The sequence below is a fragment of the Tachyglossus aculeatus genome, chromosome 1, assembly GCF_015852505.1.
Source record: "Tachyglossus aculeatus isolate mTacAcu1 chromosome 1, mTacAcu1.pri, whole genome shotgun sequence".
NCBI lineage: Eukaryota > Metazoa > Chordata > Mammalia > Monotremata > Tachyglossidae > Tachyglossus > Tachyglossus aculeatus.
In genome coordinates, this window is record NC_052066.1 from 115,654,181 (window position 1) to 115,726,269 (window position 72,089).

The 72,089-nt window shown below is 41.6% G+C and overlaps 1 non-coding gene across 1 annotated transcript; it reads right to left on the minus strand.

Moving 5' to 3' along the window:
* Nucleotides 1–56,580: 56,580 nt before the first annotated feature.
* On the minus strand, nt 56,581–56,718 carry LOC119938303. Its single transcript, XR_005454395.1, has one exon. It is a non-coding gene; the product is annotated as a small nucleolar RNA SNORA7 (small nucleolar RNA).
* Between the last annotated feature and the right edge of the window lie 15,371 nt (nt 56,719–72,089).

Sequence of the window (72,089 nt, forward strand, 5' to 3'; positions counted from 1 at the left end):
TAAAGAGAGCACCATGGCCAGTGCTCTGACCCACAGGGGCCTCACTTGGGAGTCAGTCCCAAGGCGGGCATCAGATCGCATCATGTGAAGGAGAGGGGTGGGTTGAAGTGAAGTCATGTTAGGCCGAGGTTCAATCCTTTCTTCTTAACATTGGTACAGTTGATAAGAGGCCCAGACAGCTTGGAAGTCAACCAAAAGCCTCTTATGTAAACCTCACCCTTGTTGCAGAGCTCATGAGAGAGTAGCTTTTTGGCCCAGGCAAATTGTCACTTCTCAGCCAGCAGGAACTATCTGGCACTAGAGGATGTGGGTTCTAATCCCAGCTCCGCAACATGTCTGCTGTGTGACCTTGGGCAAGCCTTTTAAGTTCTCTGTGCCTGTTACCTCATCTGTAAAATGGGGATTAAGACTGTGAGCCCCACGTGGGACAACCTGATTACCTTCTATCTACCCTAGTGCACAGAACAGTGCTCGGCACGTAGTAAGGACTTAACAAATACCATAATAATAATAATAATAGTTATTATTAATGCTTTGGCCTACCCTGATAGACCATATCTTGCTTAAGGCAAAATTACAGGATCCTTGAAAGCAGGGATCATATCTACTAACTCTACTTCAACTGAACAGCACACTCACTTCACTCCTGTAATGCCAACATACTCACTATACCTTGATCTTTACCATCTAGAGAAGCAGCGTGGCTCAGTGGCAATCAATCAATCAATCAATCATATTTATTGAGTGCTTACTGTGTGCAGAGCACTGTACTAAGCGCTTGGGAAGTACAAGTTGGCAACATATAGAGACAGTCCCTACCCAAGAGTGGGCTCAGGGCTTGGGAGTCCAAGGTTGTGGGTTCTAATCCTGCTCTGCCACTTGTCTACTGGGTGACCTTGGGCAAGTCACTTAACTTCTCTGGGCCTCAGTTACCTCACCTGGAAAATGGGGACTAAGACCGTGAGCCCCATGTGGGACAACCTGATCACCTTGTATCCCCCCAGCGCTTAGAACAGTGCTTTGCACATAGTAAGTGCTTAATGCCATCATTATTATTATCTCACTACCAACCCCTGTCCACATCCTGCCTCTGGTCTGTAATTCTCTCTCCCTTCATATCCAACAGACCATCACTCTCCCCACTTTCAAAGCCTTGTTAAAATTTCATCTCCTCTAAGAGGCCTTCTCCAACTAAGCCCTCACTTTCCCCTTCTCCTTTTCCCTTCTGCGTTGTCCTTGCTCTTGGATTTGTACTCTTTATCCACATTACCCTCAGCTCCACAGCACTCATGTATACAAAATTTATTTTAATGGCAGTGTCCTCCTGTAGGCAGGAAACTTCTTGTGGGCAGGAAACATGTCTAGCAATTTCTGTTATATTGTACTCTCCCAATAATAATGATGGCATTTATTAAGCACTTACTATGTGCAGAGCACTGTTCTAAGTGCTGGTTTCAAGGTGATCAGGTTGTCCCACAGGGGGCTCACAGTCTTAATCCCCATTTTACAGATGAGGTAACTGAGGCACAGAGAATAATAATAATAATGATGGCATTTATTAAGCACTTACTATGTGCAAAGCACTGTTCTAAGAGCTGGGGAGGTTACAAGGTGATCAAGTTGTCCCACACGGGGGGCGCACAGTCTTAATCCCCATTTCACAGATGAGGTAACTGAGGCACAGAGAAGTTAGGTGTCTGCACACAGTAAGCACTCAATAAATACAACTAATTGAATTGTTAGTAGACACAATCTTTGCCCTCAAGGAGCTAGTCAAAGCATAGACAGCAAAACAGAACACAGGTAAGGGAAACAACAGATTATAAAGATATGTACATAAGTGGAGAAGCAGAGTGGCTCAGTGGAAAGAGCCCGGGCGTTGGAGTCAGAGGTCATGGGTTCAAATCCCGGCTCTGCCACTTAGCTGTGTGACTTTGGGCAGTCACTTAACTTCTCTGGGCCCCAGTTTCCTCATCTGTAAAATGGAGATGAAGACTGTGAGCCCCCCGTGGGACAGCCTTATCACCTTGTACCCTCCCCAGAGCTTAGAACAGTGCTTTGCACATAGTAAGCGCTTCATAAATGCCATTATTATTATTATTATTTTTAAGTGCTCAGGGGAAAAGGGCTAGAGTGAGAGTACCTAATTGCTTAAGGGGTAAGGACATAGAATAATAGGGAATGCAGTAGGGTGGGAAATAAGATGGGGAATGAGAAGTTTGGTGATGCCTCTTTCATGACTGTTTGTGAACCTGCTAACAACAACCAGGAGGAGACTCACAAAGTCACTGATGGGCACTACCTGAGGCAGGTGATTCCTGGCCTGTGGGAGTGGAGCATGGAGGGAGGTGTGGTTTTCTCTCACTGCTCTCTCCCTTCTAGACTGTGAGCCCACTGTTGGGTAGGGACCGTCTCTATATGTTGCCTACTTGTACTTCCCAAGCACTTAGTACAGTGCTCTGCACACAGTAAGCACTCAATAAATATGATTGATTGATTGATTGCTCTACCCAATAACGGGCCTGGACCAGTCAGTGACTGCCACGAAGAGCCCCAACTGCCACGCCTAAGGCAGATAAAAGGTGGTTGCTTTGAATCATGAGAGGGCATGCAGAGAGGCTCGCAGAGGGAAGCACCTCGAGAAGAAGCTTGCAGAGAGAGTAGCATTGACTCAGAAGCAGTACAGCAGCAGAAGACAACAGCACTTAATAATAATAATAATAATGGCATTTATTAAGCACTTACTATGTGCAAAGCACTGTTCTAAGCACTGGGGAGGTTACAAGGTGATCAGGTTGTCCCACGGGGGGCTCACAGTCTTAATCCCCATTTTCCAGATGAGGGAACTGAGGCCCAGAGAAGAAATGACTTGCCCAAAGTCACACAGCTGACAAGTGGCGGAGTCGGGATTTGAACCCACGACCTCTGACTCCAAAGCCCGGGCTCTTTCCACTTAGCCACGCTGCTTCTTTCTGTTTCACTTGGAAGCAGAAAGAAGAAGCATTGGCAGAATGGGCTCTCTTGACCAGTAGACTGGTGTTGAATCCTTGGTGGAGTGAGTGAGTGTGTGTATATGTCATTCACTTGCATGTTGGTAAAACTAAGTAAAAAATTTCCACAGTAACCTTGGTGATCAGAGGCGTGGATTGACTCTACTACGTGTCACCGAGGCTCCTCCGGTCCAGGAAAGTCCTGGTTGGTATGAGCCGAGGTGGGGAGGTTCATGACAAGAGGTTAGTCAGAAAAGACTGCCTGAAGAAGATATGATTTTAGCTGGGTTTTAAAGATAGGAAGGGTGATAGTCTATCAAATATGAAGAAGATAGTTCACGGCATGAGGAATCAGTCAATGGTGAGATAGATGAGATCGAGACATGGTGAGGAAGTTGATATTATAGAAGTCAAGTGTGTGGGCTCCTCTGCCACTACAGAGTGGTAGAGTTACGAGGATGGTTAGGAGAGAGAGACTTAAAGCCAGTGGTGAGGATTACTGCTTGATGCAGAGATGGATGTGTAGTGTTTCTGCTAAGCCATTTGCTTCTTTAACTTGGTTTGCTTAAGTTTACTCTTTCAGATTAATCTGCTATATACAGAAATGTCATTTTAATCGAGCAGGAGAGCAAACTTGAATTTTTAGCAGTTACAAAGTACTAACACAGACATTTTTTTTTAATCTGCATTAAAAATGACACAACAAAAATTGGGGAAAAATTGCAGCACATATTTTTCCGAACTTTCACCAAAATTAAAATATGAAGAGTTGGCAGCCCAGCTCTCCTGACAATTTTGATGCTAATGCAATGGGAAATTCTTTTTGGTAGAATGTAATAATTTCAACAGTTCACCACATAACATCTTTTATCAGCTTTTTTGAAGTTCTACCGACTTTTATAAATGTAGAGTGAAATATTGAGGTACACAAACTATTCAAGGACATAAAAAGTACAGGTCCTGATGGATGTTAGTGTTGGATTCATTCATTCATTCAATTGTATTTATTGAGCGCTTACTTTGTGCAGAGCACTGTACTAAGCTCTTGGGAAGTACAATACCATTTGCTTTGATTTTAAAGTGTCCCATATTTCCCTCTGCAAGTTATTTTTCATTAAATAACTTTAATGCTTTCTTTCATGATTTTTAGGATTGGAATTTTGGAGCTGCTCATAGTTTCCCCTCTGCCCCCCCCACAAAAAAAAACCCAACCTTTTTTTTTTAAAAAAAATAGAACTCTAGGAATTAGGTTGAATGATGATTTGGCTAGAAAAGTTCCATTAGGGAACATAGAGGTGTTACAATTTCAATGTGATCTTTTATTAACAGATTTATGTTGGGATGTTTATGTTGGGATGATCTTGATTTAGAAAGGAGAACCATTACTCAAGACATTGTAGAAGAAAAGAAGAAAGCAGTTGAGGGTTGGGTGAACTTTTCTCAGGGCTTTTGAAAATGAGGTATTTGAAGTAGGAAGCAAGGCAAAATAGGCTATAAGAAGAGACTTCAATGAAGGATGCCCTAACAACCCATGCTGAATTGAATGAATTATTGAAATTGCTGCTTATTTACTGAAATGAAATCAGAATCGAACTTTCTTGGCATTTGTGGTATTCTGTTCCATTTTCTTTGGAGATTTCCTACTGATTTTTCTGTTTTGTTTTGAAGAAGCATTTTGAAGCATTTTAAAAAATATACAGGAAATAACTATTTAAAAAAGATGAAAATTACATTCATTTTCTAGTACAAATGGATAAATGCTTCCCACGGTCCCACCCATATTTCTCCTATGAATCCACAGCTACCATGTTTATTCTGGCTATTCCAAATGTCAGGTCTGCCTTAATTTTAGAAAATAATTTGGAAAGAAATGGATTCAAAAGAGGGAATGAATCCATACTGAGAAAAATCTGTGATACATTCTTCAGTTGAAGATTCCACTTTGGTTACCCAGAAAAAATTCAACTAACATCAACAGGAAGTGTGCCTTTCCTTCAAGGTTAAACAGTTTTGAGTCCTGTCTTCCTGATCCAGAGAGCCTGAGGTCAGCATCTCAGCTTGATTGACAGCTGTGTTTAGGTCTTTTCCACCCTTGTCATACTCCCTGCATCCCACTGCCATACTGATCATTCAATCAGTGTTCTTTATCCACTAAACTCTTAATCTCCTTGAAGGCAGCGATCAGTTCTAACAATTCTGCTGCACAATACTCTTCCAATCAATCAGTGGTATTGATTGTTTGTTGAGTGCCGAGCACTGTACTAAGTACTTGGGAGAGTACAAAATAACAGAGTATCTATGTTCTCTGCCCATACAGAGCTTACAGTCCAGAGGTGGACACCAATACCAAAATAAATTATAGCTATGTTTAAGTGCTGTGGGACTGAGGGTGGGATGAATTAAAGGGGTTCAAATACAAGTGCATAGACTATGCATAGGGAGAGGGAATAGGTGAAATGAGGGCTTAGTTGGGGAAGGCTCTTGCTGGAGGTGTGATGAAGGTTAGGGGATGGGGAGAGTGGTGATTTGTCAAATATTTAGGGGGAGAGGGACAATATGGGCAAGGATTCAGTGGTGAGATAAACAAGATTGAGCTACAGTGAATAAGTTAGTGATACAGAAGTAAAGTGTGGGGACTTCATTGTAGTAGGAAATCAACAAGGTCAGGTTGGAGAGGCCAAGTTGATTTTAAGCCAATGATAAGAAGTTTCTCTTTGATGTGGAGGTGGATAGGCAATCACTAGAAGATTTTGAGGAGAGGGAAATCAAAAACTGAAAAGTTTGTTAGTTGCAGTGTTGTCGACAAGTGGTGGAGAAAGCCAAGGGAGACAGTGAGCACTCCAACACAACTGATTGATTGATATGGTCCCTACCCTTGAAGACAACAATCTAGTGCCCTAAGGCAGTCCCCAGTAACCAGACATTCTTGCAGTTTTAGTGTAGTAGCTAAAGTACAAGTCACAGTTGGTGACATTTTTTCAACCTGTCAGATTTGCCTGGTGCAGTCATAACCATGAAGTGTTATGGTTAAATACTACTACTATTATTACTACTAATAATAATTTGTTATGCACTTATGTGCCAACAATGGATTAAATGCTGGGGTAGACACAAGATTGGTTGGACACAGTTCCCCTGTCACCTAGAGTTCAGTCTAAGTATGAGGGAGAATAGGCATTGAATCTCCATTTTGCAGATTAGGAAACTGAGGCACAGAGAAGTTAAGTGCTCTGCACACAGTAAGCACTCAATAAATATGATTGATTGATTGATTAAGTGACTTGCCCAAGGTCATGCAGCAAGTAAGTAGCCTGCCTGGGCTTTCAATCTGATCCCCTGACTTCCAAGCCTGTGCTCTTTCCACTAGTTCATGCAGTTTATCAATACTTAGTGGTCCCTGATCTATCATTTTTTCTCTCAGTTGCAATCAATCTTGAAATTATAAATAGGAAGGCATTTTGCCTGAATGCTAAAAACAAATGAGAAGTACTACCACTGGAATGTGATGGGAACTAGAAAAGGAAAAGTCGATATTTCATTAAAATCTCTCTAGAGTTTTCCAAGGCAACATTTATTGAAGAAGGGAGTGTTTAAGAAAGAAAAATGTTACGATTAATGACTTGGAGAAACAAACGTTTGGTTGAATGCTTTTTGTATCTTAAAAAGGAAAATACACTACATTTTTGCTGTATAAAATGGATGTTTTAATAATTTACAATCCCTCATTCCTTAGTGAAGAAGCACAATGGTAACTTTTCAATATCTTCAAAAAGATATATATTTACAGCCCCTAAGGAAAGAGTCTAAAAATAAGATGCATCTTTGTTGTCCAGTGGACTGGCTAGGCAAATAAAGATAGATGAAAATAGCTTAATTCTCATGTCTGAAGATGCCAACCTGACTGTGAAGAAATCTCTACTGATTTAGTCTTTCGAGAATCCCAATTAATTTTCCTGGTATATGTAGCTTTTTGCAGCCCAGAAATTCAATATTGAATTGCAACTGGTAATGACACAATACTTAAATTAGCTGTAACATCCTTATTACAACGTAACCAGTTCAGATTTTTCTTTTCCTTTAAAATAAAATCTTCAGGGGGAGAATTCACTAAAGCAGAAAAGTGTATGGACTTCAACAACACAGACCTCTTTATTTTAAAATATAATTGCTACTAATGATTTCTTTCCCATACTGATGATTCCTTTTGAAGTAAGTCTAAAGCATTTGGCTCTAGGGTTTTTCATCACATACACTTCTGAGGAATCATGAATGAACAAGCATGTGCTAATATATTTTAATTCCCAAATTTTACAGTAAAATTAATTTTTATATTCCATATGAATAATACATTGGTATTATCTTTATTAAATTTGTTGCCATTATAAGACTTAGAGCATTTTCCAGTATACTAATTTACTGAAATTTTTAAAGTAGTGAAATAGGAATAAGAGACTTACTAGTGCTTTGCTACGGTGAAGAAGTGGAGATGCATATCATTAGCTGTGGTATCGGCAAAGTTGAAATATTTTGTGATCTTTTGTACAAAACTAAATTTTAAAGAAAAAATGAAATATGAAAAGAAAAAGATTTCTTTTCACAAATCTCCAAAGGGAGATAAGAGCAAAAAATCAAAACTTCACAAACTACTATTTCTCATCTAATGAAATGAAATTAATTTCTTCTCATGAAAAAGGTATGATGGCCTCATTTTGTACTTCTCACATTGCATATTTACTCCCCATAGAGTATACAGTCTCTCTTTCCAAAATAATTCTGGTTGTGATTTGTTTCTTGCTGAAAGTCTTCCCCCAAACACAGCAGTATTCAATAGTGTTCACCTTCTTGCTCAGTAGGCATATGAAATACAGGTTAGTTTGGGGCTAGTCAGTGGGAATCAATCAATGAAATTTAGTCAGTGCTTACTGTGTGGAGAGCACTGTACTAAGTACTTGGGAGAGTACCACACAACAGAGTTGGTGGAGTGTTTCCCATACACAACAAGTTTACTGTCATAGTTGAGTTTAAAGTTCAAAGGGAACTTTCCTTGTGCTGCTTTCCAATAAATAGGTCACTGTTAATCTTGGTTTTAATATCTGTCCACTTTCTGAGTTCTCCAGTTTCATTCTGATTTTTCTCCTGTAAGTGATTTAACTTCTCATTTGCTATTTTCAATGTGAAAATTATTCTTTTCAACACCTGCTGCCTGGGCTCTACATGTCGCAGGGTGCTATATTTCCAGCACCCTCTAGGAGAGACATATCATCAAATTAGGCAGATCTTTTTATTTTATAAGGGGATCTCTTGTTCACTCAGGTTGTATGTCAGGGTTGTAAATTTCACTTTCAAATGAAGCTTTTTGGATGTGGCTTCCCACCCTGAGGTTTATGCTTCAACTATCAACTCTACGCTGATGACACCCAAATCAATCAATCAATCAATAGTATTTATTGAGCGCTTACTATGTGCAGAGCACTGTACTAAGTGCTTGGGAAGTACAAATTGGCAACACATAGAGACAGTCCCTACCCAACAGTGGGCTCACGGTCTAAAAGGGGGAGACAGAGAACAGAACCAAACATACCAACAAAATAAAATAAATAGGAAAGAAATGTACACGTAAAATAAATAAATAAATAAATAAACAGAGTAATAAATATGTACAACCATATATACATATATACAGGTGCTGTGGGGAAGGGAAGGAGGTAAGATGGGGGGATGGAGAGGGGGACGAGGGGGAGAGGAGGGAAGGGGCTCAGTCTGGGAAGGCCTCCTGGAGGAGGTGAGCTCTCAGCAGGGCCTTGAAGGGAGGAAGAGAGCTAGCTTGGCGGATGGGCAGAGGGAGGGCATTCCAGGCCCGGGGGATGACGTGGGCCGGGGGTCGACGGTGGGACAGGCGAGAACGAGATACAGTGAGGAGATTAGCGGTGGAGGAGCGGAGGGTGCGGGCTGGGCAGTAGAAGGAGAGAAGGGAGGTGAGGTAGGAGGGGGCGAGGTGATGGAGAGCCTTGAAGCCCAGGGTGAGGAGTTTCTCCCTGATGCGCAGATTGATTGGTAGCCACTGGAGATTTTTGAGGAGGGGAGTAATATGTCCAGAGCGTTTCTGGACAAAGATAATCCGGGCAGCAGCATGAAGTATGGATTGAAGTGGAGAGAGACACGAGGATGGGAGATCAGAGAGAAGGCTGGTGCAGTAGTCCAGACGGGATAGGATGAGAGCTTGAATGAGCAGGGTAGCAGTTTGGATGGAGAAGAAAGGGCGGATCTTGGCAATGTTGCGGAGCTGAGACCGGCAGGTTTTGGTGACGGCTTGGATGTGAGGGGTGAATGAGAGAGCGGAGTCGAGGATGACACCAAGGTTGCGGGCTTGTGAGACGGGAAGGATGGTAGTGCCGTCAACAGAGATGGGAAAGTCAGGGAGAGGACAAGGTTTGGGAGGGAAGACAAGGAGCTCAGTCTTCGACATGTTGAGCTTTAGGTGGCGGGCGGACATCCAGATGGAGATGTCCTGAAGGCAGGAGGAGATGCGAGCCTGGAGGGAGGGGGAGAGAGCAGGGGCAGAGATGCAGATCTGGGTGTCATCAGCGTAGAGATGATAGTTGAAGCCGTGGGAGTGAATGAGGTCACCAAGGGAGTGAGTGTAGATTGAGAACAGAAGGGGACCAAGCACTGAACCTTGGGTAACCCCCACAGTAAGAGGATGGGAGGGGGAGGAGGAGCCTGCAAAAGAGACTGAGAAATCTACGTCTCTGCCCCTGCTCTCTCTCGCTCTCTTCAGGTTCATATCTCCTCCTGCCTTCAGGACATCATCTGGATGTCTGCCCGCCATCTAAAACTCAATATGTCCAAGACTGAACTCCTTATCTTCCCTCCCAAACCCTGCCCTCTCCCTGACTTTCCCGTCACTGTAGATGGCACTACCATCCTTTCTGTCTCACAAGCCTGCAAACCTGGTGTCATCCTCGATTCTGCTCTCTCGTTCACCCCTCACATCCAATCCATCACCAAAATCTGCCAGTCCACCTCCGCAACATCGCCAAGATCCGCCATTTCCTCTCCATCCAAACCGCTACCTTGCTGGTTCAATCTCTCATCCTATCCCGACTGGATTACTGCATCAGCCTCCTCTCTGATCTCCCACCGTCTTGTCTCTCCCCACTTCAGTCTATACTCCATGCTGCTGCCCAGATCATCTTTGTGCAGAAATGCTCTGGGCATGTTATGCCCCTCCTTAAAAATCTCCAGTGGCTGCCAGTCAACCTACGCATCAAGCAAAACCTCCTCACTCTCAGCTTCAAGGCTCTTCATCACCTCGCCCCCTCCTACCTCACCTCCCTTCTCTCCTTCTACAGCCCAGCCCGCACCCTCCGCTCTTCTGCTGCTAACCTCCTCACTGTACCTTATTTTCACCTGTCCCACCATCGACCACTGGCCCATGTCCTCCCCCTGGCCTGGAATGCCCTCCCTCCACACATCTGCCAAGCTAACTCTCTTCCTCCCTTCAAGGCCCTCCTGAGAGCTCACCTCCTCCAGGAGGTCTTCCCAGACTGAGCCCCCTTTTTCCTCCCCGCTTCCCATCCCCCGCCCTACCTCCTTCCCCTCCACACAGCACCTGCATATATGTTTGTACAGATTTATTACTCTATTTTACTTGTACATATTTACTATTCTATCTTGTTAATGGTGTGCATCTAGCTTTATATTTATTCTGTTGACTTGACACCTTTCCACATGTTTTGTTTTGTTGTCTGTCTCCCCCTTCTAAACTGTGAGCCCATTGTTGGGTAGGGACCATCTCTATAAGTTGCCAACTTGTACTTCCCAAGTGCTTAGTACAGTGCTCTGCACACAGTAAGTGCTCAAATACGATTGAATGAATGAATGAATGCCACCTGTTGACTACCTGGCCCTATATCTACTTGCCTCAATCTTCCCACAACCCTTTAAAACATCTTAGTTTTTCCTCTGCCCTCTCGTCTGCACCACTCCACATTCCCATCCATGGGGCTGAAGGTAAAAATTCTCATCAGGGTAGTGTCAAGAGACAGTGAAAGGGTGATAGCATGAGGGGTTGGGGGAAAAGGTCCAGTTAGCCCACCAAGATTCACAGGCTGGGCCAGGAACCATATCCTGCCAGTGGCCAACAAGAAATGGAGAAGATCATCCTAACCCACTCTTTCCAATTCCTGCTCTGGATGTGGGTAACCAAGAAAACAGGATGGCACTGGGTACCATAGACCTGATTTTTTATTTTTTAAATCTTGGCTCACCTCTGCAGTACTCATCTCTCCTCTGCATTTTAGGTGATGCTACCCAGAACCTTCAAATCATGCTTATTACAGTGCTCTGCACACAGTAAGTGCTCAATAAATATGATTGAATGAATATGGTTCGGGCTATATCAAGTAGTACAGAGCCATGAAAAGGAATCACCCCTGCTTTCTTCATGATCCTGCCTCAGTCTGTACGCATCCCATCCAACATCTCATTATTTCAGCCAAGGAGCAATCCACAGTAACATATACTCAAACATGAAACTGCTTAATAGCCAAATGTATTTATGGACACTTAAAGAAGCAGCATTGCCTAGTGGAAAGAGCATGGTCCTGGGAATCAGAGTTCCTGGGTTCTAATCTGACTCCACCACTTGTCTACCATGTGACCTTGGACAAGTCACTTGACCTTTGGCAATTCTCCACAGTTCCCTGTGCCTCAGTTCCCTTGTCAGCAAAATGGGTATTCAATACCTGTTCTCCCTCCTACTTAGACTGTGAGCCCCATGTGGGACCCGATTTTCTTTTTCTACCCCAGAACTTAGTACAGTACTTGCTTGGCACATAATAAGAGCTTAACAAATACCACTAGTATTATTAGTAGTATTATAAGGTATTTGTATGGACCACGTTACAGGATTTACAATGAAAGCAAGACTATCACATCATCGTTATCAATGGTGTCTATTGAGCACTTACTATGTGCTAAGTCTTTGGGAGAGTACAATACAATAAAGTTGGTCAAAGCATTCTGTGTCCACAACCAGCTTACAGTCTAGTCAGGGAGAAAGACATTAACTGAAATAAATGTACACTATATAATTCAAAGATATGGGATAAGATTAGTATAAATAAAAGCATGCTCCCTAAAGTTCTAATTAGAATTTAATATATTCAGGAGTGGATTAAGATCATTCCTTGTCCTTTATTTATTGAGTACATTGATGGTGGGGGAATATTAAAATTAAAGTTTGCCCCAAGTTGGTGTCAGGAAACAGTCTTTGGGTCTGCACATAAAATGAATCTTCTTTAGCAACTGTGTGATCCTTTAGATGCTCTGGCTTTGTTTTTGAAGATAGGAATTGTGCTTCAAGTAGGATTTTTAAACCATCTAATAGGATGCTTAATATATGCAAATGATAAATACTTAGTGCAGCACTCTGTAGCCAAAGAACTCTCTAAAGAGCCAGGAGATAAACTAATATGTCTAGAAATATTACAGGCTGTATTGTTTCCAAAAATAAAGTTGTTTGGTGCCTATTTCATTGACTCTTGGAAAGTTTCCATTTAGACTTCTCCAGGGCACACAGCTACTGATGAGTATGTAAACTGTATTTAATAACCTATCAGCTGGTTTTGTTTACCCATTCAAAATCTTTGCCTACCGTCTTGAGCTGTTGTGCTTAATTATTTTTTTTCCCATTTTCCTGAGCTAGTAAGCCATTTGAAATCTTTTAGGCCTGAATTCTGATGATGTTTACATCATTAAACCAGCATAGTGCATGCACTTTGTAACTTTTTATGGGATCAGTTTAATTTGTTCTTTGTCACTAGTCTCTCTACATCAGTGTCTAGCCTCACATTTCTCTAATTTATACTCAAATATTTTTACAATATAAAGTAAACATCTATCTAAAGCAATCAATTTGTATGGGATAAAGATATATTGACTTATTTGGTAATGCAGTTCAATTCTATTAAATTAGTTTAATCTGTAGGATCGTACGGAAATGTTAAGTGAAGGTTCCAAGTGGTAATTATCTACACTCACTCCCTTGGTGAACTCATTCGCTTGCACGGCTTCAACTATCATCTCTACGCTGATGACACCCAAATCTACATCTCTGCTCCTGCTCTCTCTTCCTCCCTTCAGGCTCGTATCTCCTCCTGCCTTCAAGACATCTACATCTAGATGTCTGTCCACCATCTAAAACTCAATATGTTCAAGACTGAACTCCTTATCTTCCCTCCCAAATCCTGCCCTCTCCATGACTTTCACATCACTGTTGACGGCACTACCATCCTTCCCGTCTCACAAGCCCGCAACCTTGGTGCCATCCTCGACTCTGCTCTCTCGTTCACCCCTCACAATCAATCTGTCATCAAACCCTGCCAGTCTCGCCTCCGCAACATCGCCAAGATCTGCCCTTTCCTCTCCATCCAAACTTCTACCCTGCTGGCTCAATCTCTCATCCTATCCCGACTGAATTACTGCATCAGCCTCCTCTCTGATCTCCCATCCTCCTGTCTCTCCCCACTTCAATCTATACTTCATGCTGCTGCCCGGATCATCTTTGTGCAGAAACACTCTGGGTGTGTTACTTCCCTCCTCAAAAATCTCCAGTGGCTACCAATCAACCTAGGCATCAGGCAAAAACTACTCACTCTTGGCTTCAAGGCTGACCATCACCTTGCCCCCTCTTACTTCACCTCCCTTCTTTCCTTCTACAGCCCAGCCCACACCCTCTGCTCCTCTGCCGCTAACCTCCTCACTGGGCCTCGTTCTCGCCTGTCCCGCCTTCGACCCCCGGCCCACGTCTTCCCCCTGGCCTGGAATGCCCTCCCTCCACACATCCGCCAAGCTAGCTCTCTTCCTCCCTTCAAAGCCCTACTGAGAGCTTATCTCCTCCAGAAGGCCTTCCCAGACTGAGCCCCCTTCTTCCTCTCACCCTCCTCCCTCTCCCCATCCCCCCGCCTTACCTCCTTCCCCTCCCCACAGCAAATGTATATATGTATATATATTTGTACATATTTATTACTCTATTTTACTTGTACATATTTATTCTATTTATTTTATTTTGTTAATATGTTTTGTTTTGTTGTCTGTCTCCCCCTTCTAGACTGTGAGCCCACTGTTGGGTAGGGACCGTCTCTATATATTGCCAACTTGTACTTCCCAAGTGCAGTGCACACAGTAAACGCTCAATAAATACGATTGAATTAATGAATGAATAACTAATTCAGAATTTCTAAAAATATTACTTTATCCTGTATTTCCCCACTAATTCAGAGTAAACAACACAACAAAATCCTCTGATTTTTGGGTAAAGGATCTTTCCAAATAAAAGGAGCAGAGTAGGGGAAGAGGGTGGAAAATGAGAAGTTGCAATATTTGAAAGTTTTAATAAAGCTTTTCCTATATTAAATATGTCTAATAACAATGCTAGTCTGACACTCAGTTTAAGTTCCCAAGTTTGTAGTAAGGTAGGAGCATGGCTCAGTGGAAAGAGCACGGGCTTTGGAGTCAGAGGTCAGGGGTTCAAATCTCAGCTCCACCACTTGTCAGCTGTGTGACTTTGGGCAAGTCACTTAACTTCTCTGTGCCTCAGTTACCTCATCTGTAAACTGGGGATTAAGACTGTGAGCGCCCTATGGGACAACCTGATCACCTTGTAACCTCCCTAGTGCTTAGAACAGTGCTTTGCACATAGTAAGTGTTTTATAAATGCTATTATTATTATTATTATCATTATTATTAAGCTATTTCAACTTCAGGAGCGGTATTAAGGCTTCAAGGCTGTCCATCACCTCGCCCCCTCCTACCTCACCTCCGTTCTCTCCTTCTACAGCCCACCCCATACCCTACGCTCCTCTGCCGCTAATCTCCTCCCCGTGCCTCGTTCTCACCTGTCCCACCATCGACCCCCGGCCCACGTCATCTCCCAGGCCTGGAATGCCCTCCCTCTACCCATCCGCCAAGCTAGCTCTCTTCCTCCCTTCAAGGCCCTATTGAGAGCTCACCTCCTCCAGGAGGCCTTCCCAGACTGAGCCCCTTCCTTCCTCTCCCCTTCGTCCCCCTCTCCATCCACCTCATCTTACCTCCTTCCCTTCCCCACAGCACCTGTATATATGTATATATGCTTGTACATATTTATTACTCTATTTATTTATTTGTACATATCTATTCTATTTTATTTTGTTAGTATGTTTTGTTTTGTTCTCTGTCTCCCCCTTTTAGACTGTGAGCCCACTGTTGGGTAGGGACTGTCTCTATATGTTGCCAACTTGTACTTCCCAAGCGCTTAGTACAGTGCTCTGCACACAGTAAGCACTCAATAAATACGATTGATTGATTGATTATTAAGTCTTAATGAATCTCAGTTGTGTGATATTTAGATATTATACTCATCCGCAACTTCCTCTCTTCAAAGTGTCTATTGCTGCCAAAGCTAGGCAAGATTTGATCTAAACAAGGAAGTTATTCATTTCACTGTAGTTAATAAGATCTCAGCTCACTAACAAACCTGTAAGAAAAATATACAGAAACACTTTTTCTAACTGCCAGATTGTCTTTATATATTTGAGAAAGACAAATCATTAGTACACCAGGAAGTGGTAATATGAATTGAACACATACTTGGAGACTGACAAACGCACACGTGCACACACATACACAGCGTCATGCATCCGCAGTACTGTATTGAAAAGACATTTAAAAATATGCTTGTATGATCATGTGGGATGATGAGGTTCTCCTGTATTTCCAACTTGCCTTCATTGACCTTTATTTAAATTGCAGTGTCTCTAGCATTTGGCTTATAAAAGATTCCAATTACAAACATATATATGATGTACATATTTATATATGTATGTGCATATATATATTTGGAATTTTATATACCTATGCATATGTATGGTATTAGTTAAGTGCTTGGTATGTGCCAGTCCTTGAGTGTCAATATAAGCATATTGGATTGGATACAATCCCTGTCTCACATAGGACTCACAGTCTTAATCCCTATTTTATAGATGAAGTAACTGAGGTGCAGACAAGTTACTTCCCCCAGGTCACAGTGACAAGTGATAGAACTAGGATTAGAACTCATAGGTGAGCAAGTTTTGTTTGGTTGTCTGTCTCCCCCTTCTAGACTGTGAGCCCGTTGTTGGGTAGGGACCATCTCTATATGTTGCCAACTTGTACTTCCCAAGCACTTAGAACAGTGCTCTGCACACAGTAAATGCTCAATAAATATGCACACAGTAAATGCTCAATAAATATGATTGAATGAATGAATGAACTCAGGTTCTTCTGACTCTCAGGTGTGTGGTGTTCTCACTAAGCCATGCTGCTTCTCCTGAAGAGCAACTCCTTATTATTGCATCAGAGACTGGACTCTGCTACAGTTACCTCCCTATAATACCATTTTATAAGATATGTACGGGAAGAGTGACAATATTCACACTTTGCCTTAGAGCTGCAGTGTGGCCTAATGGAAATAGTGGAAAGATCGCAAGACTGGGAGTCAGGAGACCTGGGTTCTAAACCTGGATCCTTCAAATTCCTGCAGTGTGACTTTGGGTGTGACACTTTACCTCAATTCTCCATCTGTAAAATGGGTATAAAATACCTACCTCTCCCTTAGACTGTGAACATCATGTGGGATAGGGATTGGGTCTAATCTAATTGAATTGCAATCTACCTCGGAGCTTTGGCACTTAGAGCATAACAAATATCACATTATTATTCTTTTATTATTAATGAACTACCATCACTGTGCCTCTGCTTCTTCCCAACCGATGTATGTTCGGTATTAATGAATCAATTTATTGAGTGGCTACTGGATGTAGAATATTATGCTAAGCACTTGAAAGAGTACAGTAGAAGTAAAAAACAATCTCTGCCCTCAAGCTAACAGGACACAAAATTACTGTTAGAGGATGGAAAGAAGAATGAGTGACTAAGTGCTTAAATAGCTTAAATAATTGATATGAACATCAATGCTACAGGTGGCTGTGAGTACAAAAGTGCTGAGTTGGAAAGTGGGCAGATAAAATAAATTGGGAAATGCCTGGAGGAAGTTTTAGGAGGGCTTTGAAGGTGGGGAGTGCTGTGGTCTGGTGGATTTGAAGTAGGAGGAAGTTCATCCACTGGCATTTATTGCGAGCCTAATGTGTACTAAACTCTGGGGAGGTTACAATAAAGACTCTACAAGCCTAAGGCTCATTCTAAAAGGAGGTCTGGGAAGATAGGGAAGAGCATATGTAGAAAACTTCATTGCCTAATATACAAAAACATAGCATGGCATAGTGGATACTGCCCCAGCCTGGGAGTCCGAGGTCATGGGTTCTAATCCTAGCTCTGCCACTTGTCTTCTGTGTGACCTTGGGCAAGTCACTTCACTTCTCTGTGCCTCAGTTCCCTCGTCTGGAAAATGGGGATTAAAACTGTGAGCCCAGTTTGGGACAGGGATTGTGTTCAACCTGATTAGCTTGTACCAACCCCAGAGCCTAGAACAGTGCTTGACACATAGTAAATGCCTAACAGGTACCATCAACATCATCATCATTACACAAGGACAGTGATGAACATAATAAAAGCCACAAGAACATTATGGTTGAAAGAGCCATTTTCAGGCTCTTTACCAGTGAGACAGGGCTGTCAAGTGCTGTGAGTCCCCACAACACGCACAGCAGCTGTTAAGAGCCTTTCCCTTCCTTGCTCTGACAGGGAGAGGACATAATTACAGGGATAGTGGTGGGAGAGACTAGAGTGAGGGATGTAGTGTATGGGCTGAGGCAAAACAGATAAAGAAGAAAGCTACTGCAAAGCCACGCCAGGATGTTTTGCTTTATGCAGAGACAAATATGGAGGTTGTTGATGAGGGCAGAATTATAAGTGAAACTACTTTTTAGAAAAATTATCATGGCTTTTAAATCTGGAATTTAGTCCTTTACTTAACATATTAGCATCTTGGAACTATCAATCAATCAGTGGTATTTCTTGAGCACTTACCATGTGCAGAACTAGAAATGATCTTGATCTTTATACTGCCAGGCCCCTGACAGATGGATGTATAAAGTTTTCCAAACCTATGGCCTAATCCCTTTTCTAAAGATCTTCAGAGATGGAGGTTTTAAAACCTGCTAGTATTTCAGTTATATTCTGGATTAGACCTATGGTTCTCATATACAGCATATTGCTATGGGTTCAACTCAATTAGGTCACCTCAAAAATTAATATATTAAAATTTAGCACTTCCAAAAAATTGAAGAAATAATTACTTTCACCAGTGGGGAATTATATTTTAAACTTAGTTTTCTCACAAGAGGTTTTCCTACTAATTAGAAATTCCATGTAGGAGTGATAACTTGGCTACATAGAACCCATGAAATTGATTATTAGTTTTCAAATGCATTGCTGCTTTATGAATTTATGACATGGAAAAATATACAGATGCAGAATTTAAAGATTTAGAGTTGAAAAACACTCTAGAGTGTTGGGGAGATTTTCTGATCATTGGAAAACGATTAAATGTATGACAAGAATTGGCAGGTCTTATTTAGATATTTTTGAAGAAAAAAATGCTACAGAACACAGTTCATTTTATAATTTATTTCTTTATAGAGTTCACATACAAAAATGTATATTCATGTTTGATTTATTACAATTAAGGTAATTAGGACATAAGGTATATTAACTACAGCATATACCCTAAGGCTTAATTACCTTAGTTGTAAATTTTAAAATTTTAATTTTAAGATTAAAATGGCTAATGGGAATTACATCAAGCTATGGTCTAGAATATGATATTGTTTACCTTGTCAGGAAAGTGTGAGAAACTGTCAGACCCTTTTTATACATGCCTCACTTGGCACATTACAAGGTAATGGCATCTACCTGTCAATCAGTTGTATTTACTGAGTGCTTTCTATGTGTTTACGTATTATGGTTCTTTTCCCTTATTCTCTCATTCAAGGCAGTATTTCCTTATTCAAGAGGAGGTACATACTTAGTCCCTTCCTTGACTAGAAGGAGAGAATCAGTGGGAATCAGCAGATATGTTCCCACGATGAGTTTGCAGCCTAGAGAAAAGGAGAGTGAGGCAGAGACCTGCACTGCTTGCTTAGTAGTACTCTGCACACACAGTGTTAATAATAATAATAATAATAATGACATTTATTAAGCACTTGCTATGTGCAAAGCACTGTTCTAAGCACTGGGGAGGTTACAAGGTGATCAGGTTGTCCAACTGGGGGCTCACAGTCTTAATCCCCATTTTACAGATGAGGTGAGGCACAGAGAAGTGAAGTGACTTGCCCAAAGTCACACAGCTGACAATTGGCAGACCTGGGATTTGAACCCCTGACCTCTGACTCCAAAGCCCGGGCTCTTTCCACTGAGCCACACTGCTTCCAAGTTAAGTAAATAGAATTGATTGACTCATATTCGTAAGGATTTTCTGGCTTGGAAGAGTACAATACAGCAATAAACAGACACATTCCCTGCCCACAATGTGCTTATAGTCTAGATGGAGGAGACAGACATTAATATAAAAAAATAAATTACACATAAGTGCTGTGGGGGTGGGAGGAGCTATGGAAGCAAGTCAGGGTGATGCAGAAGAGAGTGGGAGAAGAGAAAAGGGGGTGCATAGGGAAAACCTGCTGTGTATTTACTATGTGCTAGACACTGTACTAAATGCTGAGGTAGATACATAGTAATCAGATTGGGAACAGTCCAAGTCCCATATGGAGCTCACAGTCTTAATCCACATTTTACAGTTGAGGTAACTGAGGCACAGTGAAGCTTGTCCAAAGTCACACAGTGGACAAGTGGCAGAGGTGGGATTAGAACTCAAATCCTCTCAACTCCCGGACCTGTGCTCTCACCACTAGGCCACACTGCTTCAGTAGTAATTATGGAATTTAAGTACTTACCATGTGTCAAGCACTCTTCTGGGCACTGGGTAAGATACCAGATGATCAGATTGGACACAGTCCCTATCCCGCATGGGGATCACACTCTGAAGTAGGAGGGAGAACACCCAATTTACAGTTGAGGAAACTGAGATACAGAGAAGTTAAGTGAGTCATCCAAGATCACAAAGCGGCTAAGTGGCAGAGCCCAGATTAGGATTTAGGTGCTCTGACTCCTAGGCCTATACTCATTGAAAAGATATTCATCTGTGCTGATCTCTTCAGCGGTGTTGAATTAATTCAAGCAGGTTTTCCACTTTAATTGAGTAATGGGATAAATCTTCATTCTGGTTCTTCTAAGGTAAAGCTCTAAACCTACCATGTTAGTAGAAGTTAGTTAATGATCTGATTGGTTAGTTAATGCTTAGAGAAGCAGCGTGGCTCAGTGGAATGAGCACAGGCTTTGGAGTCAGAGGTCATGGGTTCAAACCCCGGATCCGCCAATTGTCAGCTGCGTGACTTTGGGCAAGTCACTTAACTTCTCTGTGCCTCAGTTACCTCATCTGTAAAATGTGGATGAAGATTGTGAGCTCCACATGGGACAATCTGATCACCTTGTATCCTCCCCAGTGCTTAGAACAGTGCTTTGCACATAGTAAGCGCTTAATAAATGCTATTATTATTATTATTATTATCTGAGAAAAGTGCCTGCTGCTTCCAACAAAGGGATCAATCTTGCCATTGTGATTTCATCAATCAATGGTATTTGAGCACTTACTGTGTGCAGAGAACTGTATTAAGCACTTGGGAAGGTACAGTACCACAGAATTAGCATACGTATTGCTTGCCAACAGAGAGCTTATAGTATAGAGGGGGAGAAAGATGTTGAATTATGGGATATGTACATAATTGCTGGCAAGCTGAAGGTGGGGGTGAATAGCAGGTATAAATCCAAGTGTGCAAGGTGATGTGGGAGGAAGGAGGAGTAGGGGAAATGAGGGCTTAGTTGGGCCTCTTGGAGGAGACGTGATAAATACGATTGAATGAATGAATCTTAGTAAGGTTTTAAAGGTGGTGACGGTGGTGATCTGTGATATATGAAGGGGAGGGAGTTCCAGGCTAGAAGGAGCATGTGTGCAAGGAGTTGTTGGTGAGGTAGAGGAAATAGAGGTACACTGAATGGTTGGTGTATTAGGAGTGAAGTGAATGTGTTGGGTTGAAGTAAGACATCGGCCAGGTTAGATAGGAACCAGCAAGCTCACTGAATGATTTAAAAATGGTGGTACAAAATTTCTGTTTGATGCAGAGGTGGATGGATAGTCACTGAAGGATCTTGGGCAATGAGGAAACATGGCCTAAATATTTTCTTAGAAAAATGATTCAGACAGCAGAGTGAAGTAAGGGTTAGTCCCATTATGAGGAAAAAAAATAACTTGATTTGGAATTGTTATACTCATAGTGATCCTGTAACCCTATGCTTTGTCCTTAAAGTGAAAAGGAATATGTTAAGTAGCTTAGTTTTGCATTTTGTCTCTTCATTTTAACAAAATCTTCAACAAAGGAATTATAAAATCATAAGATCTGGAAAGGACCTTAACAGCTCACCTGGCCAGGCCCTTTCAGAGTGGGGAGATATCTAGCTGTTCTTATCTTAAAGTTCTCTAAAGAAACAAGTGGAAAAACTACAATCTCCCTTTGTAGTCCACTCCAGTGTTTTATATCTCTGAAAGTAGTAAGTTAATTCATATAGCCAACCAAATATCTCTCCTGGTTTTCCTTAAAAATGCATTTTTCCTTGTTTTGTCATGACCCCCCTTCTAGACTGTGAGCCCGCTGTTGGGTAGGGACCATCTCTATATGTTGCCAACATGTACTTCCCAAGCGCTTAGTACAGTGCTCTGCACACAGTAAGCCATCAATAACTATGATTGAATGAATGAATTAATGAATGAAAGGGGACATGGAAAACAGCTCAGCAACATTCTCCTCAGGAAAAACCTTCTTCAAATTAGATTTTAATGATAATTGTGATATTTGTTAAGCACTTAATATGTGCCAAGCACTTTTCCAAGTGCTTGGGTAGTTACAAGGTAATTAGATCCCACATGGAGTTCACAGTCTAGGAGGGAGAACAGGTATTGAATTCCCATTTTAGAGTTAAGAGGAACTGAGACAAAGAGAAGTTAAGTGACTTGTCCCAGGTCACACAGCAGGCACCTGATGGAGCTAGAATTAGAAGTCAAGTGCTCTGATTCCCAGGCCACACATGCTTCTTGTGGGCAGAAGTTGTATCCACCAACTGCATTGTACTCTACCAAGTGCTTAGTACAGTGCTCTGCACTCAGTAAGATTAAAAAAATATGATGGATTGATTGTCCTGTCAGAGCCTTTTCCAGGCTCAAGGACCCCAAACACTTTAACCTTTCCTCAAAAGACTAATTTTCCAGCGCTTTCAGAATTGTTTCTTGCCTCTGTAAGCCCACGTTTTTTCTACCAATTCACAATGTAGTTTCACAAGTGCTTAGTACAGCAAGTGCTCAATAAATATCTTTGATTGATTCATTCTAACTACTGGAATCCATGAAAGTAAGGATTCTCTAGATTAAATCTGGGGTTGCATTGCTAATTACCCATTAACCAGGATCAAGTGAGCCACGCTGGAGAAGCAGGGTGACTCACTGGAAAGAGCACGGGCTTTGGAGTCAATCAATCAATCAATCGTATTTATTGAGCGCTTACTATGTGCAGAGCACTGTACTAAGCGCTTGGGAAGTACAAATTGGTGACACATAGAGACAGTCCCTACCCAACAGTGGGCTCACAGTCTAAAAGGTCTGAGTCAGAGCTCATGGGTTCAAATACTGGCTCCGCCACTTGTCAGCTGTGTGACTTTGGTCAAGTCACAACTTCTCTGGGCCTCAGTTACCTCATCTGTAAAATGGGGGTTAAGACTGTGAGCCCCACGTGGGACAACCCGATCACCTTGTAAACTTCCCAGTGCTTAGAACAGTGCTTTGCACATATTAAGTACTTAATAAATGCCATTATCATTATTACTATTAAGACCAGCCATTCTGTATTTCAAAGAATCAAGAAAAGGAGTGGATTTAGGTACTCCACCCCAAATCTCATTGGTATGGCTCTATAGACCCTAGTGGCCATGATTGATTTCCAAACAGGGGGGATAGACAGGATTTAATTAGGAACCCAAACAGTGAGATTGGAACACCAGCACAGGAGATGTTTGCAAGGTAACTATTTCCGGCTCCTGAAGATTTTTATAGTGATTACCAGATCATGTAGTGGGAGCCAGGCTGAAATTATCCCACAAATTATGATGAAGACCAAGTCACCCAACAATAAACTTTCTTTTTATATGAGATGTAGCTTAGAGAGAAAGAAATAAATTACCACAGAAAAATTTTTCTGGCTATGTTTCCGAGGACAGGCGCCAAGCCCCTGCTCCATTCTCTGTCAACTTCAAAAGAAGCCACGCTTCTCCTGCTAAATGCCCAGCCAGAATTTAGCTCTGCTCCAGTTGGGGGTGGAGGTGCAGATTTTCACCCTATTGGCCAAAACCCAGTCCCTTCCAGAATATTCCATCAACTTGAGAGTAGTAGGAGGAGATCTGAATTGAATCATCTGGAGGTTTGGGTAATACAAATGTGCAGGGACCAAAATTGGACACAGTATTAAGCTGGAGAAGCAGCATGGCTTAGTGGAAAGAGAATGGGTTTGAGAGTGGTTGTGGGTTCTAATTTGGGCTCTAACACTTGTCAGCTGTGTGACTTTGGGAAAGTTATGGCACTTCTCTGTTCCTGTTACCTAATCTGTAAAATGGGGATTAAGACTGTGAGCCCCATTTGGGACAACTTGACTACCTTATATCTACACCAGTGCTTAGAACAGTGCATGGTACATATTATGTGCTTAACAAATACCATCATCATCATTAGTCAATGGTATTTACTTAGTTCTTACTGTGAACAGGACACTGTACTAAGTGCTTGGGAGAGTACAAGAAAAGGGACTTGGTAGACCCAATCCCTGCCCACAAGTATTTTATAGTATAGAGGGGAAGACAGACATTGAAATAAATTGCAGATGGGGGAAATGGGAAAGAATAAGGAAGTGATTTTGGCCTGAGGGTGGGGTGACTATTAAGTGCTTAAGGAGTACTTAGGTGATGCAGTGGGGAGGGTGAATAGGGGAAATGAGGACTCCCAGAGAAGACCTCTTTGAGAAAATGTGATTTTAGGGGGGCTTTGAAGGTGGGAAGAGTGGTAGTCTGTTGGTTATGAAGGGGCAGAGAGTTCTAGGACAGAGGGAGGACATAGGCAAGGGAGTCTGTGGTAAGACAGACAAGAATGAGGAACAGTGAGTAGGTTGATAGAGGAGCGGAGTGTGCAGGTTGGGTTCCATCAATCCATCAGTGACATTTATCAAGCAGAGTTAAGGCAAAAGTGGTGGTGGCTGCCACTGCAATTTAGACAAGGGGATCCTTGGTGGTGAGTGATAACAGAGGCTTGGTGCACACTATCCTTATCAACTGATCCCAAAGGCCTTGGCAGTTGAAACAGTATACAGTGTTCACGGTGTGTTCTAAGATGTAGTTATTCTTTGTTTACTTAAACAAGATGAATACCATTGAATAGACTTTCTTCTTTGGTGAGATCTCCCGAGTGTATATTTTTATGTTTTTCTACCCCATTAAAGTACAGGAAACATGTCACTTTGTTATCTTGTATATCCACAGCTTATAGGGATAGTATATGTACTATGCTATGTACTATGTACTACGTACTATGCTATGTACTATGTACTGGGAGTGAGGAGGCCTGGGTTCTGCCACTTGTCTGCTGTGTGACTTTGGGCAAGTCACTCAACTAATGTATGCCTCTGTTTTCTCATCTGTAAAATGGGAGTCAAATACCTGTCTCTATATACTGTGTCACCCAAGTAGTAACAGGGACTCTGCCAATTCAATCTCATACCTACCCCAGTGCTTAGCCCGTAGTAAGCACTTAATGCATTCCACAGTTGTTATTATTTATTTTGTTCCACCCGAGACTTTGTAGGTAAGAATGTGACTAAATCCAGGATATCTCCTCTTCCAGTTTCCATGTGGGCATATCCTCATCAGTTATTTCCATATGATCTCATTTTGGTAAAGAGATGAGAGCAAACACTAAAATCCTCTGTCTTTGTGGAGCCATCTGTTAAAGACGTCTTCTACTTTCCTCCGTGCCTTGCTGCTTTCAATGGACCTATCTAATTAAAATTACATTATATTTCCACTTTCTCTGCGGCTTCCCTTATTAGCTCTTCAGATCTCTTAAGAGTTTTTGGGTTAGCCAGCGTGGTGCCCCTTTCCTCCCTCAGAGCTGGTATAATTTGTTTCTGAGTCAGGATCTGTCTTTTAGAAGGATAGCCAGCTCTCTTGGACATATCACTCTGCACACAGCACTCAGTAAATACCATTGAATGAATTTTCATACCTCGGGTCCTTCCCATCAAGGAAGCAGAATGGTCTAATGGAAAGAACACAAGCCTGGGAGACAGAAGATGTTTCTCAGCTCAGCCACTTGCCTGTTATATGACCTTGGGCAAGTCATGTAACTTCTCTGTACCTCAGCTTCCTTATCTGTAAAATGGGGGTTCAGTACATATTCTCATTCCTGATTAGACTGTGAGCCCTATGTTAGACAGGGACCGTGCCCAACCCGATTCTCCTCTATGTTCCCAGCGCTTAAGTGCTTGATCCCATAGTAAGCACTTCATAAATGCTAATGTTGTTATTATTCTATGAGGATTGAATTTTGATAAAGGAAATCATTTTAGTATCTTTCCTCCCTTACTGTAGAGGTTTGAAGTATATTATCCTGTAATTTCTACCTTCTTGGCATGTATCTACCTTTAGTTCTTCAATTAGCTCTTCCTTATTAGTTGGTATTGTGGAAGCACAGAATTTAGGGCCTTGCATTTTCCCCCTTCTCAGACCGTTCCCTCCCAGGCTGGTTTGATGTAGTTTGATTGCCTCATAACAAGGAAACCACAAGTACTGCTGAGTATACAAACTTCCCTAACTTGTTTGTGACAAAGAGTTGCTATACCTTGGAACATTCCATGAACACCATATGCTATTTCAACTGCCAAAGCCTTCAGAATCAGTTGATAAGGATGGTGTGAACCTCGCCGCAGTTATCAGTGACCACTAAGGATATCTGAATGAGAAGAATACTGTTGCCTGTTCTTGAGTATACACCTTGCGTATATCTCTTCTATTGTGTATGAAGTTCAGATGCTATAGTCAGTCAATCATATTTATTGAGTGCTTACTGTGCAGAGCACTGTACTAAGCACCTGGGACAGCACAATACCAACAACATACAAAGAAACTCTGTATTGCATGAAGTTAAGTTGGCCTTGACTGGTAGAGGAAACTCTGCCTGTCAACCACCACTGCCTACTAGTGCTAGAAGAAATAAACTTATCTCTGACATAACCGCTTATACACAACACAGAGTCCGTGAATTTTCCTTTGACAGTATCAGACCAAGCAGATCACCACCCTCATTGATTCTTCTGCTTTCTGTCTAAGCCCCCATGTAATCCAAAAGACCTGTAATGACATAGTCGCCGAACTGATTTTCCAGAGGATATCCAGCTAATCTCTCATCATTATTCTTACCAGCTTCTCATCTGAAGCTGCTTTCATGTGATAGTCATAGTTGTTATAGCAGTAGTGGTAGTTGTAGCTTTGGTTGTGTCCCCACTTGGTACTGTGCTACAAGCTTGGTAATACAGGATAACAGTAACTTGTTCCCTGCCTACAGAGAGCTTACACTCTAACGGGGAAGAAAAACGTATATAAACTCACTTTTTTGAGTTCACTGAAGAAGGAAGTCTACTCAGTGGTATTCATTGAGAACTTACTATATGCAGAGCACTGAACTAAGCGCTTGGGAGTGTATAATACAACAGGGTTGGTAGGCACGTACCCTACGTACAAGGAGCATACAGTTCAGGGGGGAGACAGATATTAATATAAATTATGAATATGTATTGGGGAGCTAATATCAAGTGCTTAAAGGGTACAAATCCTATTATGTAGTTGATGCAAAAGGGAAGGAGTAAGTAAAATGAGGACTTAGGGAAGACCTCTTGGAGGAAGTGTGATTTCAATAACACTTTGAAAGAGGGGAGAGTGATGGTTTCTCTGATATGAGGCAGTAGGCAGTTCCAGACCACAGGGAGAATGTAGACAAGGGGTTAGTGGTGAGACTGACATGATTGGGATAAAGTGAGCAGGTTCATACCCCTTTCAGGGTTGCATCTAGAGAGTTTCCAGTACTCTACCAGTTTTGACTATTGGAGGGAGAGTCCAGCAGAGGCCTACCCATTCCATTCCTAGCTTGGGCAGTGGTTTGCAAGTGGAAGGCAATCAGCTACAAGTCAAAACCCACCTGTGCTGGGCAGAAGTGGCATGGGAGAGAGGGGTAGATACTCAGGTTTACTGCATGGAAGGAGGCAATGGTAAACCACTTCCATATTTTTACCAGGAAAACTCTATGGTTACACTACCAGAACAATTGCAGATGGAGTTGGGGCTTTCTGGGACAGATGTATCTGTGGAGTCGCTATGGGTCAGAGACGACTCGACAGCATAAGACAAACAGGTTAATATCAGAGTAGTGAATTATACGGGCTGAGTTGTAGTAGGAAATCAGTAAGGTAGGAGTAGGAGAGCTGATTGAGTGCTTTAAAACTGATGGTTAGGAGTTTCTGTCAGATGTGGAGGTGAATGGGCAATCACTAGAGATTTTTGAGGAGTGGGGAGAGGTAGGACTAAATGCTGTTTTCTTTTTTTTTTCTAGAAAAATGATCCTGGCAGCAAACTGAAGTATGGACTGGGGTGGGGAGAAACAGAAGAGTGGAATGTCAGCAAGGCGGCTGATGCAGTAGCCAAGGTGGGATATGAAAAGTGCTTGTATCAGTCTGGTAGCAGTTTGAAAGGAAAGGGTGAATTTTAGAGAAGCTGTGAACCTAATCTGATACTCTGGTCTAAAACAATCTAATCCAATATTCTTCAATTTTGCTTATCTATAATTTATTTTAATATCTGTTTCCTCCTCTAAACTGGGCAGGGATCATGTCTGCCAACTCTATCATATTGTATTTTCTCAAGCACTTTATACAGTGTTCTGCATTCAAATACCACTGATTGATTTGATATAATATTGCCTTTATTCTTTGCCTTTTCAGTTTAATCCAGGTACTTGCTATCTTTCGGCTTCCAGTTTCATCCCTGGTGTATCTTCCCATAACAACTGATACCCTTCTAAGTCAAGTTTCTATTCATGAATCCTGCTCTGTCATGGTTCCAATTATACTAACTGTGGCCCTGGGCTAGCACATCTAGGTTCTCTGTTTGTTTCCCATGTTCCTTTCATTTAGCATATAACAAACACAGCAAAGCGTTCTGCCTCCTATTCTGATGGAAAATAACATTTTGCTTCTAGATTTCTGGCTTCTTACCAGATCAGTGGATATTTATTTATCTTTGGACTCTAAATCCCTCCCTCCAAAGCTTGCTTTAAGCCTTCCTTCCAAGCTTAGTCAGTGTCCTCTAGGTTAGTCAGTGTCCCCCTGAAGAGGAGAACCATGAGATGGATCTCATGCTAACTCAGATTCTTTTTTTTGGAATTAATCATAGTGTTTATTGAGTGCTTACTGGGTGTAGAGCACTGTACTAAGCGTTTGGGAGACTGCAACACAACAGCTGGTAGACAAAATCTCTGCCCACAACAAATTTACAGTCTAGATGGTGAGACAAACACTAATATAAATAGATAATTGATAATATATAGTCTACAGATTTGTATATGTTTCTAAGATCATATCTGGAAGATCAACACCTTTGTCAAAGAATCTGAAACATCTTCTCTGGTACTAATCATGTAGCCAGAGTTTATTCTTAGATTGTGTCTGTTCTTAAGGGATTTTCTACCCTAAATTGATGGGATTATTAACTGAAAATGCATTTCTTTCCTTCTTGCTTCCAGACCCTGGAATTCACTCTTGATAATACTCTGGGTGAGATGAGGCAGGCTGCCACTTGTTCTCCCTTGCATTGACTGAAGGCATAGAGTGATCTATATATGTCCATAAACATATACCTATCTATGTACATGCATGCACACACACGCACATATGTACATATACCTATCTATCTAGTCAGATAGATAGATATTGGAAAGACAACAAATATCGGCTTTATCACTACCCTGCTATATGACTTTGGGCAATCCACTTAAATTCTCTATCCCTCAGTTTCCTCAGATGTAAAATGGCAATTCACCATCTCGTCTTCCTCCTACTAAGACTGTGAGCTCCATGTTGGGAGGAGTGCTTCCAAGCTAATTATCTTGTGTCTACCTCAGTGTTTAATACAGTGCTAAGCAAATATTTTTAACAAATAGAACAGTTCAAGAAACACTGATAGTGAAATTCACCCAACTGTACTTCCAAGTAAAGACCAGAATGGAGATGCAACATCAGTCATTATGCTGAAGTTCCTTAGACATAGGCAGGTCTCATGCAGCCAAATCAACACAGATGCAGGAAGAAGCTTCAGCTGGCTGCTACCCCCAAAGGCATCTAGCTTTTCCAGATGCTTAATATTCGTTTTTTTCTTCACTTTTTGTTACTGGTATGAACAAAAAATAATTTGGACAGGATGTGCAGATACAGTTCCCAAGAGAAACCTGAACATTCATTCATCATGTGCACTCACGTTGTTTTAGGTTTAGAGTATTGCAAGTTGATGCCAAATTATAAAAATGAAGCACCCAGGAGGTTTAAATTTTCAAATATTAAAATTTAAGTTGACAGCATCTGTAGCATATTGTTAACAATTTGATTTCTAAAGAAAGCGTTTTGGTCTTAAGGACCAGTCTAAACCACATAATGTAGAGGTTGCTGTGGTAACTACATATTTTGGAAAACATACTCAACATGTGTACTGCAAATAGGCTGGGAAATATTTTTGAATTGCTAGAGATTTTACCACCCAGCAGCATGGCCTAGTGAATAGAGCATGGCTCTGAGAGTCAGAAAGACTTGGGTTCTAATTCTCACTCTGCCACTTGTCTGCAGTGTGACCTTGGGCAAGTTGCTTAACTTCTCTGTGCCTTAGTTACCTCAGACTGTAAGCCCCATGTGGGATATGGACTGTGTCCAATAACCTAATTACCTTGTATCTATCAGAGGTCATGGGTTCAAATTCCGGCTCTGCTACTTGTCAGCTGTTGTGACTTTGGGCAAGTCACTTCACTTCTCTGTGCCTCAGTTACCTCATCTGTAAAATGGGGATTAAGACTGTGAGCCCCCCATGGGACAACCTGATCACTTCATAACCTCCCCAGCACTTAGAACAGTGCTTTGCACATAGTAAGCACTTAATAAATGCCATTATTATTATTATTATTATTATTATTATTAACTTAGAATAAGTGCCTGGCACATATGTGCTTAATGCTATTAAAAAATCCAGCAATTTTCAACACTGTTTAAGAACTCAAATTCCACATGGAAAAAATATTCCAATGGATATTTTGAGACTTTGTGATGCAGGCATTAATAGTTCTGCAGTTTGCTTTATCCAGTTTTTAACTGTGAATTTAGAGAGGACCATAATGAGAATTCATCACCTTCCAAACTCATACTTTCAATTCAGATTCTTTGATGAAACTAATATGGGTCTTTAGCATTTCAATTAAATTTCTTAGACTGTAGGAACAAGGTTCCTTGAGAATTAGTAAATTAGTTTTTGGAAGTCTTATTAGACAGGAAATACTCTCTATTCTATAACACAGTAGTAATGTTTTTGACCCTGCTCCCTCTACCCTGTCTGTTAAGGAAAAAGGAGTATGCATAGCTGACACAACGAGCATGGTCATGACCATTATTTCTGACATTTTATTGCATTCTTTCCAGATGTCCTTATTCAAAAGTATCTTAACTCCCTAGCAGTGTCTGTCCAAACTGCATAGAAAAAACAACTGTTAAAGAAGTACTGACTCTCTTATTTTTGGTCCTTCTTCTCCAAACGAGAACTAGAGGGAAATGCCAACCTAATAATGTATCATTTTGTCACTGCTCTTGCTGACAAAGTATCCATCCATCAATAGATTCTCAGTTCTTCAAGGAGAGTACATGCTCTGTGTGTTGCCCTATTGATTCACTATCCCCTTACAGTAAGTAAGAGTGCTACTTACTGAATGTTAAGTATATCTTTTGAAATGTGAAATGTGAGATCTACTTAGACTGGGTCGAGCTTAGTCTATTATTGAGTCTAGTCTCATAACTGTTACCTGTGCTACTTCCTGAGAATGAATTTATCACTATTGGATCCTGAAGAAGCTTGCTGGTAGTACACACAGTTAGTCAATATTATTTATTCAGTACCTAAGAGGCAGAGCACAATCCCTGTCCTCAATAGGTTTATAGATTATTTGAAGAGTTTATATTGGAAGGGCACACAGCAGGTATGAATGATAATAGATGCCCAAACATCTACAGTATGTTGCTTAATCAATCAAAGGTATTTATTGAGCACTTACTATGAGCAGAGCACTATACTAAGCACTTGGGAGGGGCCTATACGAGCAGGGAGAAAGAATGTTTTTATAGTCCTTAAGCACTTACTGTGTGTCAAACACTATGCTAAGCACTGGGATAGATACAAGTAAACAGGCCAGTTACACTCCCTGTCCTACAAGGGACTCAGTCAAGTAGGAGGGAAAGCCTGTATTAAATCCCCATTTTGCAGTTGAGGAAACAGAGGCACAGAGAAGTTACATGACTTGCCCAACATCACACAGCAGACAAGTGGCAGATCCAGGATTTCAGTGTTCTCAGGAAATCCTGAAGCACCTTCCCAAGCAACATGGTAGAGCAGTGGGATGTAGGAAGATCAGATGACATGAGGTTGCTCTTCTTCAAGAGTGAATTGCGGAAGATTGACTGTGAGCCCGTTGTTGGGTAGGGACCGTCTCTATAGGTTGCCAACTTGTACTTCCCAAGCACTTAGTACAGTGCTCTGCACACAGTAAGTGCTCAATAAATATGATTGATTGAATGAATGAAGGAAGGAAGGAAATATATTTTCCATACACAGAACATGGAAATGTGTTGATCATTTGTCAATACTTTCAACCTCTCCAGCCTGCGTGGATAGCATTTCACCGTCTCGCACCATCTGAAAAAAACAGAAAGCTATGGATTTGAATGTATAAAAATAATGATGGTATTAGTTAAGTTCTTACTATGTGTCAAACACTGTTCTAAGTGCTGGGCTACATAAAAGTTAATCAGGTTGGACACAGTCACGTGGGGCTTACATTCTTAATCCCCATTTTACAGATGAGGGAACTGAATTGAAGCACAGAGAAGTAATGACTTGCCTATGGTTACGTATCAGATAAGTGGTAGAGGTGGGATTAGAGCCCAGGTCCTTCTGACTCCCAGCCTCGTTCTCTATCCAGTAAGCCATGCTGTTTCTCATAAATAGTATTCTTATATTAAAGAAAACAAACTGAGGCATCTCCCTGACCTCCAATTAAATTTAGTCCTAATAATGCTGCTAAAAGTGATGACAGCTCACTGGGCAGGAAGTAAAATATGTACTTGATTAATTTTTCCTGTCTAAATCAATGGTATTTATTGAGCGTTTACTATAGTAAGTGCTTGGGAGAGTACAATGTAACAGAATTGGTAGACACATTTCCTGCCCATAGGAAACTTACAGTCTAGAGGCAATATACATATATATTTACACAAAGCTTACATATTACCAAATGATTCCCAAATTTGTCTTTGCATGTATGTAGGCATATATGTATACACACATGTATGTATATGCAAAGATAAATTAAGGAATCATTTGAATTTAAGCCTCACATTCTTTTGTAGAGGAGCCAAAATGTAGGCGAGTATGCAGAAAGTATTGGAAGGAAACAAATTCTAAATCCCTTCAAAATCAAAGAGTGATTGACATCAGAGGCAGATGGTGAATGCAGAATCAGAAGCATTTGGAGAAAGGAAGGTAGGCGCATCAATTTGGACCAAATCATGTAGAGATTATGGCTTTTATAAGCTATATTTAGATAACCAATTGGTGGAAGTTTTGAGTGCTCAGACTTCCCTTCTGGTACCTATATAATAATAATAATGATGGCATTTGTTAAGCGCTTACCATGTGCAAAGCACTGTTCTAAGCGCTGGGGGGGATACAAGGTGACCAGGTTGTCCCACGTGGGGCTCACAGTCTTAATCCATATTTTACAGATGAGGTAACTGAGGCTCAGAGAAGTTAAGTGACTTGCCCAAGGTCACACAGCGGACATGTGGTGGAGCTGGGATTAGAACCCATGACCTCTGACTCCAAAGCCTGTGCTCTTTCCACTGAGTCACGCTGCTTCTGTAACAATGATGGCATTTGTTAAGCAGTTACTATGTGCAAAGCAATGTTCAAAGCGCTAGGGAGGTTACAAGGTGATCAGGTTGTCCCACAGGGGGCTCACAGTCTTCATCCCCATTTTACAGATGAGGGAACTGAGGCACGGAGAAGTTAAGTGACTCACCCAAAGTCACACAGCTGACAATTGGCAGAGTCACAATCGAACCCATGACCTCTGACTCCAAAGCCCGTGTTCTTTCCACTGAGTCACACTGCTTCATACTGAATACATTTGCAAGTGTATAAAAGTTTCCCTTCAAGAGAAGGTATTAATTTTGTAAGTATCTATTTAGGACAGCATTATTAAGTGATTGATGAAAAATGACTAGGAGAACTGTATACCTTTTTAAAATTAAATAACTATGTCCCTGTTTGGATTATTTTTATATTTTTGACATGTTCATTAATTTGAATTAAATGAATGAGGCAATGTAAAATTTAATTTTAGGGGTGACGGTCTCTTAAAAAGGAGAAATCGTTTTACCTTATTTATGCTCTTTCATTAATTGTGCCTTAGAATTAGATGCTGCTACTCATTTGCTGATTTCCATGTCACAGCGAAAGAGATGTTATTGCTGCAATTATAGATGTGTTTTAAAATTGCACATTTTCTATTTCTTTTGAAGCACTGACGGGGAGGTTTGCCCAATATATTGACTCTGGCCTACAATGGAATGTTTTGTCAACAAGTTTATTCTTTTCTAAAAAAGGAATATCTTTTGGCATTTCAATAGTAGGGATGGTGTTGTGTGTGTCCAAATTGACAGTGACCATAAGCAGCTTAAATGGAACTTCACTCATTCATAGTTACTGAGTGCTTACTCTTTGCAGAGTACTGTAGTAAGCACTTGGGAGAGTACAATAAAACAATCGACGAGTTCCCTTCCCACAATGAGCTCACAGCTAGAGGTGGGGAGACAGACATCAATACAAATAAGTAAATTACAGACATACATAAGCACTGTAGGGCGGGAGGTGGGGAGAACAAAGAGGGCAAGCCTGGGTGATGCAGAAGGGAATACGAGAAGAGGAAAGGAGAGACTTAGTTTGGGAAGGCCTCTTGGAAGAGGCTTTGAAGTGGGGAGGGAGTAACTGTTGTATTTGAGGAGGGAGGGCATTCTGTTCATTCCCCTACAAGCGGATTGTTGTTGAGATTTACAATAATATCTGAGATATGTTTGATGGGTGGTAAGCAGGGTAAGCCATTTGTTTCATGTGTCCTTTCATTGAATCAATCAGTCATATTTATTGAGTACTGTGTGCAGAGCACTGTACTAAGCACTTGGGAGAGTAATAATAATAATACTAATTATGGCATTTGCTAAGCACTTACAGTCATTCATTCAGTTGTATTTATTGAGCGCTTACTGTGTGCAGAGCACTGTACTAAGTGCTTAGCCAGCTGCTGTACTGGGTTGCTGGGCCAGAAGCAAGAAGTTGTCATCATCAAGGTGAGTTAAACCATCTGCAAGGGTCTCGGTGCTTAAAGATTTGTTTAAAGAGGTTTAAGTTCAAGGCAGAACAGCTTTCCTAGGGGGGCAGCGACAGAGTTATTACAACTGGATGGCTGTGAGTTGGTTATGACTCTACTAGTAATGCGATTTCAAGTAGTGCTGGATTATGTGATCATCGTGTTGTCAGTCCTTCATTAGCATTATGAAATGGAGCTCGTTGCAACTATTTCAAACTCACTGAATAGTTGTAGTAGTAGTTCTTCTTTTTACATCATGAAATTTGGTTCTCCTGGAGATGCTCGTGAGGCTCACACTCTTAATCACCATTTTACAGATGAGGTAACTGAGGCACAGAGAAGTTAAGTGACTTGCCCAAAGTCACACAGCTGACAAGTGGCAGAGTCGGGATTAGAACCCATGACCTCTGGCTCCCAAGCCCATGCTCTTTCCACTGAGCCACACTGCTTCTCTAAAATAATGGTATTTGTTAAGCGCTTGCTATGTGCCAAGCACTGTTCTAAGCACTGGAGTAGATACAGTGTAATCAGGTTGTCCCACATGGGGCTCACAGTCTTAATCCCCACTTTACTGATAAGGTAACTGAGGCCCAGAGAAGTGAAGTGACTTGTCCAAAGTCACACAGCTGACAAATGGAGGAGTTGGGATTAGAACCCACAATTTTCGACTCCCAAGCCCGGGCTTCTTCAACTAAACCACACTCTATCCACAAGCTTCAAGTCATCTCCGACCCATAGCGATGCCAATTGACACATCTCTCCTAGTACGCTCCAACTCCATCTGCAATCATTCTGGTAGTGTATCCATAGAGTTTCTGACTCTCAGGCCCACAGTCTAACCACTACACCATGCTGCTTCCAACACCATCCTCTGTGTGATCCTTCATATCAACAGTCAATCAATCAATGGCATTTATTGAGGGCTTACTTCAAAAACTTACTTTGTGCAGTGCACTATACTAAGTGCTTGGGAAAGTAGCTGATAGACAATCTCTGCCCTTGAGGAGCTTACAGTCTAGCCAGAAGAGATTCTAAAGCCTGGGAGAAAAGATACTATCTCACCATCAACAGCATGGACTTTAAACTGAACGACAACTGTATTCTGCGATGTGTAGCCAGTGTCTTCATTATACCAATTTGTTCTCTTTAATGGAAGGTTTTGCCAAAATTACATCCCAAAAAGTAATTATATGGCTCTTGGGATTGTGTGCTTTGACCCACTGACAGTGATCTGGAATTGGATTATTTTTCAATTTAAATCTAATTATGATTTTGGTGGGCATCTTGGAATTATGAATTTCAGAGGGGAACATTGTGTGTTTGTGGGGGAGGTGGCATGGCAGGAAGACAGTATCTTGGAATGATTTAATGGTTTTATGGTTAAATGGCCCCAGAGGATTTGTCATACAGTGTTTGCTGCATAGTCTAAAAGATGATAAAAATTGTGGTGACAAGGGGGATGTCTTATTTCTTTAAGTACAGGGGTTAATTTCTCTTAATTATATACTCCTTGTCCTACACATGAAGCTCATCTCCAACCACTGGAACAGGATCAGCAGACCTTAGTGGATATATGCACCAGCTTTGGAGCTAGAGGACCTGGGTTCTAATCCCAGCTCTGCCACTTGTCTGCTTTGTGATCTTGGCCAAGTCACTTACCTTCTCTGTGTTTCAGCTTCTTCAACTGAAAAATGTATTTGGTTCCTGTTCTCCATCCCACTTAGACTGTGAGTCCCATGTGGTACAAGGACTGTATCTGGCCTGGTTAACTTGTACCTACGTTAGCACTTATAGCAGTGCTTGACACAAATACCATAAAAATCCCTATTCATTCATTCATTCATTCATTCATTCAATTATCTTTATTGAGTGCTTACTGTGTGCAGAACACTGTACTAAGCACTTGGAAAGTACAAGTTTGCAACATTCATTCATTCAATCATATTTATTGAGTGCTTACTGTGTGCAGAGCACTATACTAAGTGCTTGGGAAGTACAAGTTGGCAACATATAGAGATGGTCCCTACCCAACAGTGGGCTCACAGTCTAGAAGGGGGAGACAGACAACAAAACATGTAGACAGGTGTCAAAACTGTCAGAATAAATAGAATTGTAGCTATATGCACATCGTTAATGAAATAAATAGAATAGTAAGTATGTACAAGTAAAATAAATAGAGTAATAAATCTGTACAAACAAATATATAGGTGCTGTAGGGAGGGGAAGGAGGTAGGGTTGCGGGGATGGGGAGGAAGAGAGGAAAAAGAAGGCTCAGTCTGGGCCCCCTAGCATATAGTTATTTGAAGGATAAGTGTGGCTTAATATAAATCCTTCATTTCATTGGTTATAATGATTGAAATCCAATTTTGCGCCTAGATCAGAGGCCAACAAAATTGGCAGATAACCTCTTCTGCCAGGACTCCAGCCTACTGAAACAGACTCACCCCCTTGAGGTGAGGTCATGGGGTCTGGATACCCACTGAATTCAGGCTCCCTGAATTCTCCATGTCAGACTAATCAATCGATCAATAGTATTTATTGAACACTTACTGGGCACAGAGCACTGCACTTATGCCTTGGAGAATAAAATAACAAAGAATTGGTAGACAAGATTCCTACCAGCAAGGAGCTTACAGCACTCATCCTTAACATTCATTTTCATAATAACTCTGAGGAAAGATGTTCAGTACAGGCAAATATAGGCTTGGGATCTCATTGCAGCTTTGCCTTTGCAGAAGAGCAAAGAACTCTGAATGGGCCCAGTATGGAAGAACCTGTCAGTCATGTATTCACCTTATTGCACAAGCTTAAAACCATGTTTTTTGGAGTACCATTTTTGAACATGAAGGAACTATCTATCCATTTATAAATAAACTGCTCAACCTGGGAGTTTTTAGAAGTCTGGTTATGGAACTCTTTTGTTAATGTCCCACTTGGACTCTAGGCTTGCAAGAAAACTGAGTAGACACCTGGAACTTGTTTCTAATACTGGGGTGGACTCAAGCTGCCCCCGCAGTCCTAGACCCCAACCAGGAGATGAGCTAAAAATACAAATGCTGGTATTTCATCCTACTGAACGCTGCCCACTTCGAGAGGTCTCTCCCTCTTTTTCTCACTCTCAATTTTGTCATCAATCTCAAGACCTGTGTGACTTTGTAGATGCATACACACACACATCATCCATTTTACAAACGTTTAAGAATAGAAATCTTATTATTTTAATGTAAATACATTGTAAAATATATATGTCTTTCATTAAAAAAATCTTGAGGGCATAAAAATGCTTTGGTCCCATAAGTCCATCAGTGGTATTTATTAAGTACTTACTGTGGCCCAAGCACTGTACTAATCAGTTGGGGAAGCAGCGTGGCTCAGTGGAAAGAGCACGGGCTCTGGAGTCAGAGGTCATGGGTTCGAATCCATGTCTGTTGTGTGACCTCCATCCCCCCGTCTTACCTCCTTCCCTTCCCCACAGCACCTGTATATATGTATATATGGTTGTACATATTTATTACTCTATTTATTTATTTATTTATTTATTTTACTTGTACATTTCTATCCTACTTATTTTATTTTGTTGGTATGTTTGGTTCTGTTCTCTGTCTCCCCCTTTTAGACTGTGAGCCCACTGTTGGGTAGGGACTGTCTCTATGTGATGCCAATTGGTACTTCCCAAGCGCTTAGTACAGTGCTCTGCACATAGTAAGCACTCAATAAATACGATTGATTGATTGATTGACCTTGGGCAAGTCACTTAACGTCTCTGAGCCTCAGTTCCCTCATCTGTAAAATGGTGATTAAGACTGTGAGCCCCACGTGGGACAACTTGATCACCTTGTATCCCCCCCAGTGCTTAGAACAGTGCTTTGCACATAGTAAGCGCTTAATAAATGTCATTATTATTACAGTCCTAGAGCTTGTAAGCATGTTCCCTGCCGGTAAGGAGCTCATAGCCTCGCTCAGTCTATAGACTCTGGTGTTTTGGTTCATGAGTTTGGGATTGGGTGTCACTTATCTGTGTATTTTTTAATGGTATTAAGTGCTTACTACATGCCAGGTACTGTTCTATATATCACCAAATTTAGATTTCTTATCCTTAGAGCAATCCAATAAAGAAATACAATGAAAAACTCTGGATATAACCCAGCTGGGAGCTAATGATGTCTGAAATAATCATGGCCAGACCAGAGTTCCAAAGTCATGACCCGTAGATTATAATTCCTTGTGGTCAAGGAACATATCTACCAACTCTCTTGTACTGCACTCTCCCAAGTGCTTACTTCTGTGGTCTGCAGACATTGGGCACTCAATAAATACCACTGATTGATTGTTTATCAGCACTACAAATGTGGTAAAAGTAGCATCAAAAAATGAGAAAGGAGAGGTTTACAGAAAGAGTATTTGTCACTGTTACTGAAAAACTTCAAATGCCAAACTTGATTCCCTGATGATCAGTCAAAGATCTGGGTTTTAATTCCACTTGCCTGGTGTATGGCCTCGGACAAGTTACTTAAGTTCTCTGTGCCTCAGTCTCTTCATCTATAAAATGGGGATTAAAAAACAACAACCTGTTCTCAATCAATAAAGCTATCAAATTTAAGTGCTTACTGTGTGCAGAACACTGTACTAAGCTCTTGGGAGACAAAAAAATGATAAATGATGGTATTTGTTATGTGCTTACTATGTGCTGAGCACTGCTCTAAGCGCGATGGTAGATACAAGGTAATCAGGTTGTTCCACATGGGGCTCACAGTCTTAATTCCCATTTTACAGATGAGGAAACTGAGGCACAGAGAAGTTAAGTGCATAGGACTTAGCTTAGGACTTAGGACTCGGTGCTTAGAACAGTGGTTTGCACATAGTAAGCGCTTAATAAATGCCATCATTATTATTATTATTGACTTTCTCAAGGCCACACAGAAGACAAGTGGTGGAGGCAGAATTAGAACCCACGCCCTCTGACTCCCAAGCCTGTGCTCTTTCCACTAAGCCACGGAGAATACAATATAACAATACAACAGAGTTGGTTGGCACATTCCCTGCCCACAATTAGCTAATATTCTAGAGGGAGGGCCCTCCTGTTTAGCCTCTGAGTCCCATGTGGATACAATCTATTACATCTACTCTACTGTTGGGGGAAGCAGCGTGGCTCAGTGGAAAGAGCACGGGTTTTGGAGTCAGAGGCCATGGGTTCGAATCCCGACTCTGCCACATGTCTGCTGGGTGACCTTGGGCAAGTCACTTAACTTCTCTGAGCCTCAGTTACCTCATCTGTAAAATGGGGATTGACTGTGAGCCCCACGTGGGACAATTTGATCACCATGTATCCCCCCAGCGCTTAGAACAGTGCTCTGCACATAGTAAGCGCTTAACAAATGCCATTAAAAATAAAACAAAAAAAAACACTGACTGGCATATAGTGAGAACTTATAAAATACCTTATTTATTATCATTATTACCAGAAAGGAGTTATCATGTGCTTATCCACAGGACCACTTGAAAGCCTTTCTTGCGAAGTGGATGGAAAAAGCATTCCGAGCAAAATTAGTATACATCAGCTCCCCATTTGCCCAAAATGCATCACCACATGAAATTCTTCATTTGTGTGGCTGAAGGCAGGATCTGTGTGAAATAGAAAGCAAAATAAGCAGAAGACCTCCCAAAATGTTCCAACATCTTTGTGGGGGCCAGTGCCGGAGAGACTGCTTCTACTGCCTTCCCTGTAATCCTCCTGCCTGTTGTGACATTGCTGTCTTATACAACCAATAGCATTAGAACATTTAAGTGGATTTGTAAATTGGGAGAATCTAGTTAGCCTTTTGGATAAGTGACTCCCTCATGATTTGTTTCTGTTAACTATTTATTTCTTTGGTCCTTTTCTGAGTTGTTATTAGGTTGTTCTGGGATTTGATTAAACCTGAAAAAGTGAGAGTCTGCTGGGACGTGAATGAAATAGCTGGGGTTGTTATAGTTAGTCTTCCACACCAAACAGAAACTCCTTAACAATGGCTTTTAGGCACTTATCCAGCTCTCCCCTTCCTACCTAACCTCAGTGACTTTCTATTACAACCCAGGGCACATACTTCACTCTTCCAGCACTAACCTACTCTCTGTATCTTGATTTCATCTATCTTGTCACTAACCCCTTGCCCACATTCTTCCTTGGGCCTGGATGCCACTTTGCTGTGTGACCTTGGGCCAGTCATTTAACTTCTTTATGCCTCATTTCCTCATCTGTAAAATGGGGATTCAATACTTATCCCCCCCTCCTACTCAGACTGAATGTCCCATGTGGGATGGCGGCTGTGTCCAATGTGATTAACTTGTATCTTTCCCAACATAGTAAGCACTTTAAAAATACCATCGTTATTGTGTTGTGCTTAATGTAGTGGTGTGCGCACAGAAAAATGGTCACTGAATACCATTGATTGATCAGCTTCCCAGTTAATAGTAACAGTGTCTATTAAATGCTTTCTGGTGTTACCAATGGAGATGAAAAATTTAGGAGTGGGTTTATGGGGAGCAAATTAGTAGTTTAGTTTTAGATCCTGAGTTTGAGATATCAACAGAACAGCAAATGGAGATATCCTGGATGCAAGACTCTAACACTGTAAATTAGAAACATGGTAGGTTGAGAGTCATCTCCATAGAGTAGGTAACTGAAGCTGTATGAGTAGATGAACTATCTGAGAGAGTGACTGTAGACCAAGGATGGGGATTGAATACATAAGTGCTGTAGCTCAGTGTTGGGTTGAGGTGACTGGGATGCTGTGAATTAATGGAGAAAGACTACTTCCAGGAAGGCAAAAAGCCACTGTTGTTGTTCATCATTATGCTGTCATCACTGGGTCATTTTTACTGTTTTAAAGAATTTTTTTCTTCAGGTATTTGTTGAGCACTTACTCTGCCAAGCTCTGTAATGACAATGTTAATTATGGTATTTGTTAAGTGCTTACTGTGTGCCAAGCACTGTTCTAAGTGCTGGGTTAGATACAAGGTAATCAGGTTGTTCCACGGGGGGCTCACAATCTTCATCCCCATTTTACAGATGAGGTAACAGGCAAAGAGAAATTATGTGGCTTGCCCAAGGTCACACAGCAGACAAGTGGCTGAGCTAGGATTAGAACTCATGTCCTATGACTCCCAGGCTGTGCTCTTTCCACTAAGCCGTGCTGCTTCTCCTACTAAGTGCTGGGGTAGATACAGGATAATCAGGGCAGACAGAGTCCCTGTCCCACAGGGGGCTCACAGACTAAAAGGAATTATGATTTAATCCCCATTTTAAAGGTGAGGAAACTGAGGCAGAGAGAAGTTAAATGACTTGCTCAAGGTCACCAGCAGATAAGTGGCCGAGCTGGGATTAGAGCCCAGGTCCTCTAATTCTTAGGCCCATGGTGTTTTAATAATAATAATGGTATTTGTTAAGCACTTACTATGTGCCAATCACTGCTCTAAGTGCTGGTAGATACAAGGCTATCAGGTTCTCTCATGTAGGGCTCACAGTCTTAATCCCCATTTTACAGATGAAGAAACTGAGGCACTGAGAAGTTAAGTGACTTGCCCAAAGTCTCACAGCTGACAAATGGGGGAGCCGGGATTAGAACCCATGACCTCTGACTCCCAAGCCTGTGCTCTTTCCATTGAGCCACGCATATCTTCTAGACTGTGAGCCCGCTGTTGGGTAGGAACCATCTCTATATGTCGCCAACTTGTACTTCCCAAGTGCTTAGTACAGTGCTCTGCACACAGTAAGCGCTCAATAAATATGATTTAATGAATGAATATAGTGTGTTGTATGTCATTGTCATTCTCAAGATTCACTGTGTGCTTTTTCATGGAGAACACTGTTGAGCTTGAGTACATGTAAATACTCATTTAACAATTCTCCAGTTGATAGTTTCAATGTGTTCATTGCACTTCAGAGCCCCCTAAAAGGTTTGACATTTGAGACTCTACGGGTGAGAGTGAAGACTTTCAGTTGCATAGACAATAACCGAGCTCTTTCAGTCATTTAGGGAAAATATCAAAAAATCAAGCAGAAAAAGATCTTTGAAAATATAATTAAAAAAAAATGAGATTAAAAGGGATCAGTTTGTCCAATTCAGAAAGGATGGAAGGAAACTATTTTGATTACTGAAAAGGAAAAATAGTTGTTTTGAAAAAGTAAGAAAGGCATTGAGGTTTTATGATTGAGCAGTAGCCATCAAGTATAGGGAATTTCCTGTGGATTAATGATGGACTGGGAGAATTAGATGGCTTGGTGCCCTGCAGAGGGCCATTAACTCTAGCTGATCATTTCATCCCACTCTGGGGTAGCGATGGCTATTTTGTTCATAAAATGAAATAGAAAACACAGATATATATAAACACACACACATACATATACATAAATATATATACACACACATATATATGTGTGTGTATATATATTTAATGGGCAACGCTGATTTATTTGGAATAGATCAGTCATTTTGAGATCCTACATGGTCCAGTGGTTACCTGTTAGGGTTTCCGGTGTTCTACTCCCCTTGTATAAAATAACACTTTGGGGCAGAGGCATTTTGACCCTTCATTCTGGTTTCCTTGTCATGTATGCTGCCTGGCTTGTGATGAGTCCAAGGCTACTATCATCATCAAGCCAGCCGATTAATCTGTTTTAGAGATTGCAAGAGATTGCAAAAGACCCTGGTGTTTATAGACAAGTCCTGATGGAGTATGGAAGGAAATATAGTGCCCAGGATCCTGCTGGCATTAAGGTACTTGCACTTTAATAAAGCAATATTTTCAGGGTCAAAGTAACTCAAAATGTTATTTTCCATTCCATTATTCTTTGTAAAATGTGATTTCAGGCTGATTAGTTATATTGAAAAGAAATCGTTCCACAACTGTTTAAGAGATAGTGTATACAACAAACCCTCTAACCTACCTCAGGGCATTTAAGGCTAAATCTGGAATTAAATTGGCTTTTATATGATTTCATATTTTGTTTGACATTTTTTAGCTAGGATCTACTCTAACAAATTTAAGCCCTTCCTTCAGCTCGTCTAATGTTTGTGAAGGGCAACTCTATAACTTCCGGAAAAACTTGTCACTGTTGTGAAGACACAGATACACACCCAACTTTGTTGCTTTCTTCAAATTTAGAGAAAACTCACTCCTTGTGAGATCAATGAGAATCACAAACTCCTAAAATTGATTTTCTGTTACTAGAGAAGCAATATGGCCTAGTGGATAAAGCACAGGCCGGGGAATTAGAAGGACCTGAGTTCTAATCCAGACCTCCCCCATTTGCCTGCTGTGTGACCTTGGGAAAGTCACTTCCCACTTGGGCCTCGGTTCCCTCATCTGTAAAATGGGAATTAAGACTATGAGCCTCATGCGGGATAGGGACTGTGTCCAATCTGATTTGCTTGTATCCACTCTAATAATAACAATAATAGTAATGGCATTTATTAAGTGCTTACTATGTGCAAAGCACTGTTCTAAGCACTGGGGAGCTTACAAGGTGATCAGATTGTCCCACGGGGGGCTCACAGTCTTAATCCCCATTTTACAGATGAGGTAACTGAGAAACAGAGAAGTTAAGTGACTTGCCCAAAGTCACACAGTTGACAATTGGTGGAGCTGGGATTTGAACCCATGACCTCTGACTCCAAAGCCTGTGCTCTTTCCATTGAGCCACTCTGCTTCCAATGCTTAGTACAGTGCCTGGCACATAAGTGCTTAACAAATACCACAATTACAGCCTAATATGTGTACAGTGGGGTATTGTCCCTTCCTCTTAACCCAAACTACTGCCTTCATGATACAAGCTCAGGCCTTGCCATGGCTAGACTGTTATATTTACCTTCTCACTGGTTTCCAAGTCTCCAGGCTTGTCCTACTTCAATCTGAAGTATGTGCTGCTGCTTGAATAATCTTCCATACCCATTGCTCAGCCCACATCTCTCCTCCACCAAAACTTCTCTCTGCATCGAATATAAACTCCTCCCCATCGGCTTTAAGGTCCTTCTCCACCTGGCCTAACCTAACCAATCAATCATATTTATTGAGCTGTTACTACTGTGTGTTGTGCAGTATATTAAGCACTTGGGAGAGTAATAAAAGACATGTTCAATGCCCACAGTGAGCTTACACCTTAACACCTGTCTTCATCTGCTTTTCCCCAACTTGATCTCTTTGATCCTTCCTAGCTAAACTTCTGCCTTGTTCTTGACTTTCCTGTTTCTGTTCCATTGCTCCAACTATTTCCCATCTTGGAACTCCCTCCCTTCCCACTACAGACAGATCTCCCCATATTGAGCCCTCTGAAAATCTCGCCTCCTCCAACAAACCTTTCTTGATTTTTTTTTTCAGCACCCTGAGCCATATCATACCTTTAGCTAACTCTAAAACTTGTTTATATTCTGCTGAGCACTCACTTTAGAACATACTGACACGTGTATGTTCTGAGGTATTTATTTAAAACACTCGTAAATATGTTATGTATTTCTACCCTGTTAGAGTACAACCTCTCTAGAGCCTAGTTTAGTGCATTGAATCAAGTGGGTGCTTAGTAAATACTACAACTGTGCATTAAGTATGGTAGTACAGGAGAAATTAAAAAAAACAAAGCAATACATTCTACTGGAAAGGGAGAAGAGGGAGAATTTTAATTAATATAGCAGCTGGGGGTTGAGACTTCATGTTACCTTAGGTAGAAATAAATGCAACAAAGCACAATTCCCTCAAGTACCTAGAAAGTCAAAGACTCTCTGTAGGCTTGTCCCTCTTTCTGGATCCTCAGAGGCACTTTTCAATACTTGATAGATCTTTAACTAATTAAGAAATTCTGGTCACACATGCAAAAGATGTAACAGCCTTTATTTAAACTCACTGAACAGTCACCATTTCTCTAAACCATTCATTTGTGGGACTTAACAAAGGTTTACAAACATTCAATACTTTAGAAATGGCATGTTTACGTAGCCCCCCTTTTTAGCCCATCCTCTCAGAAGGGCAAGAGTCCTAAGAAGACTATGAAGAATGATTTACTGGTTTTATAACAAGGGATGCCCTTCTTAAGCATTTACTAGAAGTCCATTAAAATAGGGTTTTCTAAATGATCTTGTGGGATATATCAACATGTCACATTCCCCGACTAGGCCCTTATTTCCTCTTCTCCTACTCCCTTCTGCATCCACTTTGCACTTGGATTTCCACCCGTTATTCACCCTTCCCTCAGCCCTACAATACTTATGTACATATTCATAATTTATTTATATTAATGTCTGTCTCCCCCTCTAAACTGTAAACTCGTGGGCAGAGAATGTGTTTACCTACTCTGTTATGTTGTACTCTTTCAAGCACTTGTACAGTACTCTGTACACAGTAAGCACTCAATAAATATACTTGATTGATATGGCTGAGATACATATTACTTTGAACTTCCTTCAGGAGTTTGTGGTAAAATCAGAAATTAAATTGATTTATTAGTTTTCTTTTTCTGTTGTGCCATGTAAAAGGGCGTAGTTGGCCTCATCTAGTAATATAATTAGCTTCTTTGATTACACATTCTGGTCCACCTAAAGCAAATTCTACCCGCTCAACCAACTCTATAAACTATGGGATTCTAACCATACTGTCTGGGCCTTCAAAATCTTGCGGTGTTTGGAACGACAGCCACACTGAATTAGAATCAAAGACATTTCAAATTCGGACTGCAGAGGACTTTAGCACAATGAATGGCCATTACAAAGCTCAAAGAAAGTAACCATTGGGAATTCTTTATGGGAATTCTGTGATCAATTAGTGATATGGTAAGTCACACTTCTACACGTGTTAAAACTCTAAGGCACCAAAGTGACAGATGCCTCCATTTTAATAATAATAATGATAATAATAATAATTATAGTAATGGTATTTGTTAAGCACTTACTAAGTGCAAAGCACTGTTCTAAGAACAGGGGTTGTTACAAGGTGATCAGGTTGTCCCACATGGGGCTCCCAGTCTTAATCCCCATTTTCCAGATGAAGGAACTGAGGCACAGAGAAGTTAAGTGACTTGCCCAAAGTCACACAGCCGATACGTGGTGGAGCGGGAATTAGAACTCACGACCTCTGACTCCCAAGCCCTTGCTCTTTCCACAGAGCCATGCATTTAGTAATGTTGTCAAAGCAGCGTGGCTCAGTGGAAAGAGCCCGGGCTTGGGAGTCAGAGGTCATGGGTTCAAATCCCAGCTCTGCCACTTGTCAGCTGTGTGACTTTGGGCAAGTCACTTAACTTCTCTGGGTCTCAGTTACCTCATCTGTAAAATGGGGACAAAGACTGTGAGCCCCACGTGGGACAACCTGATCACCTTGTATCGTCCCCAGCGCTTAGAACAGTGCTTTGCACATAGTAAGTGCTTAACAAATGCCATTATTATTATTACTATTATTATTATTATCATAAATGAGAGCTATAACATTAACTTCTAGGCCTGTCCTCCAATTAATAATGGGTCTGAGCATCAGATGATTCTTTAATCTGAACATAAATGAAGGGTGAAATGCCAGAATGTATATTTCAACTCATTTGTAGGTTTTCCAAATCTGAATGAGTAGTGAGAGCCAATAAACTTCGAGAAATAATTTACTAAATTATACTCTTAGGGGAAGAAAGCCAGAAATACAGAGGTCTGACTGCCTTAATGCTGCATATATCTTCCTGATTTTTCAGAAGCAGTCATTTAGGTAGCAATATATTCAAATCCTCACTATCTGCAGAGACCCATTTTAGAGGCTCTTTGGAGATATTCTAGAAATTTTAAACTCACCCTTTAGAGTCAGGGTGATACTTAAAGCACACAATGGCAAAATTTAAGGAAAGCCTCTAATGTCACAAACTTTTTTCATTTAAATTCTGATACTGAAGAACGCTCTGCTACAAAATTTAGTAAAGGAAATTGTAAAGTAATTCCATCCATCTGCTGTTAACCCATATCTGAGATCTATCTTAAACTGCTTTGGCATGCCGGTGTGAAATTAAAAACACATCGGGAGCCCCGCTGGACAATTTGCTCATTGTTCTCTGCTTAAGCCATATTTCTCTGGAGAGTTCACTTTATCTACCATAACCTCTATCAGATAATCTAACATCCCCGTTTTATTAACTGCTTAAGCTGGTTGTAGTGATTGGCATAACAATATTCATGTTATACCTTTGGTCAAATACAAAGTGTTAGATCAGTTTACAAATGTTTAAGCAGTTTCATATTGACAAAAAATTATTATTTGTGTGTTAGTCTGTGGGCACAAATCATACAGAGGTGATTCCGAAGCCTCAGGTATAGACCTCAGGTATAGCCTCAGCATAGACTTGACAGAGATTAGATTATATTTCCATAGAAACCTAAGGGAAATTGCTATTTTCTCCAAATAATTTCAAGTGTGAGAGAAATTTGTTTTACAGAATTTTACGCATCTAGAATCATTTAGATTTTGTCACACAGAGATCTTCGTCCTAGACATGTCCTTGGGGAAATATTATTTTAATCCTTGTACCCATTCATGAAGAGGAAGAAAGGAAGAGAGAGAGAATGTGGCTGTACATTTTTTTAAGATTAAAGACTTCCTTCTGGAGCATTTTTTTAAAATAACATTTATTAGGTGCTTACTATGTTCCAGCCATTGTACTAAGCAATGGGGGTAGATACAAGATAATCAGCTTGGACACAATCCATTCCCACATAGTACATTGTCTATGTCCAGTCCATGTCCCATTGTCTTAATCCCCATTTTATAGATAGGGTAACTGAGGCAAAGTGAAGTTGTTAGTTGCCCAAGGTCACACAGCAGACAAGGGGCAGAGCTGGGATTAGAACCCAAGTCTTCTGATTCCTAGGCTCATGCTGCTTCTCCATGTTGTCACTCTTAGAAGAATGTCAATGCCTTCAATTCCAGAGTATTGAACCTTAACATGAATTGAATTTAGTCTTAAAAATCTGAACAGCCATGGACTAAATAAGGCTGGACTTTTAGAAGGAAAGCCAATGGTGATAGAGGAGCTACTTGCAATTAGAATTATTGGCCATTAGAATTCAGCAACCTGAGGTGGATTTATGCTTCTAGGAAAGTACTTGGGATCCTCTTCCACATAAGATAAGCTTACTCATAATTTAGACTGTGATTGTTTTTTAATGGAAGGAAGCATACAGTACTTCTGCTGTAACAGGCTGACAAGTGATTTAAAAGAAAAGATGAGTCACTAAGGAATTGTTGATCTCAATGGTGGACCTAGCAAACCCTTGGCTTTGAAATGCTAAATGAACATTGATTCAAGGTCATTGAAATGAGCAAAAATTCCAGTCATTAGCTTTCAAGTTCTTGACCTGATTTTGAGATTTGGTTGAACAGTTATCTAGTTACCAGGGACATCATGGAGATAGCTGAGGGCAGAGGGAAAGCAGGTAGAAAGGAATGCGGGGAAGAGGACACTCCTGAGCATGAGCTATGGAGCACTGTTCGTGGAAATTCAGACATCTGGCTGACTTTAGCCAATTCAAATTCATCCTCACCTATTTAATTCTGCCCTCTCCTCCTCCTAAAAATAATACTTCTCCATCCTTATTGACTTCCATACCCATTTCCTGTGCCAACTGTTCTGGAAGTTTAACTCCCTCCTTAAAGCCCCTATTCCCCCACCTTCCTCAATGCCTTGACAAGCAACATCTAAATCAATTTGCTTGTATCCACCTGGTGCTTAGAACAGTGACTGGCACATAGTAAGCACTTTACAAATGCCATTATTGTTATTATTATTATTATTATTATTATTATTATTATTATTATCATTATTATTAATATTACTTCTTCCCTGCAATGACCTGGACACATACTTAAGTGATGAAATTGAAACCATCTGTTGTGATCTCCTTAAAAGTCTCCTCTGCTCTTCTCCAGTACTTCCCTCCTCTTGCGCCAACTCTCCCAATTTTCCTGCGGTATCTCAAGCAGAGATCTCTCACCGCCTCACAAAATTTATGCCTCCCACTTGCACTTTTGACCCCATCCCTTCACGCCATATTAGAACACTCACTCCCTCCCTTCTTCCCTTCCTTTTCATTCATTCATTCAATCATATTTATTGAGCACTTACTGTGTGCAGAGTACTGTACCAAGTGCTTGGGAGAGTACAATATAAAAATAAACAGACACATTCCCTGCCCACAGTCTAGAGGGGGAGACAGACATTAATATGAATAAATAGAAATAAATATATTACAGCTGTTTACTTAAGTCCTGTGGGGCTGGGACGGGGGTGAATAAAGGGAAGCAAAGTCAGGGCAATTCAGAAGGGAGTTGGAGAAGGGGAAAGGAGGGCTTAGTCAAGGAAGGCCTCCTGGAGGAGATGTGTTCCTGGAGGAGAGGCTGTAAAGCTGAGGAGAGTAATTCACTGTCAGATATAGAAGCATGGCCTGGTGGCAAGAGCCAAGGCTTGGGAGTCAGAGGTCATGGGTTCTAATCCCACCTCTGCTACTTGTGGGCTGTGTGGCCTTGGGCAAGTTGCTTCACTTATCTGTGCCTCAGTTCCCTCATCTGTAAAATGGGGATAGAGACTGTGAGCCCCACGTGGGACAACCTAACATCCTCATATCTACCCCGGCACTTAGAACAGTTCTTGGCATTTAGTAAACACTTAACAAATACCATCCTTATTATTACATAAGGTGGTAGGGCATTCCAGTCCAGAGGCCGGCCACGGACGAGAAGTTGGCAGTGAGATAGATGAGATCAAGGCATGATGAGAGGTTAGTATAAGAAGAGTTAAGAGTGCCAGCTCAGGTGTAGTAGGAGAGAAGCGAGATGAAGAAGGAGGGTGCAAGGTGATTGAGTGCTTTAAAGCCAATAGTGAGGAGTTTTTGTTTACTGTGGAGGTGAATGGGCAACCACTGGAGGTTCTTGAGGAGTGAGGAAATATGTCCTGAATGTTTTTGTAGAAAACTGATCCCGGCAATGCGGTGAAGTATGGATTGGAGTGGGGAGAGACAGGAGGCCAGGAGGTCAGCAAGGAGGCTGATACAACCATTCACTTTACAATGCCTTCTTCCCCACTGTTTTTGAACAAGCTCATGAATCCATGACATGGAAAAACAAATAAAAACCTTCTTTAACCTCATGGCTCCCTCCATCTCCTTCTTACCATTCCTCTCCGAACTCCTTGCAAGAGGTTCTACCCTACTAACTCCACTTATACTCCCCCAGTTCTCTCCTTGATCTCCTCCAATCTGGTTTCCACCCACTTAACTTCACAAAGCTAAGGTAAACAATGACCTCCTTCTTGCCAAATCTGACAGCCTCTATGCCATACTAATCCTTCTAGATCTCTCAGATACCTTCAGCACTGTAGACCACTTCCTTTTCCTTGAAGCATTATCCTTCCTTGGTTTCTCTGACACTGTCCTCTCCTGGTTCTCGTCCTATCCCTCTGGACACTCCTTTTCATTCTCTTTTTCAGGCTTCTCCTCTTCCCCTCACCTTCTGACAATGGGAGTCCCTCAAGGCTCAATTCTGGGTCCCCTTCTGTTCTCCATCTACATTCACTCCCTTGGAGGAATTCTCTCCTATTGTTTCAACTACCATTTTTTACATAGATAATTCCCAAAGATAGCTCTCTAGTCCTGATCTCTCTCCTCTTCAGTCTCTCGTTTCCTTCAGGACATCTCTACTTGGATGTCCCAGTGGTACCTAGAACTAAACAAGTCCAAAAAAGAACTCTTCATCTTCCCACTCAAACCCTGTCCTCACCTTCTCTTTCCCATTGCTGTAGACAATACCATCATCAATCGTATTTATTGAGCGCTTACTATGTGCACAGCACTGTGCCACAATCTTACCTATCTCATATGCCCATAACTTTTTCATTATTATCAAATCATCTCTCTCATTCACCCCACAGGGTCAATCTGTTTCCAAATCCTATTGATTCTACCTTCATAACATTGCTAAAATCTGCATTTCCTTTTCATCCAAATTGATACTCTGCTGATCCAGGCAGTTAACATAGACATTCTTGAATACTGTATCAGCATCTTTGCTGTCCTCCCTGTCTCCTGTTTCTCCCCACTGTAGTCCAAGCTTCACCCTGTTCCCCAGATCAATTTTCTAAAAAAAATTCAGTCCCCATCTCCCCACTCCTCAAGGACTTCCAGTGGTTTCCAATTCATTTAGTTGTATTTATTGAGCTTTTACTCTGTGCACAGCACTGTACTAAGTGCTTGGAAAGTATGATTCAGCAACAGAGACAACCTCTGCCCACAACAGGCTCACAGTCTAGAAGAGATAGGTTGTCCCATGTGGGACTCACAGTCTTAATCCCCATTTTACAGATGAGGGAACTGAAGCACAGAGAAGTGAAGTGACTTACCCAAAGTCGCACAGCTGACCAGTGGCAGAGCTGGGATTAGAACCCATGACCTCTGACTCCCAAGCCTGTGCTCTTTCCACTAAGCCGTGCTGGGAAACTCCACCTCTGCTTCAAACAGAACCTTCTTACCACTAGCTTTAAAGCATTCAATCAGTTCTCCCCCTCCTATCTTACCTCACTGATATCCTAATACAGCTCCTCTTCTGCCAGCATTCTCACTGTGCCTTGAGCTCATCTGTTTCACTGTACATCCCTTTTCCATATCCCTCTTCTGACTTGAAATTCACTCTCCCACCATCTGACAGACCAGCACTCTTTTCATCTTCAAAGCCTTGTTAAAATCACATCTCCTCCAAGAGGCCTTCCCTGACTAAGCCTTCATTTCCTCCTCTCCTATTCCCTTCTGTGTCTCCCTTGCACTTGGATTTGCATTCTTTATTCATCGTTCCCTTAGGTCCACAGCACTCATGTACACACCCATAATATATTTAATGTCTAGACTGTAGACTCTAGACTTTAAACTCACTGTGGGCAGGGAATGTGTCTTCCAACACTGTTATCTTGTTTTCTCCCAAGCGCTTAGTGTAGTGCTCTCCATACAGTAAGTACTCAAATAAAATTGATTGAATGAGGCCTTCCCCAACTAAGCTCACTTTCCTCCTACTCACTCTACCTTCTGTTTCACCTATGAACTTAGATCTACAGATCAATTATAATAATAATGATAACAGTACTTGTTATTAAGCATTTACTATTTACCACGCACTATTCTAAGTGCTGGGGTAGCTACAAGTTAATCAGGTTGGACATAGTCCCTGTCCCACATGGAGCTCACACTCTTAATCCCCATTTTATATATGAGGAAACTGAGGCCCGGAGAAGTTAAGTGATTTTCCCAAGGTCACACAGCAGACAGGTGTCTGAGCCAGAATTAGAACCCAGGTCCTTCTCACTCCCAGGCCCACACTTTATCCACTAAGTCACAATGCTTCTCTTTATGCACCTGATATTCACCCCACACTCAGTCCCACAACACCTATGTGCATATCTGTAATTTATATTAATGTCTTCCTCCCCTGTGAGCGGGGAACATTTTTAGCAACTCTGTTGTATTGCACTCTCCCAAGTGCTTAGTACAGGACTTTGCACACAGGGCATGCTCAATAAGTACCATTGATGGATTGAGGAAAGGGCGAGGAGGTGATGGGAGAAAAGATATAGGCAGGAGTCAAAGAGAATTCTGGGGACCGATTCAACAGTCTGCTCTCATTAACCAGCACTTTCTTCCTTCCTTCCTTAATTCTATAAGATTCAAAACCCCTTAAGGATTCTTGGTTCTTTGAACAGAAATTGATTAGTAAACTAGCCTTCCTAAATCCCTGAAGATTAACACAACTAGGCAAAAAGTTTTTGATTTTTAAACAGCATCACGACTGTCACTACACTTTCTAGAATCATGCAACTGAAGTCACAGGTGGGGGACTCTCAACTCCTGTTTGATCATGGCAAGAATACAGCAACTCTTTGAAAACAAAAATAACTCCCTTTGTTGACCATTCTCTAGCCTAACTGTGAATCTCTTTACCCTTCCTTTTGCTTTTGACAAATGACGTTTACTATCTAAATGCTTAGTACAGTGCTTTGCACACAGAAAGTGATCAAATACGATTGAATGAACTATCTGTTGTCCATTTACTATCTCCACTAACAGAGGTACTAGAACATTTTTCCCATGTGTTTAGTTGGGATACTCTAGACAGAGGTATTTTCTTTCATAAGCCTGGGCCAAAAGTCAATAACAGTAGTCCACATTTTATGTAGTCTCTTTCAAGGAATTCAAAGACCTCAGAATTGTGGGTTCCCAGGGAGCTGTGGGAGAGCAAGGAAGGAGAAGGAGAATTCACCTGAGTTAACAGTATTGATTTCTCTTGCCCTCAGATTAATTGAGGAAAAAAATTGTTTTTAGGTTTAAGGTGTATATACAATGATGGTGAAGGGGAGAGAGTAAAATCAATATTTGAGAGCAACCCATTAATGTTCTTTCTTTACTGTCAATTTGACGGGTTTGCTATAAGATTATCATTGATTTCTCATCCACTTTCTTAGGTGACACAATACCAGAGTTTATGTTTTGGAAATGAAAATATTCTGAGACTCATTTTCTGTTTGTCCAGCACTGAGAAAGGGGATACAGAACTATGAATTTGGGATTTAATATTCAATGTGTGCTTTACTAGTATTTCTCCCACACTTTGAAATGTTAGCTTATGCAAGAATAGCTACAGATGCATCAATAATGGCCCAACTTATAAATCACTATTTGAGAGAATACTGTTGCTAAGAGAACCATGGAATTCCCATGGCAACTGGGCTGAAGATATAGAAGATGAATCTCAATGGCTAAGAAGAGGGATTTGAAGTTTAGTCATAGTGTAGAACTTAGCCAGGAGTGGGGAATAGTGGGGACATACACAGCTTAGTCCTGCTATGCAGTTAAAATTCTCATTTTGAAGATAATCAGTAATAACTTGGCTTAGGTGTAAGATGAATGATTCATCTTGATGCCATCATGACTTTGTAAGACATCACTATCTTCTTAATATATAAATTTAATTAAGGAATGCAGTGTTTGGGTATTTGAATCATACAGCGAAACATCTTCAGGAAATTTTTAAAAAATCAGCAAGCTGTAGCTGCCAAGTAACTATGTATAAAATAATGATAGTTTACTCACTTCAGAGTCTTAAAAATGTCGATGTGATTATTCAATGTGAGAGGAAAATGGTCATGATGGAGTACAATTGAAAATAAAATGGAAAAATTCAGGCAAACCATTTACACTGACTATTGAGATTGGATGATTTCAATTTTTCTCAAGCTTTTTATCCTTTGTATTACTTAGCAAGTATTTCTCAAAAATAGGACTTTATAGATATTAAAGTTACAGAATTTGGTATGAGGTGAAGGAGAAGAAGAAAATAGGACATCAAAGTTCTGTTTGGGAAACAAATCACTTGAGTTTTTTAATTAGCAATTGTGCAACACACAGAAACCATTAGAATGATGAGTGGGTGTAAGTGTTTGTGAAAAAGATCTAGGGGTATAGCACAAAACTGAGAACAAGGAGTGTATTCAAATTCTTTGTCTGACAGTTTTTCTGTGGCTCAAGGCCTTTTGCCATTTAACCTTGTTTCTGGAATTTTCCCCTCTACAAAACAGACTTCATGAAACTTGTCTCAGAATGATGCTTTGAGGATTAATTACTTCATGTTTATAGCGTACTGCAGAGAAGCCTCATGATCGAGTAGAAAGAGCACAAGTCCAAGAGTCAGAAGACCTGGGTTCTAATCCTGACTCCATCACCTGTCTGCTATGTGATCTTGGGCAAATAACTTCTCTGGATCTCAGTTACCTCATCTGTAAAATGGGGATTAAAGTTAGGAGTCCCATGAAGGATATGGATGGTGTCCAACCTCATTATCTTGTATCACTGTTTAGCACAGTGCCCAGCACATAGCAAGCACTTAGCAGATACAATAATGATGATGATTATATTAATAAGCTATTGAACACTGTTCCCAGGCAAGATGGAGATTACTGATGGTCTACTGCAGAAGCTGCAACATTTTCCCAGATTTCCACAGATTTCTTGTTTGACAGACTCTCACTTAAACATCTCTGAAAATGAAAGGGATTGGGTGAACTGCAACAACATTATAGGAGCCCCAGATTGAAATGCTGTTGCAGATAGTGAATCGGTCCTCCTTCAAAACACTGTGAGGAAGCCAAAAAGACTGAATGACAAGCTTCTGAGATTGATACAATTTTCAGCGAAGAAATGCATTAAAAGCAGCACCTTGCAACTACTCGTGATTAAAATAAAGTAGAGATATATCAATCCAAGAAATGTGTATAAAAAGAAGTCCCTCAAAGCTCATAACCACTAAGCTGGCACTCCTCACTAAATACATTTTATGATCCTGTAGACGTGTACATGTAAGTATAGCTGTAAATGAAGGAGTTGCCACTGAGGGTGAAAAGCATCCATGGATGCACCTGTATTCTCCAAAGCAACAAAGAATAGTTGTTGTTGTCTTATACAGTTGAGTCGTGTCCGATAACATGTACAAATCTCTCCCAGAACTCCCCAACTCCATCTGCAGTCATTCTGGTAGTGTATCCATAGGGTTTTCTTGGTAAAAATACGGAAATGGTTTATCATTGCCACCTTCCGCGCAGCAAATGAGTCTCTGCCCTCGATTCTCTCCTGTGCCACTGCTGCCCAGCACTGGTGAGTTTTGACTTGTAGCAGATTGTCTTCCACTCACTAACCACTGCCCAAGCTAGGAATGGAATGGACAGTCCTCCGCTTGACTCTCCCTCCTGCAGTTGAGACTGGTAGAGTATCGGAAACTCTCCAGGTGTGACCCCAAGAGGACCTAGAGTAGTACTCTGCTTAAAATAGACACTCAACAAGTAACATTGATAGTTGATGTGTAGTTAAAAAACTACATTGTAGTTGATGTGCACTTACAAAGGCTGTCCTTGGTTGGGTGATCATTCAGTAGGGTTTACTAAGCACTTATTGTGTGCCGAGAAGTATACTAAGCACTTGGGAAAGTTCAGTATAATAGTTTGAACTTACAGTCAACAGATCATGTGTGATGCTTGCAGTGCCCAGCCATGTTCTTGCTTTTGCTTGCTTATCACTAGATCCTTGATTATGGTATTTCATTAATTCATTCATATTTATTGAGCACTTACTGTGTGCAGAGCTCTGTACTAAGTGCTTGGAAAGTACAATTCAGCAACAGAGCGAGACAATCCCTGCCCACAATGGGCTCCCAGTCTAGAAGACAGGAGACAGGCATCAATAGCATCATTATAAATAAATAGAATTATATACACATCAGAATCAGTAAACAGGCATTAATATAAATAAATAGAATTATAGATATGTACATATGTACATAAATGTTGTGGGGTTTGGAGGGAGGGTAGAGCAAGGCAGGGCGATAGGGAGGGGAGGGAGAGCTGAAGAAAAAGGGGGGGCTTAGTCTGGGAAGGCCTCCTGGAGGAGGTGAGCTCTCAATAGGGCTTTGAAGGGGGAAATTGTGATTGGCAGATTTGAAGAGGACATTCCAGACCAGAGGTAGGATGTGGGCCAAGGGTTGACTGTGGGACAGGTGAGATCGAGGCACAGTGAGAAGGTTAGCACCAGAGGAGTGGAGTGTGTGTCCTGGGCTGTAGAAGGAAAGAAGGGAGGTGAGGTAGGAGGGGGCAAGGTGATGGAGTGCTCTAAAGCCAATAAGTGAGTAGCTTTAATTTCATACGAAGTTTGATAGGCAACCACTGGAGATTTTTGAGGAGGGGTGGGGGGTGACATTTCTAGCCTGTGAGCCCATTGTTGGGTAGGGACCGTCTCTATATGTTGCCAATTTGTACTTCCCAAGCACTTAGTACGGTACTCTGCACAGTAAGCACTCAATAAATACAATTGAATGAATGAATGCCCAGAACGTTTCTGTAGAAGGGTAATCCAGGCAGCAGAGTGAAGTATAGACTGAAGCGGGGAGGATGGGAGATCAGAGAGGAGGCTGATGCAGTAATCCAGTCAGTATAGGATGAGAGATTGAAGCAGCAAGGTAGCTGTTTGGATGGAGAGGAAAGGGCGGATCTTGGTGATGTTGTGAAGGGTAGACCTGCAGGTTTTGGTGATGTTTTAGTGCTTCCTATGTGTCAAGCACTGTTTAATAATAACAAATATAGTAATGTTGATGTTAGTATTTGGTAAGCGCTTACTATTTACCAGGCATTGTACTAAGCACTGGGATCAATTTAAATTGGACACAATGTCTTTCCCACAGGCTCACAGTCACAGAGAAATTAAGTGACTAGCCCAAGGTCACGCAGCGGACCAGTGGCAGAGCAGGGATTAGACTCTAGGTCCTTTTGATTCCCAGGCCTATGCTCTTTGCACTGAGCCACATTGCTTCTCTAGAGCATGCTATTTCAATATAAGTCCATCAGGTTGGACACAGCCCCTGCCCCACACGGGGCTCATGGTCTAAATAAGAGGGAGGCTTCTTATGAGTCTTCTACTTAAATGGACCTCTCCTTCCTCAGTTGAACTGCATGGCTGAGTGCAAAGAGCCCGGGCTTTGGAGTCAAGGGGTTGTGGGTTCAAATCCCGGCTCCGCCACTTGTCAGCTGTGTGACTTTGGGCAAGTCACTTAACTTCTCTGGGCCTCAGTTACCTCATCTGGAAAATGGGGATTAAGACTGTGAGTCCCCGGTGGGACAACCTGATCAACCTGTAACCTCCCCAGCACTTAGAACAGTGCTTTGCACAGAGTAAGTGCTTAATAAATGCCATCATTATTATATTACTATCAAGCTGATTTATCAGTGTCAACCTTGCTACCTACCTTGGCTCCACAATGTACATACTTATATGTATAACTGTCAGTTGTGTGACCTTGGGCAAGTCACTAAACTTCTCTGGGCCTCAGTGACCTCATCTGGAAAATGGAGATGAAGGCTGTGAGCCCCACATGGGACAACCTGATGACCTTGTATCTACCCCAGCGCTTAGAACAGTGCTTGGTGCATGGTGCTTAATAAATGCCATCATTATATATATTCTTGTACTCTACTATTTTCCCTATCTCTAATCCATTTGCTTGCATGCAAGTGGTCATGTCCTGGCTTAAAGAAGAAATGAGAAGCTGGGGCTAGAAAGAGAGAAATTCAGGAGTCAAAGGTGACAATTGAAGCAATGTGAGCAAATGAGCTCCCCAAGACAGTGGGGATAGAGTGAGAAAAGTAGGGAATCCAGATCAGAGTGTTAGTAATAATAATAGTGGTATTTGTTAAGTGCTTACTATGAGCGAAGCACTGTTCTAAGTACTGGAGTAGAGACAAGGTAATCAGGTTGTCTCAAGTGGGGCTCAAAGTCTTAATCCCCATTTTACAGATGAGGTAACTGAGGCCCAGAGAAGTGAAGTGACTTACCCAAAGTCACACAACTAAAAGCATGCTGCATTTGCTTCCCCCCATAGGACTATAAGCTTCTTGTGGGCCGGGATCATGTTTACCAACTCTGTTGTACTGTACTCTCCCAAATGCTTAGTACAGTGCACTGCACACAGTAAGTGCTTAATAAATATAATGGATTGATTGGTCAATCAACTTTTTATTGCTAATTAATAGTATGTTTTGAGCACTTATTCTGGGCAGAGCACTGTACTAAGCACTTGCAAGAATACAACAGAATTATTAGACAGAATGCCTGTCCTCAAGGAATTTTCACTCTTGTGGAGAAGACAGACATTAAAATAAAACCTATGAGTTAGTGCCTCAGTGGAAAGGTATGTAAGATATGTACATAAGAGCTGTGTGGGAGGCTGTGAGTATGAAAATGCATGGGTGGCACAGAAGGAATGAAGCGGCTCTTGGTGGAGATATAATTTGGGAGGTTGAAAATTGATCAGGGAGACTTTCTGGAAGAAATTTGATTTCAGTAGGGCTTTGAAGACAGTGAGAGAAGAAAGCTGTCCATTCTAATTGAAGGGGAAGGAGATCCCAAGTTGGTGGTGGTGGTGGGCAAGACACAGTACACTCTTATTTTCCTACCTCTTTCCCCACTCCTCAGTGTAATTTGTTGTCTTCTTTTTGTCACTTTGCAGCCTTTAAGTGTAAGACCACGGGCTGGGGAGTCAGAGGTCAATCAATCAATCAATCGTATTTATTGAGCGCTTACTGTGTGCAGAGCACTGTACTAATTGCTTGGGGAGTGCAAGATGGCAACATATAGAGTCACTCCCTACCCAACAGTGGGCTCACAGTCTAAAAGGGGGAGACAGAGAACAAAACCAAACATACTAACAAAATAAAATAAATAGAAAAGATATGTACAAGTAAAATAAATAAATAAATGGAGTAATAAATATGTACAGACATATATACAGGTGCTGTGGGGAAGGGAAGGAGGTAAGATGGGGGGATGGAGAGGGGGACGAGGGGGAGAGGAAGGAAGGGGCTCAGTCTGGGAAGGCCTCCTGGAGGAAGTGAGCTCTCAGCAGGGCCTTGAAGGGAGGAAGAGAGCTAGCTTGGCGGATGGGCAGAGGGAGGGCATTCCAGGCCCGGGGGATGACGTGGGCTGGGGGTCGATGGTGGGACAGGCGAGAACGAGGCCCGGTGAGGAGATTAGTGGCAGAGTAGCGGAGGGTGCGGAGTGGGCTGGAGAAGGAGAGAAGGGAGGTGAGGTAGGAGGGGATGAGGTGATGGACAGCCTTAAAGCCAAGGGTGAGGAGTTTCTTCCTGATGCGCAGATTGATTGGTAGCCACTGGAGATTTTTAAGGAAGGGAGTAACATGCCCAGAGCGTTTCTGGACAAAGACAGTCTGGGCAGCAGCATGAAGTATGGATTGAAGTGGGGAGAGACATGAGGATGGGAGATCAGAGAGCAGGCTGATACAGTAGTCCAGACGGGATAGGATGAGAGCTTGAATGAGCAGGGTAGCGGTTTGGATGGAGAGGAAAGGGCGGATCTTGGCAATGTTGCGGAGCTGAGACCGGCAGGTTTTGGTGACGGCTTGGATGTGAGGGGTGAATGAGAGAGTGAAGTCTTGGATGACACCAAGGTTGCGGGCTTGTGAGACGGGAAGGATGGTAGTGCTGGCAAGCAGGAGGTCATTGGTGACCTTTGAGAGGGCAGATTTCTAATCCCAATTCTGCCACTTGTTAGTTGTGTGACCTTGGACAATTCACTTCACTTCTCTGTGCCTCAGTTATCTTTTCTGTAAAATGGGGATTAAGACTGTGAGCCCCACATGAGACAACCTGATTACCTTGTCTCTACTTCAGTATTTCGAACAGTGCTTGGCACATATTAAGCGCTTCACAAATACCATTATTATTATTACTAACACTCTGATCTGGATCCCCTACTTCTCTCACTCTATCCCCACTCTCATGGGGAGCTCATTTGCTTACATTGCTTCAATTGCCACCTGTGACTCCTGAATTTCTCTCTTTCTAGCCCCAATGTCTCGTTTCTTCTTTAAGCCAGGATGTGACCACTTGCATGCCAGCATCTCAAATTTAACATGTTCATTCAAACATGTCCCAAACTGAACTACTAAACCCATTTCTCCCAACTTTCCCATCTCTGTCAATGACACACCCATTCTCCATGTCTGAGAAACTTGCATCTTCACGTTTCACTCTTTCAACTCTCAAATTTAAGCTAATTCCCACCTGTTCTTCCTATCCGGTAATTCCCCAATTCATCCATTCTTCTCCACCCAGGCTTTCTCCACCTTGGTCCATGTCCTATTACAGCTAGAATGTTGTATTAGTGTCTTCACTGGTCTCCCTGACTCCAGACTTTGCCATCACCAATCCACACTATAGGCAGATGCATCAATAATTTTTATAGGTATTGCTCTTCTCACATTTCCCCTCGACAGCCTCCATTGGCTTTCTGTTTTCCTGTACATGAAGCTCAAACTCCTCACATTCAACTTCAAGGTTCTCAATCTACTCTCCCCAATTTATTTATCAACTGTCTTCACCCATACCTCTCCAGCTTGCTCTGTGTTCCCCTCTCAAGCCAACCATATAGAAGTACCATAGTCACATTCTTCCAGCAGCCTGTTTCCATCCCCCTTCTCTTATTAATTCACAGTAGTTTAGGGGAAAGTGAGAGTCTGCCCCTAACTTGTCTCACTTTCTGGATACTTTCTAGACTGTGAGCCCATTGTTGGGTAGGGACCATCTCTATATGTTGCCAACTTGTACTTCCCAAGTGCTTAGTAAAGTGCTCTGCACACAGTAAGTGCTCAATAAATATGATTGAATGAAGGAAAGAATGAGTGGGAATTAAGGAAACTCTATCCTTTCTCTGGTCCTTTCCAATAAACTGTTCTTTCACAGACAGTTCAGCTTAGCTATACTTCCTTCCTCTGAAATCTTCCCTTGGATTCATTGCTGTGCACCTAAATTTTAATTAATCCACATACTGGTTGTGAAGAGTGGGTGGGGGCAAAATCCATTATTTGAAGAAAAGGATAGTTTGAAATCTCCCATGATTTTATCAAGTGCTTTGCCAGCCCTCTAAGGCAAATAGCTTTAGAAGCTTGTGCAATTTTGAAGCTGTTGAGAGTCTTGATTTTATGTATCCTATGGACAATAACTATCCTTTAATATGTTTAATTTACCTTTAAAAATATAAATGTTGAGTTATACTACATTGATTTCCCGTGATCACTAGCAGAAGCACTATTTAATGGGAGGAAACTGGAGAATCTGGGAACGCAATTTAAGTGAATACAAGGTACAGAAACACAAAAGTTTTTATGTGGTTTAGTAATTTTACATCTCTATGATTCAAATCATGACAGAGCTCTGAGAATGAGGAATGTGTATTAAGAGGCTTAAAGATGCCAAAATACTTGAATGCCAGAATAATAAGTTTATTGATTACCTTAGTGTGACTGTGTCACCTTTGAATGCCACTTGTCATTTTTTATGTTTCACTAACCTTTCATGGCTGCAGTGCTCTCGGGATTTAACATACAGTTGGATATTATTTTAAAACAAACTACTACAGCTTAAGTCCTAAGGGTACTATAACCTTATGTAGTTTGGTGAACCAACTTGTCAGTTATGTCTGTCCCTTAAGAAACACAGCTATGATGGTTTAATAAAGCACCTCACTGAACTATAAGATATTCCAGCTGTTCTGAGTGGTTAATGTTGGCTTTTTAAATTCCTTTGGCCTCCATTCTGTAATGGGTACATAAATTAGTTACAATTAAACCCTGCAGTTTGTTCATGGGAAAGATCACAGCTCTAGGAATCAGAAAACAAAAAACCTTACTGGTGCCTCCAGTTATCACCAGTCAATGGTATTCGAGTGCATTAACTGTGCCAAGCAGTATTTTAGATAATAATAATGGCATTTATTAAGTACTTACCATGTGCAAAGCACTGATCTAAGTGCTGGGGAGATTACAAGTTGATCAGGTTGTCCCACGGGGGGCTCACAGTCTTAATCCCCATTTTACAGATGAGGTAATTGAGGCACAGAGAAGTTAAGTGACTTGCCCGAAGTCACACAGCTGACAATTGGCAGAGCTGGGATTTGAACCCATGACCTCTGACTCCAAAGCCCGTGCTCTTGAAAGAACACAATTCAACAGAGTTGATAGACATGATCCCTGCCCACAAGGAGTTTGCAATATAGAGATGGAGACAGACATTGAAATACATTACAGACTGGGGAAATGGATATGTACAAAAGTGCTGTGAGGCTAGAAATGTCATGAATATCAAGTGTTTAAGTGGCACAGTCTATGTGCATAGGTGGCTGAGGGGAGGGCAAATGGGGAAATGAGGGCTTATCAGAGAAGGGCTTTTGGTACAGATGGGATTTTAATAGGGTTTTGAAGATGGAGAGAGAGGTGGTTTGTTGGATATAATTTGGGCCAGAGGGAGGATATATATATATATATATACACATGTACATATTTTTTACTCTATTTTATTTGTACATATCTATTCTATTTATTTTATTTTGTTAGTATGGTTTTGTTCTCTGTCTCCCCCTTTTAGACTGTGAGCCCACTGTTGGGTAGGGACTGTCTCTGTTGCCAATTTGTACTTCCCAAGCGCTTAGTACAGTGCTCTGCACATAGTAAGCGCTCAATAAATACGATTGATGATGATGATGATATATATATGGCATTATATATAATGGCATTTGTTAAGCACTTACTATGTGCATAGCACTGTTCAAAGTATATGGGCAAGGAGTCAACAGCAAGACAAATGAGGTCAGGGTAGAATGAGTAAACTGGTGTTAAGGATGCAAAGTGAGTGGTATGGGTGGTACTAGGAATTTGGGGTAATGTAAGCCCCCCTTTTCCTTTGCTCCTCCTCCTCCTCCTCTCCCCAACACCCTGACTCCCTCCTTCTGCTCTAAACCCCTCCTCGTCCCACAGCACTTGTGTATATATGTGTATATTTATTATTCTATTTATTTTATTAATGATGTGCATATATCTATAATTCCATTTATTTATATTGATGCTATTGATGCCCTTTTACTTGTTTTGATGTCTGTCTCCCCCCTTCTAGTCTGTGAGCCTGCTGTTGGGTAGGAAGTGTCTCTGTTGCTGAACTGTACTTTCCAAGCACTTAGTACAGTGCTCTGCACACACTAAGAGCTCAATAAATATGATTGAATGAATGAATAAAGTAGGAGAGGGAGAACTGATTGAATGCCTTAAAGCCAATGGTAAGGAGTTTCTGTTTAGTGTCTAGACTGTGAGCCTGTGAGACTGTGAGCCCACTCTAGACTGTGAGCCCACTGTTGGGTTGGGACCGTCTCTATATGTTGCCAACTTGTACTTCCCAAGCGCTTAGTACAGTGCTCTGCACACAGTAAGTGCTCAATAAATACGATTGATTGATTTAGTGCACAGGTATTAGGGCAACCATTGAGATTCACTGAGGAGTGGAGAGATGTTAAACTGAATTGTAGTTTAGAAAAATAATGCAGGCAGCAGAGTGGAGTATGGACTGGTGAGTGAGAGGAGTGGCAGGGAGGTCAGCGAGGAGACAGTAGTAAAGGTAGGATATAATAAGTTCTTGGATCAGAGAGGTAGGAGCGTGGATGGAGGAAAATGGGCAGATTCTAGAGATGCTGTATAGGTAAAACTGACAGGATTTGGTTACTGAATATATGGGTTGAATGAGAGAGATGAGACAAAAATAATGCCAAGTTTATGGGCTTGTGAGGCAGGGAAATAATAATAATAATAATGATGGCATTTATTAAGCACTTACTATGTGCAAAGCACTGTTCTAAGAGCTGGGGAGGTTACAAGGTGATCAGGTTGCCCCACGGGGGGCTCACAGTCTTAATCCCCATTTTATAGATGAGGTAACTGAGGCACAGATAAATTGTGACTTGCCCAAAGTCACACAGCTGACAACTGGTGGAGCTGGGATTTGAACCCCTGACCAAGGTGGTGAAAGAGGAACGAGGTGGTGCTGTCTAGAGAGATGGGAAGGACATGGGGAGGACTGGGTTTGGGTGGGGAGATGAGAAGTGCTGGTTTGGACAGGTTAGGTTTGAGACGTTGGCAGGTCATCCCAGTAAAAATGGCCTGAAGACAGGAGGAAAAGCAAGACTGCAGACAGGAGCAATCAGAGCCAGAGGGGTAGATTTGGGTGTCATCTACCATAAATATGATAGTGGAAGCACTGGGAGTGAATGAGTGAGTTCTCCAAAATAGTGGGTGTAGATGGAGAATAGAAGGGAACCCAGAACTGAGCCTTGAGAGACACCCCTTAGTTAGGGAGGTGGGAGGTAGAGGAGGAGCCAGTGAAAGATACTGAGAAGGTGAGGAGAACCAGGACAGGACAGTTTCAATGAAGCCAAGGTTAGATAATAATTCTAGGAGAACAGCGTGATCCACAGGGTTGATGGCAGCGTGGCATAGTGGAAACAGCATGAGTTTGGGAGTCAGAGAATGTGGGTTCTAATTCTGCTTCTGCCACTTGTCTACTATGTGACCTTGGGCAAGCCACTTTACTTCTCTGTGCCTCAATTACCTCATCTGTAAAAAGGGAATGAAGACTGTGAGCCCCATGTGGGACAACTTGATTTCCTTGTATCTACCCCAGAGCTTAGAAGAGTGCTTGGCAAATAGTAATTACTTATCAAATGCCATTATTATTACCATTAAGGCAGCTGAGAGATCAGTGAGGACTGGAATGGAATAGAGGCTGTTGGACTGGTAAGGAGAAACTCATTGGTGACCTTTGAAAGGGCAGTTTTCATGGAATGAAGGGGATGGAAATTGGAGGGGGTTATTGAGACAATTTGAGGACAGTAAGTGGAGGAAGTGAGTGTAAACAAATATTCAAAGAGGAGAGGAATGGTAGGAGGGAGATGGGGTGATAACTGGAGGGTGCAGAGGAGAGGAAATATTTTAGGATACGTGATGCATGGACATGTTTTGAAGTGATGGAGAAAGAGCCATTGGAGAATGAACAGTTGAAGACAGTTGTCAGACAGAGAAGAGAGAAGGCAAGAGTTTTATTTGCTGTTACAAGGGGATGGGGTTGGAGGAGAGGAAGTAGAAGACCTCTTGTGATAATGCTGGGAAGGATAGGAGAGTCAAAGAGGGGGCAGAAAGAGGATGGGACAGGAAAAAAGCTCACCTTGGAGAAGGTGTTTGAGGAGAATACTAGAATGCTCTTGGCATCCTTTTCAGATTTCTTCTTGCCTGGGATGAGAATGAATCCATCTTCATTCTTCAGAGCTATTGTAATGACATGTACAGGGTCATAGAATGTCTTTAGTGAAGTGTAGACATTCTGGGCTTCATGGCAGTTTGCCTAATTGTGGATCTCTTCTGCTTTGACATCCCACCACTTGTTGCTTATGTTCCTAAATTTGATTTGCAAGGCAGGTTTCCTTAGGCCTGACTTTTTTACCCTGAGTTTCTGGAGGCCAAACTAATCTGCTGGTGTACTCAATGTTTCACAATAAGCAGGCCTTTAATCTCTTGGTCTTTTCATCAAATCAATCTTATCACATTCTTTTTGCCACGCCCAGTGTCTTGACAACTGCCTGAATTAAGGGATCATGGAGAAATGCCCATTCATCTTGTATGTTGGGGATTGCTGTTTGATTTTCTTGTTTTAACAGGGCTGCTGGGAGGTTATTAATGGGTGTCAATGTTCTCCAGAAGGTTAGTGTTCAAAGGTTTCAGCGGTAGTGAGACCACTTTGATGTGGTAGTTCTTAGGACAGGGTGAGAGCTTGGAGCATGATTGATGACCGTGCGTCCAAACTTGGGCTCCATGTGTTGATAGAGTATGGGGCCTGGGAGTTAGAAGGAACTGGGTTCTAATTCTGGCTCTGCCACTTGTCTGCTGTGTGACCTTGGCAAGTCACTTAACTTCTCTGAGCCTTAGTTATCTCATCTGTAAAATGAGGATTAAGACTGTGAGCCCCGTAATAATAATAATAATAAAGATGGTATTTGTTAAGCGCTTACATGTGCAAAGCACTGTTCCAAGCGCTGGGGAGGTTACAAGGTCTAAGTGCTGGGGAGGTTAGAAGCTGATCAGGTTGTCCCGTGGGGGGCTTACAGTTTTAATCCCCATTTTACAGATGAGGTAACTGAGGCCCAGAGAAGTTAAGTGACTTGCCCGAAGTCACACATCTGACAGTTGGCAGAGTCAGGATTTGAACCCATGACCTCTGACTCCAAAGCCCATGCTCTTTCCACTGAGCCACGCTGCTTCTCTGTCCCCATATGGGACAGGGACTGTGTCCATCCTGATTATCTTGTTTCTACCTCAGCACTTAGTACAGTACCTGGCATATACTAAGTGTTTAACAAATACCACAATTATTATTATTATGATGATGTGTGGCTCAGCTCGTTGTGGGCAGGGAATGTGTCTGTTGTATTTTACTCCCTCAAGCGCTTAGTACACTGCTCTGTACACAGCTAACGCTCAATAAATACAATTGAATGAATGAATGAATGAATGAATGCCTGTGACCTGAACATCTTGGAAGTAGGCTATTACTGTTGAGTTTACCAACCCCACACAGGCTCAGTAACTTTCCCCCAACAGTGGGCATCACTGCCAACGCTGGTATTGAAATCACCCAATACAATTAATTTCTCCACACGAATACTACTAAAATGAATTTTGCTTAAATCTTTGTAGAAGTGTTCTTTATCTTCATCATAGTCTGAAATACTGGGAGACAAAGACTTTTGCTTCTGGAGCAGTGGTAATCAATCAATCAATCAAACGTATTTATTGAGCATTTATTATGTGCAGAGCACTGGTCTAAGAGCTTGGATAGTAAAATACAACAGAATCAGCAATCACATTCATTATTTATACATCCAGGTCATCTGGAAGGCCCCAAATTAGTGAGTGTCTAATTGCAAATGCAAACCTTGATAGGTATCGTTCTGAAGTGAGAGGGCCTCTCTGGAAGAAGGTGGTTACACCACCTACCTCTGTAATCTGCACTTAATCATCATCAAGAACAATATTTATTAGGGACTTACTATGTATTAAGCTCTGTATTAAGTGCTTGGGAGAGTACAATACAACCAAGTATTCCTGCCCACAATGAGTTTAGTCTAGAGGGTGGCAAAGAAAATTTCACAAACTCGGCATTATGTTCACTCAAATATGTCAGAAACAAGTTTAATTCTACTATTCATGGTCGTATTTATTGAGTGCTTACTGTGTGCAGAGCATTGTACTAAGTGGGAGAGAACAATATAATAATAGACACATTCCCTGCCCACAACAAGTTTAGAATCGAGAGGGTGATGACAGATATTACTATAAATACATAAATAAATTACAGTTATGTACATCAGTGTTGTGGTGATGAATGAAGGGAGCAAGTCAGGGTGATGAAGAAGGGAGTGGGAGAATAATAATGGCATTTGTTAAGTGCTTATTATGTGTCAAGCAATGTTCTAAGTGCTGGGGGCGGATACAAGGTAATCAGGTTGTTCCACCTGGGGCTCACAGTCTTGATCCCCATTTCACAGATGAGGTAACTGAGACACAGAGAAGTTAAATGACTTGCCCAAAGTCACACAGCTGACAAGTGGCAGAGCCAGGATTAGAACCCATGACCTCTGACTGCCAAGCTCATGCTATTTTGCTGAGCCATGCTGCTTCTCTAATGATAATAATAAGGGTATTTGTTACGCGCTTACTATGTGCCAAGAGAAAAGGGGGGCTTAGGCAGAGAAGACCTCTTGGAGTAGATGTGCTTTCAATAAGGCTTTGAATGAGGGGCGAGTAATTGACTGTCGGATTTAAGGAAGAGCATTCTGGGCCGGAGGGAGGATGTGGACCAGGGGTCTGTGGTGAGATAGACTAGATTGAGATACAGTGAGAAGGCTTGCATTACAGGAGTGAAGTGTGCTGGCTGGGTTGTAGTAGGAGAGTAGCGAGGTGAGGTAGGAGAGGGCAAGGTGATTGAGTGCTTTAAAGCCAATGGTGAGAAGTTTTTGTTTTATGTGAAGGTGGATGGGCAACCACTGGAGTTTCTCAGGGAATGGGGAAATATGACTTGAATGTTTTTTGAAGAAAAATGATCTGGGCAGCAGAGTGAAATATGGACTGGAGTGGGGAGAGACTGGAGGTTGGGAAGTCAGCAAGGAGGCTGATCCAGTAATCAAGGTGGGAGGTATTAACGTGGAAGCAGTTTGGATGGAGAGGAAAGAGCAGATTTTAGCAATGTTGTGAAGGTGGAACCAACGGGATTTAGTGATGGATTGAATACTAGCACTTCTATAAGTGGTGGGAGTGGTGGTTGATGGCCAGAGTTTCTGCTTCTAGTCAAAGTCAGCTCAAGTCTTCACAATACAGGGCTTCCATATATACAGTTGATACAGCATCCACACGGGTTTAGAGAGCACCATATGTGGTAAATACTTTGGCAGGCAGCAATAAATTCCCACTCAAATTCCCCTACTGGCCCTGCTTTGTTCTCCAGGTGATCAAATACCATTAATAGGTAAGTCCAGAGGACATGCCCTTGCTAAGGAAGGAACAGCTTCATCCTGCCTTGAGTCTAATCTCTGTGATAAAACAGACATGATGGACAAAGGGAAGAAATCTGATGTGCTTGCTTTGAGTATCCTGTTATGAATGAATCAGTTGTATATAATTATTGCAATTGTATATTAAGCATTACTGTGTGCTGAGCACTGTACTAAGTGCTTGGGAGAGTTCAATATAACAGACACATTCCCTGCCCACAACAAGATTACATTCTAGAGGGGGAGATAGACAATTATATAACATATGGCTAGGTACATAAGTGCTGTGTTTCTAGAAGGAGGGATGAACAAAGGGAGCAAGTCAGGGTGATACAGAAAGGAGTGTAAGAAAACGAAAAGAGGGCTAAGGGAAGGCCTCTTGGAGGAGATGTGTCTTCAATGAGGCTTTGAAGGGGGAGGAGAGTAATTGTCTGTCTGATATGAAGAAGGAGGGTGTTTCATACCAGAGGCAGGACATAGGTGAGAGTTCAGCAGGGAAATAGACCTGATCAAGGTACAGTGAATAGGTGGTTATTAGAGGAATGAAGTGTGTGGGCTGGGTTGTAACAGGAGAGAAGTAAGGTGAAGTAGGAGGGGGCAGGGTGAATAAGTGATTTAAAGCTGATGGTAAGGATTTTTATTTGATGTGGAGGAGGATGTGCAACCACTGGAGGTTTTTGAGAAGTGGTGAAACATAAACTGAACATTTTTGTAAAAAAATAACCTGAGCACCAGAGTGAAGAAAGGACTGGAGTTGGGAGATTCAAAAGGAAGGGAGGTCAGGAAGTAGGCTGTTGCAATAGTCGAGGCGAGTTTTAGACATATGAGGTGATGGAGTACATCCACATAGAGATGTCAGGAAGAAGTGCGAGACTGCAGAGTTGGAGAGATCAGGGCTGGAGATAAAGATGTGGGAATCATCTGCATACAGGTAGTAGTTGAAGCTATGAATGAGTTCTCCAAGGATGTGGGTGTAGATGAAGAATAGAAGGGGACCCAGAACTGAACCTTGAGGGACACCCACAGTTAGGGGTTGGGAGGTAGAAGAGCCTGCAAAAGAGCTTGAGAATGAGCAGCTATAGAGAGAAGAGGAGAAGCAGGGGAGTATAGTGTCAGTGAAGCTGAGTTTGGGTAATGACCACCCCAGGAGAAGGGGTAGTCAACAGTGTCAAAGGCAACTGAGAGGTTGAAGAGGATTACGATGGAGTAGAGGCTGTGGATTTGGCAAGAAGGAGATCATTGGTGACCTTTGAGGGGCAGTTTCTGTGGAGCAAAGAGAACAGAAGCCATATTGGAGGGGTCAAGGAGTGAAATGTTAGAGAACTTGAGGCAGTGGATATACACAACTTGCTCAAGGAGTTTGGAGAGGAATGGTAGGAGGGAGATGGAGTGATAACTGGAGGGAGCTGTGTGGCCTAGGGAGGGTTTCTTTAGGGTAGGGGAAACATGAACATGTTTGGGCATATATGAGACATTCATGTAGGCCTACAGGCAAAGCAGCTCAGAGGGGAGGGTAGGAAGAAAGGGATGCAAATGAAAGACTGTGACCATTTGTTTCCACAAGGTGGTGAAAGACATTAATATAAATAAATAATTTATAGCTAATTTAAAGAATCAAGTAGTCTAGTCTTACTACTGTGATGCTGACTTCATAATAATAGTATTGATGGCATTTATTAAGTGCTTACTATATGCAAAGCACTGTTCTAAGCGCTGGGGAGGTTACAAGGTGATCAGGTTGTCCCATGGGGGGGCTCACAGTCTTAATCCCCATTTTACAGATAAGGTCACTGAGGCCCAGAGAAGTTAAGTGACTTGCCCAAAGTCACACAGCTGACAATTTGTGGAGCTGGGATTTGAACCCATGACCTCTGACTCCAAAGCCCGGGCTCTTTCCACTGAGCGACGCTGCTTCTTTGACTTCATATCTTGACATTTCATGTAAAATTAGAGCTGTTCTAATAGGCCACTGATTTTACTTTTTTTCCCATCCCCATATGCAACTCTAATAACTTTCATGGCACATAGCAACAATGGTTATTTTCTTAAAATAAGTCTTTTTTCTGTTGGTTTTGTCATTATATATAACTCATCAGTCACAGTTTAGGATTGAGCTCTCTTTGGGTAAGGAAGGAAATTTTTAAGGACCCCTTTTCTATTGTATGCACTATTTGGAGTGAAGAGTGCTCTATT